Below are 72,089 nucleotides of genomic sequence, written 5' to 3' on the forward strand. Positions count from 1 at the left end.
TATACTGTACATATCAACAGTAGCCCTGTGGAAAAAGCCTGAAGTTTATGTGAAAGAAGACAGTTATTTTTTATTTATTACCCGGCTTTCTTGCTGATCTTCCTGTTGTGTAAGATGCTTGATCCTGATTGGTCAAACCCCCTTGAAAAACCCCTTAATAACTAGCAGAATCTAAATGTGCTGGAACTCTTTTGCACGGATTGATTTGAAATGACGTGTGATTAGTTTGCCTCTGTTGTTGCTCATATAAGTGAAAGTGAACAACCCTTGTCAAGGGGTTTTGACCAATCAGAATCAAGCATCTTACACAACTGGAAGATCAGTAAGAAAGCGTCATAATTATTGACAAGTACCTCCTACAACAACACTTTAGAATTTTGTACATTATGTGTTCTCTGTTCACCTACAGTTTTCCTTTTTAAATGCTTGCCAAAATTACACACTGAATCTTTAATTTAAAAAATGTACTTATTAATTGATTGCTGGGAGGAAAAAAAAAAGTACTGTATATATTGAGAGGAGAACACTTTTGTATTAGAGTTTCAGTTGGTTTGTTACCTTTGTCATGAAATTGCATTAAATTCTATTGGATAAACTAGGTGCCAATTGTATATGCTAACTGGTGGAGTAACTCCTTAGGTCGGGGCATCCAGCAAATCAGCAGAAGAGATTAAAAAATATCTGAAAATCCACTCAACAACCTTAAAAAACAAAGAACTTGTGCAGACAACTGTGCACAGTTAGACCACCTCACTCTTAGAGCAGAGGAACCCCATGTCTGCCTGTCACAGAGCACTGACCACAGTAGGGGGTCAGACACAAATACCCAGACACATACACTCAGCTTGACCACCCATCACTGCCCTCTTGTTACCATCAGCTTCCACAGCCACCTTCACTCCTCTTTTGCACACTTCAGTGATTATCTTTCCTCTTTCCTATTCATCCCTCCCTACTTTCTTTGACCCAACCTAGCTCTCTGCGTTGCTTTCACTTTTTGTTGTTACTGTTGCAGCCTGCCCTCTCAATTTTTTCCCTCCACAGTCTTAACAAACTTTCCTCTCTCACACACATTTACATATATAATACCTGGACTTCTTTCTAGACTTAATTGCTGAGATGCAAAGTAATTTGTTAACTAATTTTACTCACCTGATAAGTCAGATGTACGCTCAATCAAACATATGACTTGGTCGAAGGAGATGGCTGTTTAAATGAGCTTGAGGTTACTGCCTGTTGAAAGAAAGTTTTTCCTTGCTGCTGTAACTAGTTACATTACTGTGAGGTGCAATGCTCATGATGGATTAAGATGAGATAAGACTGAGTCCTGTCAGTACAAGCCTGTGGGAGCAGTGTTATGATCTGGAGTTTTCTTCCCTGATGGCACGGGCATGTTCCAAGATGACAATGCCAGTATTCATCGGGCTCACATTGTGAATGAGTGGTTCGGGAAGCTTGAGACATCATGTTCACACATGGATTGGACGCCACAGAGTTCAGACCTCAGCCCCATTGAGAATCTTTGTGATGTGCTGGAGAACACTTTGTGCAGCGGTCTGACTCTTCCATCATCAATACAAGATCTTGGCAGAGAATGAATGCAACTCTGGATGGGAATAATGTTGTGACATTGCAGAAGCTTATCGAAACAATGCCAATTGCGTGCCGTACTCAAAGCTAAAGGCAGTCCAGGGAAATATTACAGTGTGCAACTTTTTTTTGGACAGACAGTGTATGTAATTGATCAATATGTCAACAAGCCAACATGCGCTGCTTTAGCTTTGGCAGCATTATTGGCGACGACTGTGACTGTGCCTGAGGAGGGTAAATATTTTAGTGTGCTCTGGACCCCAACCCAATTAGTGTTCTTTTGATCTGGCAATGCTGATCAAAAACACAAAGACAAAATGTACTGAATAAGTGTTTATTTGTCTGCACTACTCTGTGCCACAATCATAGGCTTGGAACTATCTTTCCACTAGTTATGAAACATATAGAAATCTCTCTGCTCATGCCATATTAGAGCAGATTTCAAACATGTCTGGCCATATTAAGTAGCCCAGAGTCAAATCTATGGCCTGTAGATATTCGGATGAGGGAAATGGCAAAACTAAATAAGAAAAAAAAAACAGACAGAATTACACAAACAAAACACTTCGATTTTATGTGAATATATATTAGAAATAAATGAGGACAAAATAATTGAATAAATATGCAATGATAATGGATAAGATAATAACATCAATAAATGGTAAATAAATGATTTGATGAAAATATTAGGTCAAGTTATTTGACTTGGAGAATAAAGTTCCTGTGAGGAACTTTCAGCTTGTGTTGTTTGCAGGTGTGTGTGTGTGTGTGTGTGTGTTTATAATATTTATAAACTGTTATACTGGATTAGTGATATAGCAGACGACATGCACTCGCGTTGGTGGATATGGAACTTGCATCCTCTAAACTCTCTCTCCACTCCCTGGTTTGCTCTCCACTCCCTTTGACTGCCTCTAACTCCACCTCTAACTCGGTTGTTATTAACTCTGTTAGGATCTGGATTCAAATTAGGAAAAGCCTCGGCCTTCACAGGGCCTCAGACCTCTCCCCCATCGTAAACAATCACCTATTTCTGCCATCTTGCACTGATTCGACCTTTCATACTTGGTCTGACAAAGGGATAGCAACACTTAAGGACCTTTACCACCAAGGGACTTTTATGTCCTTTCCAGAGCTCTCTAAAAATTTCGACTTATCTGTTCAAAATCAGAACCCCAAATTCCCCAGTCGTCCCCCGGAAACTCTAATGGACTCTGTACTGGCTCTCGATCCTGACGAAAGCGGCTAATCTTGAGTATTTACAACCTCATTAATGTTACCAGTAACAGCCCAGCGCCCTGCCCCAGGGACTCTTGGGAGCAGGAGCTGGGAACCACGCTTCCTGGTGTTTATTGGCAACAAGTTTTACGTTTGGTTCACTCCTCCTCAATCTGTGCAAGGCACGGCCTCCTACAGTGTAAAGTTGTACACAAAGCTCACTACACTAATTTGAGATCTAGGATTTACCCCAATGTAACTGACTCATGTAATAGGTGCAAACAATCCCCAGCTGACCATTCTCTTGGTTCTGGTTCTGTCCCAGGCTTGCCACATTCTGGTCCGAAATATATTTTAAATGCTTAGCACAGCATATTTTATAACTATCACTCCTGATCCTCTGTTGGCCTTGTTTGCCCCGCCCCCCCCCGCAGCCTGTTACATCTAAAGTCATGCAGACTGTTCTTGCCTTTACCACCCTCTTGACCAGGCGACTTATACTTCTCAAATGGAAACACCCTCAACCTCCGTCTCATAACAGATGGGTGAAAGAGTTGTTACTGTCTATTAGACTTGAAAAGCTCAGGTTTTCCCTTAATGGTTCCTCAAACACATTCGATAAGACTTGGAGCCCTCTCTTGAATCATATTGAATCTTTGACTTCCCTGCCTGATTGTGATGACTGAGACCCCCCCCCCCCCCCCCCCCCTTTCATTTTATTTATTTATTAATTTTTACATTTGGGTTGGATTTTATTATTTTCCTTATTCTTTGAAGTACAAGTAGGATGGGTTTGTGGGAGGGAAAAAAGAGGGAAAAAATGGGAAGAATGGAAGTCCTCTGCACCACATTGTAATTTTCCTTTGCTACCATTGAACCTGCTTCCAATAAACAAAGTTATAAAAAAAAAGAGAGAGAAAGAAAACATCCGCTGCAGAGCAACTGACAGGAAGAAAGAAATGAGGGAGACCCAGGAAAACCTTTTCCTCAGGTTCACCTCTCATAATCAAATGGGCATCCTCAGCTGTGATAAATACCCCTGGTCACATGGTAAAGCCGTTAGTTTTTATTAGCATCAAAACAATGTGGCTAAAACGCTAGTTTTGATTAGCATGCAAATGCGTATGGCTAAACAACGCAGATATTTACATCTGGGATCCTGTCCAGCATTCCTAGCAACGAGCAGAGCAGGTGAAAGCAACTTTGAGTTAGAGGTGAATTTGACATTTGACTGGAGTTTTTTTTTCCCAAGATAGTCCACTGTGTGAATGCCAGAATAACGTTGTTATTCCTCCAGCTTTGTATTAATATGCATTTGAAGTGTTTAGGGTGAAACAACCCTTTAACCAGCTGGCCAAAACATGTTGACTTATCTCAGAGGGAGAGTTTATATAATATTCCCACTGCTCGGTACATTTGAATTCATGGACTGAGAGAAACAGTGTTTATCTGTGTTCTGCTTCTCTTTTCTTCTGTCCTCTTCCACAAGCATTCTGTTCATCTGGAGGAAGATGAAAGGATGACTTTTGCTCATTGATATAAATAAACGGAGAGAGGGGGGAGATTAGACAAGGCCGTGTAGGAGGAAATATATCCTTGGGGCAAAAGAAGGAGTAAGAGAAAATGATGAATGGACCACAGGGAAGAGAGGAGGTGGAGGGTGAGGGCTAGAGGGAGGTGGAGAATGAAGAATGTAGATATGCAACCAGAGGATAGAGAAGAAAGAGAAGAGCAGAGGAAGACAACGGAGTAGAGGAGTAACACAGCAAAAACTTGAGAGTTGAAATTCCAGGGTTAAACATTCCAGAGTTGATTTTAACTCCCAAAGTGTAGTTTTAACTATTTCTGATTTAATTTGTGTTCAGTGTTGTAGTTAATTGACAGAGTTGATCAATCAGTGTTAACACAGAGTCAATCTTAGCTCCGCCAATGCAGGTCCCCTGCACATTTCACCTCGTTGGTTGGAGACACAGAGACAAGCTGGCTATTTTTCCTCCTTTCATGCGGTTTTAGACGGTAAGTCAAATTAAACCTAACTACCTGAAATATATATTAACTGATGTTGTGAACTGCTGTTTGTACAAAATACATCTGTGAAGAATATATGCTTTACGAAGCACGTTTGTAAGCATCGTATCCCATGCCAGGCAAACTGTTTTCTCATGGCATTTGATGAACTTTTCAAAGCATATTTTGTGTTGAATTTGTCTGATGTTTGTATATGTTTTATGAATTAAAAGGCAAATTAAATGTCATGTGTGACAACCCTGGGGCTTGTCTTGTTGTTTTTTGTGTCTCCCTCTTTTCTCCCTGGGTTGTAGGTTGGCTAATCAGGCTTATTGAGCCCACCTGCCCTGCTCGAACACATACTTGGTGCTGCAGCCCTTCAGCCACTCTGACTCCGGCTGGCTCCGCAAGTGAGAGGACATCTCCTCTTTCCCTGTTTGATACTATTTTCACACGAAGAAGTGTTGAAATCAACTCTGTGGGAGTCAAAACAACAACACCAGCACCGACACCAACAAGTGTTAACTGAGCACTGGTTCAGTGTAATTTACTTACTCCTGTAGTGTTACTGATGGAAGTACAATGTATACCTACTTAGTGCTCTTTAAACCCATTGTGGTGTTATCATTTTACAATGTAAGAGCTAATTGGGTGACACTGTCATAGTGTTAAAACTTTAACTCTTTAAAAAGTGTTAATTTAACACTTTCAGTGGTTCCCATATAAACTCCGGAGGGAATTAAATTTGCGATTTCAAATTTGCAGTGAATGCAAAAGGAAAGAGGAGGAAGTGCAAAGACAGCATGTAGAGGAAAAAAGCGATCATTAGAATGCACAAGAGTAAAAAAAAAAAGAGGATTAACTTTGTGGAAATTAAATGTTCCAAAAATATGATTAGAACTAGAATCACAGGGTGCAAGTCATTGAATGTATGTGTATGAGAATGTCATTCAAAAGAGCAGGGTTAAGAAGTAGGTGACAGGCCACTTACCATGGAGTACACTTTACCATTCCAGTCCCATATGCAGTTCAATCTGGCTGTCAGTACTGTTTGTGTTAGGATGGTATCAGTACTTTCCTGGACTGGGGAGGGTGGGGGGCACACAGGTATGTGGTTCCTAAATATTGAGTTATAGACATAGAGCTTGGGTCTGTTGTGGAGTTTCAGTTCTTCCAACCAACCACAGAACAACCAGACACTTTGATGCCAACAGTTTTAATTCTGTGTTTAAGGCTCGCTGACTAAAGGGGTCTATGGCGGAGGTCCATACAGAGGAGAAAAGTTATCTTTTTTTCAAGGTACAATTTCTGAGTTTAGAGGTTTTGCATATGCTATGACACGATTCCTATCAATAGTTTTTATAGTTTCCTGATGAAATGTCATTGAATGAAAGCAAGTATGAAGCATAGACAGCATCTTAAAACTCTACTTAGTCTCTACTTAGGGAAGCAGAAGTACCGCAGGAATACCGCAAATTACAGTGGACACTGCACCGACATTGCAATATAACCTGGTCTATTTAACAAAAAAAAAATACTGGATAGTCATAAAAATAAAGTAACACATGTACAAGTAGAAAGTTTGCTTTGGTTTGTTTTTAAACCGGATGGTTACTTCTTCTCTTTGAATGGAATAAGATTACTCTTGTGTCTTCTTGTCTGCCCTGGCTTTGGCAGGAGAGGAGAGGCAGCTAGCTTTTCTGCTCTCCTCTCTCATATCTCACCACTAATAAGGGAGAACTAGCTTTAATTCTCTGGCAGTTAAACCTCTGCCTGCTCACAGGCACCTCTGTGCAGTCATATGAATTTATCATAGCTGTAAATGAAGACCCTTTATGTTTTAGTCTATATGTGTTCGATATAGGGGCATACCTCCGACCAGCCTATCAGCCGCCGAGCTGAAGTCTTGCGAGATCACGCCCTGGAAAATGAGTGTATCTGTAAGACAGACAGCAGCAAGTAGCATCCAACACAGACACACTCTCAATAAGCACAGAAATACAAAAGAAATACAACCACAGTCGTAACAAATGCCAATTAAAGTTGATAGGGCTCAGTCTGGGCTTTTGGGCTGCCAGAATGAAGAGCAACACATCCAACAAGAAAATTCATTAGCTCCCAGCCTCCTTTCAGGAAGAGCAGTTTACCAGCAAGCAATCTGAGAGATGACTCCGATTGAGGGCTGTAACAGGGGAAATGAATTGTGGTTTCATGGAAAAAAGACAGAGATTTGCGATTCCCCAAACATCAGGTGTGTGAAGTAGCTTACATGTTAGGGATCTGAGGGACTGATCTCAACTCAGGTGAAAAGTTTTAGTGGCGTCTTTGATTCCTAAATGTTAACGAGTGTTAAAATGCCAATGAAGACCCTGGAGAGACTGGTCCTTGGTCACCTGAGACCCCTGGTAAGATCATCGATGGACCCGCTGCAGTTCGCCTACCAACCTGGCACCGGGGTGGATGACGCTGTCATCGACCTCCTTCAGAGAGCCCTCTCTCACCTGGACACGGCTGGGACCACACTGAGGATCATGTTTTTTTATTTCGCCAGTGTCTTCAACACCATACAGCCGTTGCTTCTGAGGGACAAGTTTGAGCACTCTGGAGTAGATCACCTCCTCACGGCCTGGATTCTGGACTACCTCACCGATTGTCCGCAGTATGTGAGGGCCTAGAGGTGTCAGTCAGACACCATCGTCTGTAGCACGAGGGCTCCCCAGGGAACGGTTCTGGCTCTGTCCCTGTTCAACCTCTACACTGCAGACTTCACCCACAACACAGCAAGCTGCTACCTGCAAAAGTTCTCTGACGACTCCGCCATTGTTGGCCTCATCACCAATGGGGACGACAGGGAGTACAGAGAAATGACGCAGGATTTTGCCAGAGAAACCACCTCCAGCTCAACGCAGGAAAGACCAAAGAGCTGCTGGTGGATTTCAGAAGACGCAAGCCCCCTCCTCCCACACCAGTGAACATCCAGGGAACAGACATGGTACCTGGGTGTTCACCTGAACAATAAACTGGACTGGTCAGACAACTGCAACACACTCTACAAGAAGGGACAAAGCAGACTCTTTCTGCTCAGGAGACTCAGGTCTTTTGGTGTGGAGGGGGCTCTTCTGAAGTCCTTTGACTCTGTGGTGGCATCAGCCATCTTCTTTGGAGTGGTCTGCTGGGGAAGCAGCATCTCTGCTGCTGACAGGAAGAAGCTGAACAGACTGGTGAAGAAGGCCAGCTCTGTCCTGGGCTGCCCGCTGGACCCTGTGGAGGTGGTGGCTGACAGGAGGATGGACAACACGTCACACCCCCTCCAGGAGTCCATAACAACACTAGGTAGCTTGTTCAGTGACAGACTTCTTCACCCGCAGTGTCTCATGGAGTAATATCGCAGTTTTTTTTCTTCCTGCAGTGGTTAGACTCTATAACAAGTTTTATATATATATATATATATTTGCAGAACAATAACTTTCTAAGAAGCAATGTATGATAAAACCACCCAGCATCAGTCATTCGGTTAAAGTAAATCATCATCAAAGTACCATAAAGTCCCATTTGTTTACAGACCTACAGGAGAAGTAATGATGTCCCAGTTTAATGCACAACAACAACTGCTGAATGCCAAGCGTCACATCTTGAGGAAACAAGGCACTGCTCATCATCTGGACAATACCATCCCTACAGTGAAGCATGGTGGTGGCAGCATCATGCTGTAGGGATGTTTTACAGCAGCAGGAACTGGGAGTCTTGTCAGGATCAAGGGAAGGATGAACGCAGCAAAGTACAGAGAGATCCTTGATGAAAACCTGCTCAAGAGCACTCTGGACCTCAAACTGCAGCGAAGGCTCACCTTCCAACAGGACAACGATCCTTAGCATACCAAGATAACAAGGAGTGGCTTCAGGACAAGTCTCTGAATGTCCTCGAGTGGCCCAGCCAGAGTCCGGACTTGAACCTGATTCAACATCTCTGGAAAGACCTGAAAATAGCTGTGCACTGATGCTCCCCATCCAACTTTATCAAGCTTTAGAGGATGGGCAAAGAAGAATGGGAGAATCTCCTCAAATCCAGGTTTGCTAAGCTTGTAGCATCATACCTGAGAAGACTGGAGGCTGTAATCACTGTCAAAGGTTCTTCAACAAAGTATTTAGTAAAGGGTCTGAATACTTATGCACATGCGATATTTGAGTGTTTTATTTTTTAATAATTTGCAAAAACTCCTACAAAACATTTTTCACTTTGTCATTATGGGGTATTGTGTGGAGAATGTTGAGGGGAAAAAATGTAATCCATTTTGGAATAAGGCAGTAACACAAAAAAAAGTAAAAAAAAAGTGAAGGGGTCTGAATACTTTCCGTATCCACAGTATATACAGTGGATATCATACCCCTGTTAAAATGCTAGGTTTTGTGATTTAAAAAATTGAGACCAAGATAAATCATGTCAGAACTTTTTTTTTACCTTTTAATGTGACCTATAACGTGACCAGTTCAATTGAAAAGAAAAAATTGAAATCTTTTGTAACATAATGGCAACTGTAGTCACTATAAATCTCCATATTTTTCTGTTAAAGTCACTTAACGTATAAAATTATGGTTTTAGGAACGGCTGCAGGCCATGGAGCTATGGCAGACTGCAGCACAGCAGCTGGACTGCCTTCAGCAGGTCTACCAGAAGACCATCTCTAATGAACAGAGTCACACTGCTCAGAGGCAACAGCTCAGGGTTCCCAAAGACTTTTTTTCCCCATTCATTCCCATCCCCTCCCAGTTTCAGCCAAACATATTTAATATTTCACCACTAGATGGAGCCATAATCATTGAAATAAGATCACTTGCAGATGTTTGGCTTTGGTGAATACTTGCTATTAGTATAGAATAGTTAACAATAATCAATTCTAATGAATTGCTCCTTTTTCTTTTTCAGGATCAGCTTGCTGAGGTAAAGCAGCAGACACACAAACTTCAAGTGGCCAATCACACCCTGGAGACAGTAAGTGATTGTTAATTAAAAGCATGTTAAATTACTGCCTCTTAAATAGTCAAAAGATTAAAGAACTGAGCATCACTTACCCTGCTTTTGTTATCTTATAATGTAGTGAATTTGTTCATAAAATGCTTTGGTAGTCAGCAAGAACTGTCCTGGTCAGTTTGATTTTTCTTGTTAAGGAAATGTTAAAGCTTCTGGAAACACGAATGGAGTATTTAAAATTCAAATAGAATATCAAAATTTAATGTGTAATTAACCATCAACATAAATCTGAGTGAAAATAGACATCCATAGTTATGAAAAAACACTGTTCCAAAACAGCTTATTTTCCAGTTCAGACCATTTCTCGGGTCTCTGTGTGGGTGTGGCAGCTAACTCTTTGATTGACACGTCAAGTGAGTTCACAGCCTGCCTGATTGAGCCGTCTGACTCCGAATCTAAAGACGTAAAAGGTCGATCTTACAATTATTTATTTCAAATGGTCTCTGAGTGCTGAGAATACTTCAGAATCAGAAATTGTATAATGTATTACTTTTATCACTTCGTAGTCTCCATAGTCGAGGCATTAGGACCATGTGATGCCCTGAGCTGTCGAGGCTGAAGTGCAGGAGTAGGGGCTGAGTAGTTTTGTTAAACATGTGTGCAAGTGATTCAGTGTTTCATTTATGATTGGTTAGATATTTTTTTCATCATACATATCCAAGTTAACCCCGCCCATTTTAACCTAGTGATCAGAACCTATGTTTACAGTCTATGGTCAGAACGTTATAAAAGCTTGATACTATTTCAAAAATGGAAGAAAGTTCAGTTCTGATATTTTATATGTAAATGTGACTATAAATATAATTGGTAGAATGTTTTTCTTGATTTGGGTTACCAGAGGATTTAAGATGTGTGTTTAATCACCTATTCAAAACTATAGTTCTCTTTTTATAAACCTAGAATAAGTATGTATAGTGGGGCAAAAAAGTATTTAGTCAGCCACTGATTTTGCAAGTTATCCTACTTAGAAAGATGAGAGAGGTACAAAGGCTCTCTCTTCTTCTCCATCTGTCTTTCAAGGTGAATTCCTGGACCTATAGCTTGACAAAGAATAATGAAACACATTTTGCTCTGTTTTGTCTGTAATATCCGTTCTGATCTGCTGTAGAACATGATGGCGGTTTGTGATGGCGGCATCCATCAGGAGACCCCCGCCATATTTATATATACAGTGGGGCAAAAAAGTATTTAGTCAGCCACTGATTTTGCAAGTTCTCCCACTTAGAAAGATGAGAGAGGTCTGTAATTTCCATCAGAGTTACACTTCAACTATGAGAGACAAAATGAGGAAAAAAAATCCAGGAAATCACATTGTAGGATTTTTAAAGAATTTATTTGTAAATTATGGTGGAAAATGAATAATTGGTCACCCACAAACAAGCAAGATTTCCGGCTCTCACAGACCTGTAACTTCTTCTTTAAGAAGCTCTTCTGTCCACCACTCGTTACTTGTATTAATGGCACCTGTTTGAACTCGTTATCTGTCTATAAAAGACACCTGTCCACAGCCTCAAACAGTCAGACTCCAAACTCAACCATGGCCAAGACCAAAGAGCTGTCGAAGAACACCAGGAAGAAAATTGTGGACCTGCACCAGGCTGGGAAGAGTGAATCTACAATAGGCAAGCAGGTTGGTGTGAATAAATCAACTGTGGGAGCAATTGTAAGAAAATGGAAGACATACAAGACCATTGATAATCTCCCTCGATCTGGGGCCCCACGCAAGATCTCATCCCGTGGGGTCAAAATGATCATGAGAACGGTGAGCAAAAATCCAAGAACTACACGGAAGGACCTGATGAATGACCTGCAGAGAGCTGGGACCAAAGTCACAAAGGCTACCATCAGTAACACACTACACTGAGAGGGACTCAAATCCTGCAGCACCAGGTGTGCCCCCCTGCTTAAGCCAGTACATGTCCAGGGCCATCTGAACTTTGCCAGAGAGCATATGGATGATCCAGAAGATGATTGGGATAATATCATGTGGTCAGATGAAACCAAAATAGAACTTTTTGGTAAAAACTCAACTCGTGTTTGGAGGAAGAAGAATGCTGAGTTGCATACCAAGAACACCATACCTACTGTGAAGCATGGGGGTGGAAACCTCATGCTTTGGGGCTGTTTTTCTGCAAAGGGGACAGGATGACTGATCCGTGTTAAGGGAAGAATGAACGGGGCCATGTATCGTGAGATTTTAAGCCAAAACCTCCTTCCATCAGTGAGAGCATTGAAGATGGAATGTGGCTGGGTCTTCCAGCATGACAATGATCCCAAACACACCACTCGGGTAATGAAGGAGTGGCTCCGTAAAAGCATTTCAAGGTCCTGGAGTGGCCTAGCCAGTCTCCAGACCACAACCCCATAGAAAATTTGTGGAGGGAGTTGAAATTCCGTGTTGCCCAGCGACAGCCCCAAAACATCACTGCTCTAGAAGGAGATCTGCATGGAGGAATGGGCCAAAATACCAGCTACAGTGTGTGCAAACCTGGTGAAGACTTACAGGAAACGTTTGACCTCTGTCATTGCCAACAAAGGTTATGTAACAAAGTATTGAGTTCAACTTTTATTATTGATCAAATACTTATTTTCCACCATAATTTACAAATAAATTCTTTAAAAATCCTACAATGTGATTTCCTGGATTTTTTTTCTCATTTTATCTCTCATAGTTGAAGTGTACCTCTGATGAAAATTACAGACCTCTCTCATCTTTCTAAGTGGGAGAACTTGCAAAATCAGAAGCTGACTAAATACTTTTTTGCCCCACTGTATATTTAAATATGGCGGGGGTCTCCTGATGGAGGCCGCCATCACAAACCGCCATCATGTTCTACAGCAGATCAGAACGGATATTACGGACAAAAGAGAGCAAAATGTGTTTCATTATTCTTTGTCAAGCTATCGGTCCAGGAATTCACCTTGAAAGACAGATGGAGAAGAAGAGAGAGCCTTTGTAGTTGTTTAGCGCAAAATAATTTGTATTGTTATTGATACGTTATAACATTTTTTTGTACACATACCATACACTATGGGAAGTTGTGAAGCAGAGCGCAACTCCTGCCATTTAGTGAACACAACAAGACCTGGATGACTGAAACCAGACTTGATGACGTTTGGACTGAGGCCTTTCCATCTGAAGTCTGACCGTTGACAGAGGTTTTCCAGAGACATGACTCTTTTTCATCTGAGGTCTGATACCTCAGTCTGAGACCCGAGGATGTCCTAATAGTTTAATAACTTCTTTTAGTCTTTTGTCTGACGGTTACATGATATAAGAGAACTAAGTGCCATTTTCAGGAGAGCTTATGGTCCTCCACGGCCACCTTTTCTAAGGTGACACTAAGGGTTAGGAACACAGGGGTTCTTTCTATAATCAGACCACTAGATGTTGCTAATATTCCTATTTCTACACACTGCACCTATAAATAAATAATAGGAACACAGAACATATTCAAATATAACACAAAATAAAAACATATAGTTGGTGGGTAAGCAACAGTTATTTTGCAAACCTAAAAGCTGGTGACTCAACAGTAGTTGGGGGCCTCGTGAAAACGCACTAAAAATAGATTGGAAGACAAACACAATTACTATAAACTAACTTAAAAAAAGTATTTACTCAACTCAACTCAGAATAGAAAGACAGAAAACAACAGCAATATATAAAAGTGGAAAAGAATGTGATGTAAAATACTTAAAAAATGAAATCATGACCATCAAATCAATCAAATCAAATCAGAGAAGTATCAGAAAAATAATATAAAATCAAATCATTACAATCAAATCAATCAAATCAAATCAGATAAAGACCAGAAAAATAAATATACAAATAAAATATGACAAGATAAGATAGAATAAAATGAACTAAATAACAATGATGCTAAAACAATGGTCATAATGGTAATAATGTAGTCCAGGGCTAAAAAAAAATCCTCTAAGTTAAAAGCCAGATCTAAAAGGTAAGTCTTAAGTCTACTTTAAAAAACATCCAGAAAGCTTGCTGTTTTAATGTCCAGAGGAAGAGAGTTCCACAGTTTTGGTGCAGAAAAATAGAAAGCTCTCTGGCCGGCACTTGTGATGGACACATGAGGAACATTTCTTAGTAGATAGACACGCATGCCTGGCATTTAGTGGGATACAATACAGTGTGTTACCAGGGAGTAACACTATATCACGCAGATGCATATTTTATGAAGAGGCAGGCCTTGTGAACACCTCTCACTGGCATCAGTCACTATGTTCAAAGGTTTTACTTTGCAGTTAACTTTTGGAAACCAAGTTTCTTTCAGAGTTGTGTTTGATATGTTTTCTTGAGTGAGTTGGGACATGCTACAATCATGCCGGTCTTGTGTCTCTTGCCACACACAGACAAACCAGCACTTTCTGAAGACTGTGAGATAACAGAACAATGAGATGGAGGACCTACACAGCCAGCTGAGGTAAGCCAGCTGAGGTAAGCTGGCTGAGTAGGCAGCTGATCGCTGTTATGAAGCCAATCATCCGCAGGAGCCATATTGGATATGCTGAAGTCAACCTAACTGCTGTCGAGCTAGTGTGAGGTAAAAAGTCGGGCTTTGAGCCTCCCAGCCAACAGCTACAGTGTTCCCACCTGTCAATCTAGTCAGCTGTGCCTCTCATAATGGAACACTAGTAAACTTAATATCTTCTAAATTGCCGCCTTACGAAAAAATTTGCCGCCTGTACAATGAGCTATTCAGACCGCTCGTTTTTTTTGTACCAGGCTGTAGACGTGTTTATTTCTGCTGTAAAGATAGGCTTTTTTTAATTGGTGTGTGGTTTCCGGTACTTCCGGAGCCAGCCTCAAGCGGACACTCGAAAAACTGCAGTTTTGAACACTTCCACATGAGGTTGCTGCTTGGTCTAAACATGGTCCGCCATTATACAGCCATAGGTGAAACCATAGATTTGTATTATTTTTTCTCTCTTTATTTATAACACAACAAATAATTTACAAAATGTTAAGACAACATATGTAATGTGACTGAGTGTGTCTTCCTTAGGTAATCCAGACCAGGCAGATGGCTGTCTAACATGAGTCTGGTTCTGCTCGAGGTTTCTGCCTGTTTAAACAACGTTTTTCCTTGCTGCTGTAACTAGCTAAATACTGCAAGGTGCAATGCTAACGGTGGATTAAGATGCGATAAGATTGAGTCCTGTCAGTAAGAGGGGACTGGATCTTAGACTGTTTTGGTGTTGGGTCTTTGTTTATAATTCAACATAGAGTACGGTCTAGACCTGCTATGTTTGTAAAAGCATCTTCAGATAATGTTTGTTGTGATTTGGCGCTATACAAATAAAGATTGATTCATTGATAAACATTCACCAGTGTTTGATGCTTAAAATTTCCTGGGGGAGGATGCCCCTAAACTTAATTAACCCTAAACTTTGAGTATCAGGGGTTTTAAATGAGACGTTCTTTCTATTTTCCTTACCCCTATGACTGCAACACAGATCCAACAGAACAGTCATACTACATACTAAATTCAAACACAGTATGTAGTTGGCAATACCTACTGCCTACAACATTAGTAAGTAGTATGCAGCAGGCCGTTTCGAAAACAGCCACAGTGTTTGTTAAACTTGCTTCCTGAAATGAGCCCCTGGTCCTACAGGTCTCAACCACACGTTGCACAGAATAGGCAAGCACCCAACGGGGAAATGCACACATTGTAATCAACCTGAATCAGTGGAACATGTTTTACTTGATTGCATTGGATATCGTTTCAGGAGAAATGACACATTTTTGAAGCATAATCACGTTTCATTAGCAGGGTTGTTAGGGAAAGCAGCAGGTATAATCTACAATGGGATTATTAAGTTTATAAGTGATTGTGGTTTATTAACGAATTTAGGTTTATTTATTTGTTTATGATGATTAGTTATGTTTTTGTCGGGTTTGTTTGTTTTATTTATTTTGTTTTGTTTTGTTTGTTTTGTTTTGTTTGGTTATCTGATTTAATTTAATTATTTCCTGCCTGAAAATCTCCACACTCCAGTCCAGTTGGTGGCGGTAATGCGCCTATAAGCTGGTTTGCCAATAAACTACAGAAGAAGAAGAAGAAGAAGAAGAAGCAGCAGCAGTAGCAGGAGAAGAAGAAGAAGAGGCTAACATTGGGCAGTCATTGTATGCTAACGGATTCTCCGCAGGGAATCTTGGCCTTTTCGGGTTCCGTTCCTGTCCTATTTGTAGCTCCACACAAAATGGCTCTGTTAACGCCGTTATTTGCTTTCCTGTATCACCTGCCACAGGTGTACAAGTGGCTGCTGAAACCTTATTACATAGCGTCGCTCTTCATGTCTGTAGCCTTTCAAGCTGTCCGCAAGACGCCTGGCATCTGCGACCATCTGTCCACACAGCGAGAGGACGGCAACTCCTGCGACTTTGACTGGGTCTGTGGAAAATTCTAAATTGTTTTTTAGGAATGTGTATGGACTAGCCTGCCACTAGTACCTGGACATCAGTTAGAGGTAGTAATTCTTTAATGGACAGCTTGAAAGCAAGGGTCAAGAGACATTAGGGTGAGAATGATAGGCCAAACTCCATTCAGTAAAGCTGAAGAGTTATGCTGCATCACTCATGTGCAAACGAACTAACATCATAAGCTCCAGTTATAACTCAGCATTAACAACAAAAGTAATTCATTATATTCGGCGTATGTAAACGTAAATAGCGTACATACAAAATCGGATTAGGCCATTCCTTACTGGTGTCATATTAGCTTGCTAAGGTTAGCAGAACAATAAGTGCAGTAGATGGGGTCATGCAAGGTTAGATACTATGCCGAATTTCACTGTAGGTCCCCAGTAATCGTTTTAGGTTGTGTAACCTAAAATGCAAGTAAGATTCTGCTTCGACAAACAACTTATCTTTAAACGCATACATTTACTGCGGAATTTGGTAGGACACTGGGCGGACGATGTAGACATGTAGGGAACGGGTAGGGCCTTTCATAGTTGATTTAGAGGAAATCCTTGCTAAGATTATAAAAAGCTTTTCATTTTTCAGCACTGATTTCAAATGTGTTCTATTTTTTTTTCTTAACTTAGGTTAGTCTTAATGTTTAGTAGAGTTTATTTTAGGGCTACTTATCAGGAGCGAGGTCCAAAGGGGCAAGAATTTTTTTTTTAATTCCTAACCTCAAAACATAATATCATCGAAATATGAATTGTGTCATACAGTGTATGAAATCAATAGAATATGATGAAAACTGAAGACATCATCTCCATTTTTATTTTAATATTTTTCTATGAACACACTATACAGTTTCAGTTAGTAAACCCTCATTTTCAAAAGTATATCGGTAAAGGATATTGAATATCTACTCTTTGTTAATTTATTTGTTTTTGTTTGCAAAAATAAACTGATTCTTCCATGTTTTCTTTGTAAACTTAATGCCACTGTAATGGTCACCTTGCAATCTAAGTCAATGTGCTATCAGACTATCAGAAGTGTGATACTTGCTAGTTACAAGTTTGAGTTTTCCATAATACTAATCTCACAACTGATTTTAAGATCTACATAATTTTAAGATCTTACAATACAGTGTTACAGAATGACATCATGTGTCGTAGTTGATCTTCAAGTAATGTTTCCAGTCTGAAAATGTGTTTTCTAACTATTTCAGTTTGAAAGAAGGAAAGTGTTGACCGTCAACACCTTGGAGACAACATGTTTCATGATCTTGAAAGATGAAACCTGTTCAAACAGTTTAACTGTGGTGTTTGTATTCACAGAGAGAGGTGGAGATCCTCATGTTTCTCAGTGCCATCGTCATGATGAAGAACAGACGAGCAAGTGAGTGTTGACTGTTTTTCTTTTTCTTGTTCTAATTAAAATGATAAATCTTATTTTCAAATTACGTTGTATGAGGTAATTGTCAATAAGAAGTGTACTACTAACAGGGAATCTCGGTCAACCTGGCCCCTTATTTAGAAAGCGGACGGAGAACTGACATGGAAGCGGCTACCAACCGCTGCAGATGGAGTCAATTTTACCCTAAAGTTTAACGCATATTTTGGAAACCTTGGCACATACACTTATGTTGGTACACATTTTGTTCAGCTATCTGATTATTTGTTTTGTTTTAGTCTGGGGCATGGGGCACAATAATGCATCCCAAAACCTAAGCCTAAAAACACTCTTACTGGAGAGTTACATGCAAGAAGAAAGCTATAGTTATTCATTAACTGGGCTATACATTGCACTTAAACTGAAAGATCTCTTTTTTCAGTGCCTACTCAATTATTTATCTAGCTATGAATTAACTATCTTAACTATTTAGTTTGTCACTTAGATCAAATCAAATAAATACAAATTTCTTTTTTTTCCATTCTAGAAAAATAAATTCTATATTCTACGTTCTGAAAAACAGATACGTTTCATGGTCTCCTGCTTACTTTAAGGTATTTTAATGTAGTTTGTGGGACAATCTAAAAAGATGTATTGTATGTGTTCATGTCAGTCACGGTGGAGCAACATGTGGGAAACATCATCCTTTTCAGCAAAGTGGCCAACGTCATCTTGTTCTTCAGACTGGACATCAGGATGGGACTGCTCTACCTGACACTCTGCATAGGTGAGTCCAACTTCTGCAGTGATGCACAGTATCTGCTGTCAATCAAATTTGTATAGGGCCGTCTGATGTGGGACAATAGTACAAAATGAAGCTTGCAATCAGAAAATAAAGTTACAATACGAACATTAACTTTATTGATTGTTCCTGCACTAATTTGGTGAATTTGACCTGTTTTTTTTGTGTCAAAGTTTTTCTGATGACCTGTAAGCCTCCTCTTTACATGGGACCAGAGTACATCAAATACTTCAGCGACAAAACCATTGATGTGAGTAGAAGAGGTAGATTTAAGCACCTGTTTGTCCATTTTCAATTTTTTTTCCTTGTCAATAATCACAAGTTTGTTTTTGTGTGCTCATTCAGGATGAGCTTGACAGAGACAGTCGTGTGACGTGGATCGTTGAATTTTTTGCTAACTGGTCTCCGGAATGTCAGTCCTTTGCTTCAGTCTACGCTGATCTCTCTCTAAAGTAAGACTCCGGCCACTGAGTAAAAATATAAATAGCACTCTGAATTATGAATGAGAGTTAGTGGTTTTTTTTTGTATTACAGGTATAACTGTGCTGGCCTCAAGTTTGGCAAAGTGGACATTGGACGTTATGGAGAGGTTTCAAAAAAGTAAGTCTTGTTTTATTTTATTTTTTAACAACCCGAATTCCATGAGATTTAGGACTTTGTGTAAAATGATGCTTTGCATTTAAACCCTATATTTGATTGAAAATTGTCCAAAGAAGACGTATTAAATGTTGAAACAGAAATATGTTATTGTTTTAAGAAAATATATGCTCACTATACTGTATATTTGATGCCAGCAACAGCAACTCAATAACCGCAAATCCTGCTTCGTAGTATACCCATCAGAAGGGTATACTGTGAAGCCAGACTTGTGGTTATCAAGGTAACTCCAGGTTTTTTATTTTTTATTTTCATTTATAACCTTTATTTAACCAGGAAATGCTCATTGAGATTAAAAATCTCTATTCCAAGAGAGTCCTGGCCAAGGAAGGCAGCGGCGCAGTTATGAAGTTACAATAGACATAGATACAAATAGCATACAACAGCTAGACAACAAATACCTCCAGCATGAGCTACATTTAAACAAAACATCTGCAGACAGATGCATCAGCCTCCAAGTCATTAAAGGCATTCAAAGTTATCAGACCACAAAGTTTCAAATCCTTTTGTAAGGCACTCCAGGTCGAGGGAGCAGCAAACCTGAAGGCCTTTTTTTTACAAGATCATTCCTAACCCTCGGAACAGTTAGTAATAAAAGATCCTGAGATTGAAGATTATGAGTTCCTGAGTTCTTTTGTGCAATGTAGGTGAGGAGATAAGAGGGAAGTAGACTTAAGACGCACTTATAGATTAAAAGATGCTAATGTTTTTGCCTGCATGACGACAGGGAAGACCATCCTACTCTCGAGTACAGCACGCAGTGATGAGTCCTAGTTTAAAATTGGTGATAAACCTCAAAGCTCTGGTATACAGTATCCAGCGTGTGAAAGCTTTGAGCAGAGGTGTGCATATATAAGTCATCACTGTAGTCCAGCGCAGACAGAAAAGTAGCAGCAACAAGTTTTTTCTTGGCTTCAAAAGAGGCAGGATCTGATTCTAAAATAAAAACACAGCTTTAATTTCAGCCTTAAAGTGAGCTCCTGAATGTGAGGGGTAAAAGTTAAAGAATAGTCAATTAAAATGGTATTTGTTGTGGGCTACAAGTTCAGTCTGCATCCCCTCATGGGTGCATATTGATGGCAGGTTTGCAGGCTTTTCTTTTTTATTAGAGAACAGCATGGCCTTGTCTTGTCAGCATTTGAAACAAGTTTTAAATTGTACAAATCCTGTTGGATTTTATTAAAAACTAGGGATGCTCTGATCAGTTCCTATACCGATCAGCCATGAGTGCCGATCACTGCCGATCACCGAAACCGATCACATGGATTCTCTGTAAATTTTTCAATTTAGTTATGAGTGCTACATGATCTGGAAAAAAATGAACCATAAATCACCTTTGTTTTGGAAAAAAAACATGTTTTACTTACTTCTTCAAGAGAAAAATATAAAAACCTTGCAGGCACAATGCAGCAACTATTCAGTCAAAAGGACAACTGAAAAACACTTAAATTTACCTGCTATCAGTAACACAATCTTTAACAGATTGAAAACATTCAGGCTCTCAACAGGCTAAATAGTGCAGAAAGTCAAATAAATAAAAGACAATATATCTCACAACATTACCTAAATCAAATAATGTCAAGTAAAACTGGATACATTCAAAGTCAAATGCAGGTTTCATTCAAATAAACTATTACTAAATCAAAAATACCAGATAGCATGGTTTACTGTTTTGTGCATGAGCAAACTCTGTTGTGCATTGTCACAACTAACTAAACAACTAAACAAAAAGTGTTTACCTTTCTTATAATTTATAAATTAAATAATATAATGGGTCTGTTGCTTCGTATGTAAAATAAAATAACCCGTTTTCTACTTAAATAATACCATAAATGTCGTCTTTAAGACCGTGAAACAAAAAAACAGAACAAGTGAACTTAAAGTGCATTTGCTTTGAACAGGGAAAAAATGTTAAACAGCATTTGCACAATCATACTAAATGCATGCTATGACTTGTTGATAAGCATTGTGGGAATATTCTTTTTACTAAATGGGAGCATCTCTGCTTTTTTAGTCATGAGTCTATTCCTATGTTCGTCCACAATGTTGGATGCAGCGCTGAATAAGCGCTCACTCTCCACACTTGTATAGTACTTTGGCTTGAAATGCCCATCCCTAGTTTATGTATAGTTTCCTCTGTGCATGGGACAGTTTTAAACTTCATTTTTGGATGCAGCAGCAAACTGTGTTCACAGTCAATGGATTTTGGTAATGTTTTTTAGCCTATGCAGTGATTTCCACTACAGAGTCAAATCTGCTTTTAATGCAGTGCTACATGATTGCACAAAGTTCACAGCCATCCAGTATTGGTTTTTTTTGTCCTTGTCCTTTTTGTACAGGGATTTCTCCAGATTTTCTGAATGTGGTTTTGTGCTATGGATGATGAAATCTCCAAATTCTTTGCAATTTTATGCTTACGAACATTATTCTGAAAGTGTTGAAATGTTTGCTCACAGTGAACCTTTTCCCACCTTTCCTTCTGAGGAGCCAAGCCACTCTGCTTTATGCCAAGTCATGTTACTAACATGTACAAATGAATGCTATTGGTTGAGAATTTTTTGTCACCCCTGGCTTCAATTTTTTTGAATGTGTTGATTGCATTACATTTAAAATGAAACCATCAAAATCTGTTTTTTATTAACATTTTACACAGCAAACTGACTTTTGGGGAAGCGGGGTTGTGAGGTAAAAGCCTGCTGACTAAGACAGATTAGTAGGCTGTGAGAACATTCAACAAGTCATCTAATGTGTTTTTTTTTCTATTTCTTAGGTACAAGTTTCTACGTCCCCACTGTCCAAACAACTCCCCTCTCTGGTGTTGTTTCAAGGAGGGAAGGAGGTGATGCGGCGCCCTCAGGTGGACAGAAGGGCAGAGCAGTGTCATGGAGCTTCACTGAGGTTAGATTGGACAGTTAAACTTAATCTGTAAATGTTTATGAGAAAATACACAACTAATTGACATTAAGATGAACTTTCTTTACCAATATGTTTCATCCCAGTTTGAAGGGCAGAGTCTGAATTTAAAATGTTGTGTAACTCTACATGGTTTCTGTGTTTTAGTGGTGGGCTCTAAAAACATTAAGTTACTGTATTTCCTGTTGTACTAACAAGCATGCTTTTATTTTGAAAGGATAAAAAAATTACCTATGATAGATTGTTAAATTATTGGAGTGAATGAAATAGCTTTAATTCTGTAAAACTTAAGAAACTCCACACCAGTAATGTCTTGGTCTCCTTTCATCAGGAGAACATAATCCGAGAGTTCAATCTGAACGAACTCTACCAGAAATCCAAGAAGCTCAACAAAACAAAGGAGACAAGATCTGTCAATCACAGTTTCCCCCGGTCCCTGAGGAGGAGGAGCCAGAGCAGCTGGGAGGTGAAGTCCAGGAGGAGGAGCCTGAGTCCAAGAAGGACAAATAAGGACAGTTTGTACCTCCTTAGCTTGAACTTCATCTGGGTGGCAAACATGTGTCTGCTCTTTAAAGTGTTCAGTTTAGATGAGAATGAGACTGGTGTCCTCATTGATCAACCCTCCTCCTCCTTGTCCTGGAAGCATTACAACAGAGGAAAGAAATATTCGTCTTACTTTATTAGTAGATTTTTTTGTTCACCCTCATGCGTCCTGGACTTCTTGAGTTTCCCTGTTTCTACCCAGCATCTTTTTTAACAGCTTAATCCTGGTGCAGTTGCAGCTACTTCGCTTTGTTTTCCTTCATTAAAGAACAAATTGAACACTTCAGCTGAGGTGTAAAATTGGCGAATTTGCAGCAGGTTGTAATGTTTAATCTGGTCCAGTGTATCAGTGTCAGGCTTGGAAATGTGCAGTGCAGACCATTGCCTATATATAAATATGGATGACAACACTCCAACCTTTCTTTTTGTACAAAGGTGAAGCCAAATACACCCCACAACAGGGATAGACATCTTGTGGTGGCAAAGTCCCAGTGGGATGTAAATTACGGCTAACGAAACCACACACATTCAGCACTGTCCACAATCCTTTAGATAGGTACAGTGCACAAGCAGAACAGATTCTTGTGTGGGGCGTAAAGCAGACACTCCTGTTTTTTATCCAACTTATTTGGCTTTTTCGCAGTCGCGCATGGAGCTCACCCTGATTGTTTTGAGGGGTTTTCTAGAGTTGTGTGCATGTACAAATACATCTCAAAATGTTTTGGCTTCACTTTTGAGCTGTCCTGTTGTCCATCTTTTTATACAGTCCATGGAAAAAATACAAAATGAGCAGCCATTTTTTTTTAAAACTATAATTATTATACCATTCCATTCCTTTTTGTGCAGGAGTGTCAAGTGACACCTAACACCCTAATTTTCTGTGCGAGACCAGAAAGTCTGAGTTAGCAAAGACAGGCGATGTCCAGCTTCATAGTACATGATTTTTATTATTTTCTCTTATTGTGTCCTCAGGTTTTTTGAGCCAGCTCACTAAAACAGAGCCTTTAAAAAACCAAACAAAAAAAAAACGTACTTTATAGTCCAGCCTTCTGAGTCTACACTGTACATTTCTGCTGATGAAAGGTGAGAAGTCTAAGTGGGCAGAGGTTAACTGATGAAACTGTAAGGGAGCAATGAATGTGATGCTAGTTTAATGTTTTTGATTGAGATTACTTTAGTAACTAATTAAATCAGAGTAGTTTTTATAATAATTATTCTATGGTTGACTGTTTATGTAATTTAAGTTATGACTCAATGGTACACACAAACACACACACACTCACACACACACGAGAGAATACATTCACAGTATTATTCTGTATCCAGAGATAAAGTGCAGCAAAGTTTTTACATGGCTCAATGACAAAGAAGTAATATAAATTTTTTTCAACCTGGGCAGGAAACCAATTTGCTTGCAAGAGTGCTCAGACGAAAAGCAAGTTGAATACTCCATCTGAAAGCCAATTAAAGTATTTAGGTTTCTTATGTCCTGGGAAGCATCAAAATTAAATTATTCATCCTCCATTCAACAGACAATATAAAAAAAAGTAGAAGCTATTCTCAGTGGTGGCAGCTAAGAATCTGGTCTAGAACAGACATTTTAACTTACTCAACAAATCTGCATGATGCTGTGTTATTAAACTTATTCAACAAGAAATCATTTGAAGTTGTTTCTACTCTTGAGGACAGACCTGACCTAATAATTAGAAAGGGTGCCTTTCCATCCTCTGGACTGAAATTGTGTGATTGTGGATAAAAACGATCTCAAGTCAGCTGTCTAAAAGTTCAACCTTTTCATCTAATTCATACAGCTATTACAGCAATTATTTTACTTTATCTTTAATACAGTTTATTTGCTCGAGAAAAAAAAAAAAAAGGAAACCAGTATATATGTTTCATGTTGTCCTTTTTTATGGACAATCTGTGAAACAATGTTTCATTCCAAAACAAAGGTTTTCTATGGTTCTGTTAAACTTTTTGGCTGCCGAATTTATGTGAGAAACTGCTGACCTAACTTTTATTAGCATGACTATCTGAGAGCACTTTGTTGCTTCAAACTCTGCTCCTGATAAAAGTCACAATCCATTTTACCTTATATTAATTTATTTTTGGAATATGTTTCTTCAACATGTTTCTCCTAAGCTCTTTTTTGTGCTTATTTTGGAAATACTTTTGAGGCATTTGATTTTCCCAGATTTATTCCTGCGCATATCTTTTTCTTTAACATTCCTAATAAGGTTTTTTTTCTCTATTATGGTAAATCTTCACATTATACATCATTTAGGATGGTGTGAGTTAATTAATTTAACCTTGGTTTTGTTACTAAAACTGTATTTTTATTATCTCTATTATTGTACACTGTGGTCATGTTGCATTTCATTTCAGCTACATTCAAGTATACATTCAGCTACATTCAACTTTGTATATTTGCTCCTCTACGTGACTGGAGAAGAATCTGTTGACAACACCCCAGATATGCTGGCCTGTTTTTTGTTGTTCATTCAATAAAAATATGCACATGAAGCCTGTGAATGTAACTTAAATTATTCTGGTCTCCTTTATTGCATCAATAATCAATACACATATGTTGCACAGATGAACCAAGGAAATGGCCTCTCAGTCTTAATACAACCTTCAAAGAGGAAAATGTTTTGCAGCTTAATTGTTATTGGATCACGCCGTGTTTAATTGTTCAAAAATTATTGCCATTTAGAATCAGTGTTTGTACTTATCTCGGTGCTGCAACTTTGTGTCAATTTTGGTAGCCTGGCTTAACAAAGTAGTACCTCTGATCTTATTGTTGATCTTGTCTTGTACATGTGGACGTAGGTTTTTCTGCCCCAAAGAACCCTGCTGCTGCTCTTTAACGGTTAAAGATGTCACTCACTGGAATATTTGATGTGGGAAAAGGAACAAAAGGCTTTTTCTTCAGTTTGATGTTCATTGTCTGGTCTTACCTGTACCCCTTAATTCTAGAATCAGGGGTGTCAAACATACGTCCCGCTGTCCAAAAGGGAGCACACCAGAATGGCACTCGGGGACTTTTTTCTCAAAGTGAGGAAAAATAATATTTGAAGTTTGCATAATCCAGTTGGAATTCATAGACTTTTTAATGCACTTCATGATCCAACTAACACTAAAGTTTACGTATATGTAAACTTGTCACAGTAGGAGCAGTGGAGCCACATATCTTGTGCTTGCTTACCAAACATGTGCGTGCGTCATAGGTGTGCTCTGTCACTACTAACACTAGCACTACACCCCTGCATACAACACTGTATGAAAGACGAGCCAGTTCATAATTTAGATCCAATCGAGAATTTAACATTCAAATTTTTTCATCACAAAAAGATGGTGCTTCATTATGAGATGTTTTTTTTCCAACTTATTAGAAATGTTGACTCAGAATTTAGACGTTTCAGAAAATAGATGAAGAAATTTATAATTTCTGTACATGCAAATACGTGAAATTGTTTTTTACATGAAAGAGACAGATTTCTCAAGCGCCCCTCATTTCTTCCCTTACCTTCAGTGATCACATGAAAAACACACTGAGGGAGTCAGACACATGATACCGAAACAACAAAGTTTGTGAAAGCTCCTTTTAATTTAATCTTGAGCGCCTGAAATGAATTCAAATTTACATTTAAATGGAGACCAGAATTCACATCTAGTTTACAGCTTTAGTGCTGCACAGAGGATTAGGGCCATTGCAAAATGAGAAATTAAATTTAAATTATTTGTAACAGGGCTGTACCTAATTCAGAAATTCACCAGCTGAGATTTGGCTTTTTCTTTTATCATTTCAATCAGCTGACAAAGTGTAATGTTTTACCTGCAAGACTTATATAAGCTGAACAGCCAACTAGTTTCCTCTTGAAAGTCACATTACTGTCATTTCTATTTGCAACTTTAATCCAGAAGAAGGAATTCAGTTAACAAATGAGCTAAAGTCAGTGGCAGCTTGGCTAACAGCCCCATAAAGCAATGCCAATGCAAAGGGCAGTATTTCTAGTTGCCTCCAATAAAAATTCACTAACAATTTACACTTAAAGAAAACAATTTTTTTTAACACCTATACATGAGCTAGTAGCAGCTCAGCTCCCAGACCCCTTAATTTATGTACATACTTTGTTTTATTTGCCTGAGACATTTGCAACATAGTGCTCTAGAATGAAGATCATTATGTCTGAGGGGTCTGTGTCAGATTACTGTCATCGTCAATGGGCCCAAAAGGAGCAGCCCTGTCACAATGGCCCTTGCACTCTGTTGTAGATGACATTTCCATGTGAAGTTTTTACAGATTACTGTAAACTGCAGTCATGAGTGGAGATGAGATCTGACTGAAAAAAAATTAGTTTTCCTAAATCTTGTGAATAAAAACAACTGGACTCTCAGAGAGATGACTTATTTATAGACAGTTTGGTTCACTGTTGAGAGCCTCGACCAATCAGAGGGTCTCATTTCATCCCGACTCGTATGACACAATCTCTTTGAGTCAACATTGAAAACTGTTCATTCTTCAATAGCTATATTTCAATACAAATTCATATAAAACAATTTCAAATTAAATAGGTGACATAAAAAAACACTCGAATTCCCAAGGCATTCGCTCAAGGAGTTCATTTTCTAGAAAAATCTGCCTGTTGAGGACCGCATTAACGACAGAAGGCCAAAACATGATTTCCTTGTTCACTTTAGTTTCCTCACATCCTGTTTGTTCAAACAGACACACAGCAGAACACAGCGGCCTACAGTGGCTCGTAGTAATAGTAGTGCATGCTGCAGCACTTAAAAAAAAAAAAGTAAAAAAGAAATCCACATTTAAAACCACGTGATCCTGTACAAACATGGAATCATATTCACATCGAGGAATTTATCAACAAATAAGTCAAAGAAACAGGGAATCTGCATGTTGTTGTCTTTTTTTTTCAATGTTACATTTTTCATCCCTCCGTCAAAAAGGCAAAAGTCACATCACCGCAGCAACATCGATCAATTGAGAAGTTCAAGGGGTGACATTTCCCTCCGGTCGCCGGTTCGATTGTCACAAGTCCAGAGTGGATCCTGCTCACCGCCTGATTATTGACCTCCTGTCGGGTCGTGTTGTGCGTTTCCACAAGAAGGAAGGTTGTGAAGAAGCCGACGTGTCGCACAGACTCTGCCTGGGCTGCTTTACTGACGCAATATATCACACAACACTCAGGAACACAAAGCATCCTAACCCCACTCTGTTTGTTTGAGGATGTTACAAAACTAACTTAAAACTGACAGTGAGTTCCTGTATAGTTATTTAACCTGGGCTTTTTTATTTTATTTTTTACATATTTTAGAGTTAAATATCTAAAATTAAAAATAAGTTCTGACATTGCTTCAGCAGAGCGCTTCAGCCAGCAACCGCAAACAGGCCACCATGACTGAAACATAGGTACAAACATGCCCCATCAAAGTACATCCACTAATGGAGATTACATTTTTAACCATTTTGAAACCCCTATAACGACAGAGAGGATCCCTGCAGCAGAAGACATTTAAGTTAGAAAGTAAAAGCTCTTTTTAACCAGAAACAATCACTCTCTTCAAGTCCAGACTCCATGGAACAAAACGTTAGTGGCCGAGTCTATCAATGTTTTGTTTTTCTGATTGATAAAATGTATCAAATGATATATCTAATAGGTGCTACTTTAGATAAGAGATAAGAGATTCTATACTCGTCCCACAACGGGGAAATTCAAGTGTTACAGTAAAAGAGTAGACAGTGAGTAGACTTTGCCTCTGCTGCTGGTGTCTTAATCCCTCTGGGTCTGTTTTCACTCACCTGTCTGTCCAACCAAATATCCTGCCCACAACACTATCTGATTGGCTGGACATCACATGACTATGTGACACGACTGTAATTTACAAGCGGCAACCTCCGGTCTCAAACGATGAAGCCAATGCGAAAGTGTTATAAACTGCAATACATCGAAAATCCGCTTGAGGCTGGCTGAAGAAACACCAGAAACCACATTGACATGAATGGGAAAAAGACGATCTTTGCAGCATTAATAATCATGTTTACAGCCTGGTTCAAAAAAACGGCTTAGCCCTATGAAGCTAATCTCTCTAATGGCACACACTGTACGGGGTTGAATTTATTTCTATCGTGATGGTTCAGAAGATATTAGATTACGAGATTGCCCAAATAAGGACATGACTGACGTGACTCCTGGTCGGGAACACATAGCTATTGGCTAGGAGGCTCACACTACGTCACACTCTGCCTGGTTGAGTTCCGCATTTCCCATATGGCTGCTGCCGTCAATTTGCTTCAAAACAGCTCTCAGGAACAGATGGGTGACGTCACGGATACTACGTCCATATTTTATACAGTCTATGGTAATTTAACTGGTAAGTTGTAAACTCCTGTATATGGTGTTCAAAGTTCAAGTTTTCATTAAACATGTCCTAAATGCATTTAAACAAGTGTTTGTGTTACAGTTTTTAATATTTTTTATTTTTATTTTTATAGTTAATGCATATTGGTTCCAAATATCAGTTATCGGTCAAATGAACTACTAATAATTGATATTGGTATCAACCATGAAAAAATATCTGTCGACTGGATATTGACATGTGCCTAGAAATCCACTGGCATTATATACTGCAGTCACACAAGCCTAAGTTACAGTTGCTGGCTGAAGCAATCTATTGGAGCAACTGCAAAATATTTTTTGTCCTTATTAAATTATTGGTTATTTGGTCTGTCTGATCATACACTTAGTTAATCATCATATGCGGGAAGCCCTCGACTTTGATGGATTCATCTTTGATCCCAAACTGACTTCACCACAGCGGGGTTTGTCTTCTAACCATGAGTGTCAAATGACAAAATATTAACATCCACACCATTTTTTAATTAATGCAGCTTCAGTCCAAAAAGTGCTGATATGAACCTTCATAAATCCCAACCTCCCTGTGGCCCTGGCAGGGGATCAAGCTCCTCACCCTGGCAGTGGGTTTCGCATTGCGCTGCTGTACTTGTACAATGTAAGACCCAGACCTACCTGTGCTACCTGCTGAGCTACAGTGAGGAGGAAAACCCACAAAACGAGCCAAATCTCCATTCCGATTTGGTCCTAAAAAAGAAGCATGTTACAGCTCATAGCCAGAGAGTCCTGGCTACATCTTTTCCAGCAGTTGCTTTGGTGGAGGCAGGGCAGTTCAGTTCAGCTCCACAGTCGATCGGCCAATGAGGAGTGAGATCTGGACCAAATGGTTCAAGCATCCTCAGATGTCCAAGTGGTTTGTTCTATTGAAACTGTCCCTGTGTGGTAGACGAGGAAGGCTGGCATCTCATCTTCCTATATTGGTCTTTTAGCCAGCGTCGGCTGCCAATCAGACAGAAATCTCATACGTGGTGCCTCCAACACCTGTCACCTTCTTCACCCCGCTGCCCTGAGGCTTGTGTGCAGGACTCTGCATCAATGACGAGCTGTGGTAGGCTAGAGGGGGCCGGCCAGGCATGCCGACTGGGTGGGAGGGGGAGGAAGGGCGGAACAGGAGGAGGTGGGGGAGAAAGGCTGGCCGCCGTTGGACCGACTCAGAGGGTTCATCTGTATCAGCTCATCCCTGATTTTAGAAAAACACAGACAAAGAAAGAGTGTAATGGTTTAGGAAGGGAAGTAAAGATAATTGAAACCTATTAGACAATAAGAGCATGGCTTTTCAGTAACATTTCCACATTGAGGTGACACTTGAACAATGATTTCTAAGTAGCTCAACCCTGATCAAAGTCAAATGTTCTTGCCAAATTTACAGACTTTCCCTCCAAGCACGATTGGCATATCCTGTTCTGAGGAATGTGGCAGACTGCATGAAAGTGCATCTAAAATACCCATACGGAAATAAAATGCAAAACTAAATGCACCAGACCAGCTCCTTCTCTTAAAACTTTTGGCTCCTGCAGTCCTTATTATTAATACATTATTAGCTGATTAGAAGGGTAGAGGAGGGATGGTGGGAGTAAATGTAACAAACACTTACATAGGAGTCATTTACTTCCCAAAACTGTGAGTATCTGCTTCAAACCCACAGGAATCTGCTCTGCTGTGGACTGGACTTACCTGAGGGAGTTTTGATGTTTTATACGCGAGTTAAATATGCGTTTTGGTTAACTGAAGGAGTAGGGTATGCAACATGGTAGTTGCAGTGGGATCTCTACTGCACACACTCTGGCTAAAAGAAAAGCCATTCAAAGATGTTTCAGTGCTCATTGCAGGGAGTAATTTGGCCTTACTTTTGTACATCAGGAGGAGGCGGAGACACATGGTCCATGTTTTTAAACATGTATGGGGGGGCATACAAATGCTTCTAAAATGTACTGCATATGCTAGCTCAAATGCACTCCAGAATCGACTAATTTTCTAGCATGTACATTTAATACAAGAGCCACAGCTGCTGTTAAGAACACATGGATTTAGGGGATTCCATTGTTCTAACTACGGAAAGATTGCGTTTTAAGAAATGTTTAAAAAGTGTCAGTGAACTTGCATGTTTTCCACAGAGAAAAATGCATGTCCGCAACGAACACAACACAACAATAACATCCAAATGAAGGTACACACTTTGGTTGATGGAAGTAAAACTGAGGCCATGCAGCTGTTAAATAACAATCAGTAAGTGGGATGGAAAGGCAACAGTGACGATTAACACAACAGAAACATGTGTGACAACAAGTTGGAAGATTAACAATCTGAATTGCCATCATGCACAAGTGAACCTTTCTTTTACTAAAGTAAGAAACTAACCATGACGAAACAGATGTGGAGAATCACATGAATTTAATGGATTTTCACTATACTAAACCAACCAATAGCAGTCTGAGACAAAGTTTCCCTAATGTCATCTCTTTGTCAAAAATCCCTTCAGTTGATAAATTTGAGAAACAGCAAATGCTAATATAATTTATAGACTGTGTAAAAAACTCAACACAACTCAGGTGTTTGAGGACTACAAGTTTGAAGCCTGGAACTTGTTGATTTTGATGTAAACATCTTTTTCTTTTTAACACAAGGAGTGACACTATTCTATTTTTGATGGATGCTGGAGGCTGGAGGCTGGAGCACAGCTTCTAAATTCAGCACAGGGCAGATCGAGCAGGACTTGAAGTTAGACACCGAACAAAACAATAAAACATCTGGTTAATTTTCAGAATTAAACAATCCACGTTGATGCCAGATTGTTTTACACTTAACTGCAACAACAAGCTTTCATACTGACCAGAGCCAGAGTTCTCAGAGGCTGGTAAAGACGACATGGATAAGGGGACGCTCATCATGGAGGTAGAAAACCATTGATTCTGTATTAACCGCAGGAAATCCTCAGTCCTGTGCTGTCTTGTGGTGCTGCTCTGTACTGCGCTCTGCGAACGCAGCTGGTAATTGTTAAGGGACTAGAGAGCATGGAGCCAAACCACAACGAAGCGGCCAAAACACGGTGGAAGTACAGCTTAAGAGTAAGAGCCGAAAATGTTGAAGGCCTGTTTCTAGATTGGTCGAAAGTTAGGATCTGTCAGCTTTCCGATATGGCCACACGCTATCTCTGGCCTTCATTATGCCTCTTGAGAAAACCAATGGGTGACTCACATTGGGACTACATCAACATTTTAGTGGACCCCTGCTGGCCTTGTGCATATTTAGCTGCTTCCATCTTTTATACACAGTCTAAGGTATATCATGTTTTTTTAAATGTAACTATAGTGACTTTTGTTCACCTTGAATTCATGTACATTTTGTACATCTTCATTCATCCATCTTTTAATTCATACTCTAGATCTTATGCTACTCTGCTTCTATGTATAGACCACTGCCTATAGAATAGAACTAAGTTAATTTAATTTTATACATGTATGGTTTTGACACTTCATTTGGGCACAGTCTTCACCTGGTGCATGGGGATACTTAAGGTCAGGGTCAGTGTATTCCTTTGTACCCATCTTTGTAGACTTATACATAACAAGGACAAAAGAAGCATGCAGAAAACACATCTGTATCACAGTGAGAAATGAGGGAAGACGAGCAAAGGGAAAAGAAGGAGAAACTCACAGGAAATCTGGCAGGAGGAGGAGAAGGAGAGAATGGAAGAGGAGCAGGAGGAGCAGTCAGTCGGGTAGTCATGTTTTTCATGGCGGGCAGGTGGTTATTGAAATTTGCAGGGTTAGCAGCAACCTATCGTCCTGACAAAAGGCGAGACTCATACTCACTTCGGCGCTTGTATTCCTCCTCCTCCCATCCCTCCCCTCCTCCTACCCCTGCGTGCATTGGCTTCCAGCTGACGCAGAGGCCTTTCGGACAAGCCTGTACTGCATCTCAGCGGCAGCAGCACTCGATAAGAGAGGGACTTGCCCAGAGGTGGTGGGTGGGGAGTATCGAGGGGCGGGTGGGGTGGTGGAGGTGGAGGTGGAGGAGGGACCCAGTGGGGGTCTGTGGAGCGGGTCCGGTAAGGGTAAGCGTGGTGGGGTGGTGCAGAGGGGGAAGCAAAGCGTGGAGGGCGGAAGAAGAGGAAGAGGACGGGAGTGGTGGTGATGATGGGAGTGGTGGTGGTGATGATGGGAGTGGTGATGATGATGGTGTTGGGGGGGTGGTACAGAGAGGAGGGGGGGCAGGGGTCTGAGTGGCTGGTGGAAGATAGAAACCAGGTGAGGCTCGCCCAGCAGCGCTCCCTTTCTGGGGAGGAGGCGGAGAGGAGAAGTGAGGAAGAGCGAGGGAGAAAGGGTGGTGGTGGTGTTGGTGGGTAGAGCGGTGGTGGTGATGGGGCGACTGGGAGGACTGGGAGTGCATCTCAGCTCCTCTTTGCTGCGACGACAGGAAGGGGGAGGTGTAGCCACCAGCTGCTGAGCGTACAGGGTCTCCCAGAGGAAACCTCAGGGCGCTGAACTCGCTACCACCACTTTGGCCAAGTCTTCCCCACCTGCCAGTAACTGTCATATGACAAGCTTCCATTGCGTGATGGAGGAGGAGGAGGGTGCGTCTGATTAGCTAGACTCCTTAAAACTGGTGGAGGTGGTAGTTGCCTCTGAGACGTGGGTGCACCTGCTGAGGTGTGTGTTGAGCTGGAAGACCGCGAGGCCACTCCTGATAGGACGTAGGGTCTGAGAAGGAGGGATACGAGCGTCCCCCGAGGTGTAGCCTGGGATTCCCCCTCCACTCCCCTCTCTCCCTCCGTCTCTCCTCTCCCCACCCCACCCCCTATTACTCGATCCGATGAAGTGTCCCTCCGGTCCAGGCTGGGCTGGGAGCGGAAACCAGGCTGCTGACTTGCCTGGAGAAGGAGGAGGTGGAGGAGGAGGAATCTCTGGCACTGCCAACGCTTTCTCCTCGACTTAACTGAAGGAGTAGGAGGGAGGAGGGAAGGTGAAGAGAGGAGGACAGAGGGAGGGAAGAGAAACAAGAAGCTAAGCAAATGAGAGGAAAGAGCAACATGGGAGCTTTGCCCTGACTTTCTGCAGCATTAGAACTCCCTCTAATGGTGACATCGTAACACAACAACTTAACTCGGTCTGGACTTCTTACAGCGTTTTGCCTAAGTAAATATTTAGATATTCCATATGTTTAGATTTAGGACAATCCAAAAGTTAAAAGTGAATGATAGTTTTGCACTCTTTGTCTGTTTCAAGTCTCATTTCTTAAATTGAAGCTTTCTTTTGCTTTGGCCTACATCAGAATATCCCAATATCTCTACTCTTTTGGTTTTAATAGCTTTGTCATTGTACATAGAGGAATGCAGTGGCAATAGTTTGTTGTTAGTAGGTTTTAACCACACCCCAAATAATGGGAGTGTCATGTTGAAAATCATTCAACTCCCAACTTTTTCAGCTGAGAGAAGATATCAGGAGGGGCTGCAAACTGAGCTGCTCCTGCGTTGTTTCAAGGAGCTGTGCTTAGTTTAACATTAGGATTACATCAGTGTTTAATGTCATTACCTGAGGCTTAATTATCCTTCATTTAAAAAAACTTGTAAAAAGCAGTTTCATGTTAAAAATGGATGCCCCCGACGTTCTTTGGCAGGGCCTGGGGGGCTGCGAACTGAGCTGCTACCAGCCCCAGCTCATGACTCTGATTAATATAAACTTTAGATGACCAACATATTAAGAACTCTCATAAAAGTGTTCTCGTAGGTAAAATATAAGGCTAATTTAAGCTGATAAAGGAGTTTCATGGGGCCAGAACAAGCGGCAACCTCTGGTCTCAAAATATGAAGCCCATGCGGAAGTGTTATAAACTGCAATTCATTGAGCATCCGCTTGAGGCTGGCTGTAGAAACACTGGAAACCACATACACACCAATTCAAAAACGACGATCTTTGCAGCATAAATAAACATGTTTACAGTCTGGTTCAAAAAAGAAGATATTAAGATTACGAGTTTTGCCAAAATAAGAACTTGACTGACTTGACTGAAAGGCAGGAACACATAGCTGTTGGCTAGAAGGCTCAAACCCTGCAGCTTTACATCACACTAAGTTTGGCTGAGTTCAGCATTACCAATATGGCTCCCGCTGATGATTGGCTTCAAAACAGTGCTCAGGAACAGATGGGTGACATCATGAATACTACGTCCATTATTTATACAGTCTATGGGACAGAACTGGAACAAGGATCAACTCTTCAAAGTTTAGTGTTGAAAAGTCGAATCAAAATTGAATTGACAAAATTCAGTGCTACTAGCTCTTTTGCCAAAAATAATATGCACTAAACTGTAGATCTTAAACTTAAGATCTGTATAGTACACCATACCTGCTTTAAACGTTCTTGCCACAATTTATTAATAATCAGACTGGCATGGGTGCCCTGTTGTGGTAACAGGCTCTTCTCCTATGTTCTGTTGGATGTCATTAGAAACTTTTTTCCATGCTGTGAGCAAAATTTTCATTTTTTCATGTTTTTTTCATGTCAGAGTCAAAACTTTTCCCCTTTGTCATGTTATTTTCACTTCGTAAGCAAATTTTTCACTTTTCATGTTTTGTCAGCTTGGAAGCAAAATTTTCATTTTTTCATGTAATTTCGCATTGGAAGCAAATGTTGTACATTTTTCATATCTTTTGGGTTGAAGCAAAATTTTCACTTTTTCTTTTTTTTTTCACTTCGAAAGCAAAATGTTCACTTTCTACGTCGGAGAAAAACATTCCCTTTTTCTATCTATCTATCTATCTATCTATCTATCTATCTATCTATCTATCTATCTATCTATCTATCTATCTATCTATAATATGCCATGTGTTTACTATGACATATTTTTGGTAGAATAATTCTGAGTGTTTTGGAGTCACTCAGTGTACAAACAGGCAGCTAAATATGACAATCCTCTGTAAATAACACTTTGTATTGCCAGCCAAGTGTTAGTTCCAACTTAATAGCAGCCTATGAGGGAACATGGGTCATAAATTATAAGTAGAAAAATCATATTTGACCTGAAATTAAAAAACTCCAATTACATGTAAATAATTAGAATAATTTTGTTTGTGTTTTTATGGGAAGTGACAATAAATATTTGCACTGCCTGTTATCTTTTCCAAAGCCAAAAAAAGAAGCAGAGAAGGAAACAAGATTATCTTGTGTTTTGATATGGCCCATATCCTGACAGTTAACTTTAAAGGATTGATACCTGGCCTTTATTTATGGCATCAGGAAAGGTTAGAGCTGTCCAGGTAAGAGAGCATGAAACATCAAATATAGAACAAAGGCTACTTATAAGACATTACTGAAAGGGCGGTTCAACAAACAATGATGAGGTTTAGATTTAGGGAACACTTCTGAGCTATTAGGGATACATTTGTGTTGGAAAGAGTCTACAGGAACCACATTTCTAATCAGGGAGGAGAAATCAAAAGAAATAATAAAAAGAGATGTGAAGGATCATCAAACAGAAAGTAAAAGTAAGGTACAGGTTGCTAGACTGACAGGTGAGAAGAGATTAATCAGATGTGGGTATAAATACTGAGTAGGACCAGTTCATTAGACCAGGTAAAAGAGGGTCATCAGTGACCAAAAACGACACATCCAACCTGCGATATTTGTTCTTTTTCAATTCTTTGCACTGACAGAGCTCATTCAGTGGTATTTTTGCTCTTTGAAATGTCATTTTTTTGAATATCTACAAACCCTTCATATCCTTATAATCTGAATTATATGAGGTTGATGATATGAAAGGTTAGGTACAGCAATGAACCCTAAAAATGTGTGATAAATGTTGAAATTGTGCCATAAATAAAGCAAATGTGAAAATAAGACACTGACATCAGATTTTGTTTCATAGATATACAAACAATGTTGAACCTAATGTTAAAGCTCCTGTAGGTAACTTTTTGTTTGTATCGATTTTGGCACCCCTTATGTCCCTCTTACATCTTTGCTGATTATGTCCTGAACATGTGAGAGTAGTGTTTTCTGACAAAAAATCTCACGCTCCTTTTTTAAACAGTCAAACTGTCACTCAATGTGAATACCTGCTGTGGATAAGGTATAAAAGAAAGGCTGTTTGTATTTGCTGTTAATCATCTTGCCTGATACCTACGCCCTCACAGTGGGCCCTCATTTTACTAGGCACTGCAGATCTTTTCTGAATATTTATGCACTTCATTGAACTCAACTGTAACATAGCAATACTAAAGTGTTCAAGAAAGTAGGTTTTTAGTTGGGTTGTGTCAGAACTGAAAATGTTTTTTTAAAGACTTTACTATTGTAAAGCAGCTCAAGAGCTTTGAAGAAGCTATTTTCTTGAATATGATTTTCTTAGTTATGACACATTTGCGCTCCGGACTAACACCTGACCATGCACACATGCTTATTTTTCTCAATAAGAATAGTATGCAGAAAATTGGACACTGTGAGTATGACATATTTTCTGAGCTTTCACTTTAAATGACCATGCGTCCGCAGAGATTATTTATATGAGCCTGCTCCACAGGTTGATATTCAGCGTGTTAACATTTTGTACACCTTTATATGATCCGTAGCTATTTAACACTGTCAATTATGCATTGTGGCATGTTTGAAATAACTATTTCGGGGAAAAAAACACATTTGATATTTTTTTCATCATAGGAAACATCTATGTTATTTCTATGATTAATCTATAAATGATAGTTAACATTTACAAAGATAGATCGTGGAGATTGCTTAAAATTGCCATCCCTAGTACCATCTGACAGATTACAAATCTTTAAAAACAGTATTATACCCACATCCAGAGAAAACAGAAAGGAACAAACAGAGTTATATAAGGGACAGGAAAAAGAGCTTACAGAGCAATCACTTACTGATACTGATCAACAGAAAGCCACTGAGAAACCAAACCAAGATGGCCAACAGGAAATCAAAAGAAAACAAAACAAACAACAAAACAAAAACATGAGTGTTGATTTCTGTTTTTGTGCCTTTTTAACCTTGTTTATCACCTGACTGTGTTACTTGCGTGTGCATACATTACCTGGTTAGCATAAGCATGTGTGAGCGCTGTGTGGTTCTTGCTAGGGCTGTAGGTGGGCCTGTATTTGTACATGGTGGGGGTTGGAGGGGCTTTGTTCAGTAGACTGCACTCTGCAGGAATATGAAGAGAAAAAAAGTTGAGACAAACTCCATGTGCCGAAGGTTTGTGAAAATCAAAGAGTTGGAGATGAAGTCAGACAACATTCTTACCCTCTGTGTTCCCCCGAGTGATTCCTGGGTAGCGAAGCTCTGGTTTTGGAGGTGGAGGAGGCTCGGCATCACATGATTGGCTCTCCATCATCTCTAGACTGGACTTTGACTGGAAACAAGACAAAAAACAGAAAGGAGTCAGAGTTAGAAAGACGAATACTTATATCAAATTAAATGCAAGATATGGATGCAGATTTTGACAAATTAAAGTAGATGACAATGACAGAAAAAGGTTTAAAGTTTAAAGCTTGCAGAGAGGGTGAAAGTTGATTTGTATTATCCTCCAAAGCCGCAGATACTCTCAAATGAACTAGATAACATGACATTATTTACACAGAAGAAGTTTAGCTATCTATTAATTGATATGACTATCACTTTTCTGTCCTCTGTTTTGCTATTTGTGAAGCATACCGCACACAGACACTAACAACTGTAATGAATGAATTCACAAAGTGTATAGAAAACTCAACAGTTTCTGGGCCCTGAAATGAAAAAGAAAGATTTCCACTGTCTTGTTTTCCTGTATCTTTTGTTATGAGTTCTTACAGACTGTACCAGTAAATGCTGTTTTATTTACTGATGTGACCTTACAGGATTTCTGACTTTTGAATTTCAAACAGCCATTCAACCTCCTGCCACCATCTGGACTTGCCTATATGCAAACTCACCTGGCACAATGCATGAGAAGCACAGAACACTCGCATAACACCTGGCCCCCAACATGTTAAAGCAAGTCTCTTTCCTTTAAAGCTAATTTTAAATCAAACATGAGGATGATAAAACTGCTGTATTACATTGGAGTGAGTTTGTCCCTGTCTCCTGTAGTTCTTACCCGGTGCAGGTCTCCCTGGATGCCGTTGTCCAGGATCTTTGCAGCCAGCTGGGCCTCTGTCAGCTGGGGCCGCAGGAAAGGAGGCTGAACACATACACTCTGCACACACTTCTTTCTGCCCAGATACCTACAGAGAGAGAAGGGAGAGTGTGTTAGCTTTTCAGTAAGAAACAGTGAGTTTACCAATCAGATAAAAGGGTGAAGGTACATTGTTTTAAGAAACCTTTTTTCAATACAATAATACACCCACAGAGCATGAGTGTTTCCCCAAGAATAACAGTATACTTGTTGTTTTCATTAACTTTGTATCATGGACGCAGCAAAACCAAGAGTGTAGAATAACATTGACAGTAACAAGCTGCATAAAATGATTCAAACAATTGCATTAGAAAAGTTCATATTCAACATGAGACAACACTACAATCAAAGCATTTAAGGAGAGACATGATGGTGGATGTCTTTCTCTCTCTGATTACCTGAAGAGCATACAGAAGTTACTCAAACATATATACGAGGGGTGCAAAGCTAGTGCTGATTATTCAGTTGTTGATGAAAGCTCAAGAATCAAAGACAGGGGTGGATAAATAAATGAAACATTCACCTGGGTGCCTGTGAGCTGCAGAGGACATGAGAGACATTCTTCCAACATCCATTTGTGAAAGGGTTGACGCCTCCTCTGAACTTTCCTGTGACCTGAAGAAAGACAGAGCAATACAGAGGTATATGAAGAAACATGCATCAAATGTTCTAACTTCTATTCAAATACTTAGAGTGAGGTTGTAGAAAAAAAAGTAGATAAACCTAATGTTAACGCTTTAAAACAGTGACAAATACATTTCATATAAAGTTAGCTATGCCCCAAATAAATTCTTCAATTCAGAGCCTTATCATTTTCCAACCTGTTCATTGGTTGTTCGTCCTCTGGCCACCAGCACAATGTGGAAACCAGTCAGACCAGCAACAGGGATGAAGAACAAACCTGCCACACACATTACAGCCAGCCTGGGAGCCCAGGAGTTAAGGACTCCTCAAACACAGATTCAAGTGAGATAAAGGCCCATATAACTACTTTAATATCATTTCATGGTAAAGTACACTTCTGATTTTTATATTTTTTGTGTATTAATCAAACGACTTTTGAGGAGGAGACTTAGAGTGAAAGTAGAGCAAAATATTATGAGATTAGTTAAGCTACAACAGCATCATACCCCCACAATATACAACCAAAATGGCTGTACAAATTCAGCCCTAGTTTTAACCTTTAAATAATACAACTTTTTTTCTCAAACTTTTACTCGCATTATCCCGGCGAATAATTCGCTTCATTCCCGCGAATTAATTTGCGTCATTTACATGAAAGCACGCTATTCATGCGAACAATTTGCGTCTCCCAATTCGCTCCATGCGGGCCGCCAGACCCCTGCTTATGTCTATTTGTGTGACTTAACATGTAATTCATCTGCGCAAATGATTTTATTTGCTTTTGGTGTGAACACCCCATAAGGGTACAACATACAATAAATATACATCATAAACATGAACTCTTTAGCTGTATTTAAATAAGTTGAAGCCTATTTGAGTGTTTGATAAAACCCTTCTTCACCCTTCACACTGAAATAAATCATGACTTCTGTTACAACTGCCACATCCCCATGAAGTAAAGAAAGCAAACGTGGAGCTTGCAGCTTTGTGCAACACTAAGTAAACCAATCTTAAAAGGGACTGGACACATAATGGAAGGATACGTGACAATGGCGTGCAGGCGGTCGATGTTCTGACGATGGTAGAGGATGAAGAGCAGGCCAAAGCCGAACACTGCCATGATGTGAGCCGTCAAAGAAAGGAGGAATAGGAAGAAGTAGCGGTAGTTCCTCCTGCCAATGCAGTTGTTCACCCACGGACAGTGATGGTCAAAGTCCTGCAGAATGAAAGTTAAAATACAATACGATAAGAAAACGACTGAAAAATTAATCTGTACTTCCTGCTCTGTACTACACTACTATATAGACATATAGTTCACCCTATAAGATAATTGTGTAAATTCTTGCTTTAAGCTCTTTTCGACTGTTAACAGAAGACATGGGCTACATGGGCTATACATAGACTACAGCATGAAGTTGGGTTTTCATTTATTTATCTCAAGAACAACTTAAATGATGACATCTATATTGTACCACTTTTATTCCAAGGCGCAGGGTCCCACTCTTTTTTCTGCAAAATGCCCAAATGCATCTCCCTCTTGGTGCCCAAAGCCAGTCGAACAGCCAAATTCTCATTTTCACACTAATATCAATTTAAACAGTGTGTAGGTTGAAACCCTATACCTTCTAGTTCTCAAACAGGATGTAATATCCCAAACTTAAGATTTTTGTAAGAGGAATAGTGTCATTAGAGGGATCCAGAGGCCAGAGAAATGTATTGCACCACTGAACCCTTTATGTCATAGGTCACTAACTGGCGAACCATGGTCCGGGTCCGGACTGAGAAGCCGTCCCATACGGAACCGGACCTACAGCCAAAACAGAGGGTTCTGATATAAAATTAAGCAGATGATGAAACGTACAGACCAATTGCATGCGACTAAAACCATCCCATGTGATGCTAAGCCAATCAAGCCTGTGCATTCCAGGCGTTAAACATTACGACTATACAGATCAGACAGATGAGAGAGTTCGAGGAAAGTTACACGTGAAAAGATGGTGGAAAGAAAAATAAAGATAGCGATACATTTAGAGAAAACAAAGGGAGATATACAGGAGGAGTGAGACAGAGAAATGGAGTGATACAGACAACTGCACTGGAGAAAGTTTAGAAAATAAGGAACGAATGGCTCTATCCATAAAAGAAAAGTGCACAGCAAAAATAGAGCATTCAATTTGTAAAGGACTGACTCATTTCTGTTCATACTTCCCACTTGGAGCACTAAACCAGCGTATATCATATGAAACCGTGGCACTTATTAGAAGAGCCAACGTGAAACTCTATTATGAGACAAAACAAGAAGGTTTTGAACAAACATACACACTCATATCTGAAGTGAGTCCTGAATGATTGGGACCGCCATCGGTTTGGGAGTCTAGTTTAACACCTCAGTGTTTATTGATTTAAGTGTGTCATCAGTTATTATTATTATTATTATTTATTTTTTACCTCCGATTTAAATTTAACTCCTTAGTTTTAAAGAGACCTCATTAAAAATACCATAAAATTTTAATGGAATGTAAGCTTCTTTCAGAGATTTGAATTCATTTTTTTATTATATATATATCAATAATTTTGTGTTTCCCTTTTTCACAATTTAATTTCCATCACAAATGGTCACATAATTATTATTTTAATCCCCACTTAACCTAGTGGGGCTGTATAACAAAAATGTTAAAAGTTGAGACATTTGCCTCATTTATATTTAAAAGTTTGTCAACTGCAAAGCTCAGAGAAGAAGGAGAGCTAAATGAGGACAGAAATGTAAAGATAAATATTCCTGCAGAAGTCCTGTTCACCTTTTCTGACATAGCCTTCAATGGAAATGTTCAGTTTAATGTGAATTAGAACAAAAAGCTGGCTAATGCAAAAAAATCTTCAGATATCCGAATGCAATTTCAAAGATTGAGAGGGTTTTTAATGGACTGGTATCAGCTATATATAGCCTGATTCATTTCCATTGATCAATTAACATTAACCCACAGCACTCACTCTGTGCTACTGCTGTTTCAGGAACAGAGGCTTTACAGAGTCAATTTATGTGCATTACAGAGATATTTTGCAGCAGTATAATGACTCTAAAGTGCATCTTAGCTTCAGTGTTCATTTAAATGATGAAGACAGGCTGCCAAACATCTGCCCAAACTCTGCAACAAAATCAGATCCACAAAGTCACTGATATCTTTTCCGGTAACTAAACTGGGAAAGTTGTGTTTTAGGATTCAAACTGCTGATACAGTTTTTTCTGACATGTTTCAACTAGACTGGCAATGGATATATTGTATTTCAGAGTAACTAGCAGCACCCTTCACTCAAAAGAATAGAAACCATTAACAATGAACTAATTAAACCTGCAAGTGAGACATTATTTTAACAAAAATCTTAAAGAGGTGTTAGGAAGAGACGAATCAGGGTTCATGGAGGTATTTCTATCGTTAGTCCAGATCAGGCAACAAAATTATCTCCAAATTATATAACGCCATACAATTATCCAAACAAGAGAATACAGATTACATTAGGAAGAAATGGGAAAAAGAAGTGAAGGTAATGATCACACAGGAAAGCTGGGAGAAAATATGCCAGCTACAATGGTTCTCAACCGGGTCAAACACATGGCGGGAGTTTTGTTGGAAAAACATTACAAGATTTTTTATCACTCCCGTTCAGAAACGCTATCAAGGTAGTGGGGATGCTTGCTGGAGACTTTGTGGGTCTAATGGAGCCAACCACTTCCATATTTTTTGGGATTGTCAGACCATCAGGCCTTACTGGGAGGAAATCCACAGACATATAAACAATGTATTTTATGTAAACATTCCATTTAATTGTGAAGCCATGTACTTGGGCAATGTATTGGTTGACACATGGAACATCAATGACAATAAACTGTTAGCTATACTATTGGCAGCCAGTAAGAAATCCATCACAAGAAAATGGTTAAAAGTAGAACCTCCCACCGTTGATGAATGGATTGAAATTATCCATGAGATTTATGTTATGGAGAAGATATCTTTTCCCTAAAAGTTGAAAAAGGAAAATTTTATAAGATCTGGACCAAATGGACTGAGTACGTAAAACCAATAAGATCTGACTTCACTTGACTTTTACTGTGCTTTGTGTAAACCTGCTCTCTTTTTTTCCATTGTGTTTTTGATTGTCTGAGGGGTGCGCTTCCCGGTTCTTACTTGTTTTGTTTTGTTATTGTTTCTAACTGAGATAAATACTGGTCCGTAACAGAAAATCCTGGAAGGGCAATAAGTGTAAAATTATCTGACTTTTCTGTGTCCATCTTTATTTATTTTTCTTGAAAGACTAAGGTTGCTATTAATGTATGTGATGGATTGAATTTGCCTTTCCAAATAAAAAGATAATTTCAAAAAAAAAACCAATGAACTAATTAAATGTATGTAAAGGTGAGCTCACCTCCACACAGTTGTCGCAGACAGAGCAGTGGGAGCACCGTGGCGGTCTGTAAAAGCGGCAGGTTGAACACCACTTCATCCTGACCTGGATTCCTCTGATCTCGACCGTCTTGTAGAGGGGAGCACGGAAATCGTCCTCCTTGTCTTCGTCCTCCTCCGCTACAATAATGGGGGGAAAAAAAGGCAGAACACAAACAAAATAAATAATAAGAACCAACCTCAGAACGCACACACAAATTGCTCCCTGATCAATCCCTCAGCTCCACATCTACTAGTTTGGCTTGATTTTCATGCAATTTTCATAGGAAATGGGTAACTAGACTCAAAATGCAAATCTAGTATTGTTAAACTTAGGCAGTTTATATGTTTTGTGATCCAAATGTATGATTGGTAAAAACAAATTTGGAACAGTTCCTGCAGATTTCCTACAACATAACATTTTAGAGGGAAAAGATAAAAGTGCATACACAATAAGTCCTTGTTTCTGCTACTGACAGGGTTGGATTGTTATTAGTGTCTGATGACATTGCAGAAAAATCCTGACGGAGACCTTATTACTTAAAGAGAAAGAAACGTTTTTAACCAATAACAGCTGCGACATCCCTATCCTCAAAGACACCAGACTCCGAGGACAAAACCAGTGTTTTTAATGCACAGAGAAAAGGAGTTGATGTCTCACTCAGTTATCATGTATTTAGTATTATTGAGTGTAACTGTATTAAATAGTGCTCAACTCTGATTTTGTTGAACTGGGGAGACGCAAGTAGTTTCACTGACAGACAGAGTGTGCAACTCAGAGAGAGCAAGAGAGAAAGGGGGAGAGAGAGAGAAAGGGGGGGAGAGAGAGAGAGAGAGAGAGAGAGAGAGAGAGAGAGAGAGAGAGAGAGAGAGAGAGAGAGAGAGAGAGAGAGAGAGAGAGAGAGAGAGAGAGAGAGAGAGAGAGAGAGAGAGAGAGAGAGGATCAAGATTTGGATCAAGAAAAATGCAAACATGCATCAAACAAACATCACACACATGCAACAGATTAAAAATTCATGCACTCACCTCTCGGGAAGATGCCTGGGTCCATGAACGTGGCCATACAGAAGTTAGCCAAAACAAACAGGAAAATGACTCCATTGTAAATTGGCACAGCTACTGAGAAACGCTCTGAGAGCCAGGGACACCTGTAACAGGAACAAAGACGACAAATCAAGTTACTTATATAGCTCTTTTCTAGTCTGTCTGACCACTCAAAAGCGCTTTTGCATACTGCTTGTCACATTCACCCATTTATACCCATTCACTCACTGATGGTAGAGGCTGCTATTTAGTGAGGGACCATCAGTATTAGCTAATCTCATTCGTACACATTCACACACCGCTGAACAACAGTGGGAGCAAATTGGGGTTCAGTGTCTTGCTCAAGGACACTTCGGCATGTGACTGCAGGAGCTGGGATCGAACCGCCAACCCCCCAATTGATAGACAACCCACTGAGCCACAGCCGCCCCAATACACATTTTGTGTTATCTATTTATGTTAAAATGCAAATATAAAATATGGGTCATATATTACTCATATTTTGTTCTACATAAGGTTTTCAGTGACCAATCAATTTCACAATTAATTGCCTTATAAAATGACCCGCTTATTTAATCGTAAAGAGTCTGCTACACCAAGTATTTCCGCTGTCACTCTAAAAAGGGGTCCAGTACATTAGGTTTGGAGCAATCTGTATGGCATGGAAACAAAGTGACATCTGCTGTGCACCAGCTCAATGTGGTCAAACTCATCAAACTCAACCACCCATCAATAAATGCTGAGTAAACGTAATATATAATAGCTGAGTGATATTACGTGGTGGAAAGTTACTCAGTGCAAAATTTTGTTGGAAATTTAACAGAAACATTTCATAATACAATAAATGGGGTAAGGTCAGTGGTACCCAAACTTTTTCTGTGGGGACCCCCTTTGTTGGTGAAATTATTTCCAGTTAGCAATTCAGAATTGGGTGTATTGTTTTTATTAAGCCGCCCGTCATAATTCCACACCCCCTATAACCACTGGTGTAGGGAATGTTGAGCTTTCAGTCCAAAATAAACAAACAGGCCGCAGTGCAACATGAAGTCTATGGAAGTGCAAAAATAGTCCTCTAGAGGGCCTTGGTCAGTGACCATTCAATGCTGCTTTATCTCGTCTGTGTGGATTAAATACAAAGCTTTGTAGGTTAAATTACGGCATATAAAACAACTAGTTCAGTAGTAGAAATAGTTTAAGTCAAAAAGCCAACAATAATTTTATTAACCCATGTTTGAAATCAAAACGGGATGATATAGTTTTTGCTAATCTTTACTTATTTAATTATGTATTAATACTAATTTTCATATTAATTACATGTTTCTGCTTCAAATGGCAGCATTTACAACACATAATTGTAACTACTTCTACTAACTATAATCATACCATTAAAATTTGTAATAGTTGCATCCCTGAGGTAGGCTACACGTACAGCCTCTGCATTTTTCTCCAATTCAATATCTTACTGTAATACCTGTTTTAACTAAAGAAAATCTAATTAATAAAGCTACTTAAAGGCATTTTGAAATAATCAGCATTGGCCGATACCTGTGCACTCACAAGGTTGATTACAAAAATAAACGAATAATGTCTGCAGACATTGCAGGCAGCCTCATCATGGTTGCCACTTAATAGAGAGTATATAGTTTATGAGCAGGCTGTGCGATGCAAATGAAAAAGTTATTATATTTTAATTGGCTTGTTTGCTTGGATTGCATATTTGGCTGGTAACAGAGTCTGTCAGCGAAAAAAACCAAAATGGTTAGAATGGTTTGGGAAGATCCCTGTGCCTTCGCTTTAGCTCATGCACCCTGCTGTTAGCCTAAATTTCCTCATTAACATATTTGTCTCATCCTAAATGAAATGACAGCTCTCTCATATCTGCTATTGGCTAGTATTTCATCGAAGTTCTGTTATGATGTATAGAATAATGCACTTTAATATTGCCTCTGATATACTGTATGTCCTGAAATCTGTAGCATAACCCAGCAAATTGTTGTATTTCATTATTACTGAAACTCCATCTCTTAAATGGTAATGTGCATGAACAATGGAATGGAACTGTAGCTGATTTATCTCTTAATTGTTATCATAAAACTTTATTGAATCCCCCCCAAAAAATGCAATATATAACCATTATCTATCGACCACAGGCTGACCTACTCTCCAATTATCGACATCTGCAGTTGAAGAAACCTTATTGGTTGATATGATTTTTAAAAGTCTTTAAAAAAATGTCTCTATTGTTGTCAATTTCAGCTCTTATTTCTATGATTGGTTTGTTCCTATCAGGAGCACTTCAGGTTGCATGTTTTATATAAACAGCACCACAAAAATATTGTCACTATGAGATCTGAAAGTTTTAGTTTTTTTTGTCAATGGAGACAAAAATAGCCTTCGTATTAGTTCATCCTTGCAATGGCTGAGTGGTGATACTTAACTGCCATTTTATTGTATTCAGCAATAAAACTACCCAATAAAAAAGTAACAACAAATATTAAAATCATTACGGCTTTATGGCCCCCATGTAGGTTTCTTTGTTGTTTGTAGAGGGAGCATGAGTGTGACGATAGGCTGACTCAAGGAGAAACAAACAGGGAGAGACTGGATGATGGGCTTTTGTCAGGGTGACAGATGTTGGCCTATTTTCTCCTCGCTAATCTGAAGCACAGAGCTGACTGCCCACCACGCTTACCACACACACACACACAAACAGTTTACATTTTCTCACATATGCATCCGCAATTACACACACACTGTTATTATCACACACACCTGTCAATATGACTTTCTCACATCAGACCTTGTACACGTTTTCCCCACAGACATCCCTTCACATGCTTCAGCTCTAACTAACATTTTTTCCTTATCACACATACACAGAATGACACACAATTCACCATAAGGTGTCAGCAAGATTAGAGATGACAGTATGTAACACCACTGTCAGAGACTCTCAGGCAGCTGAAGGCCTGGAAAGTCTGTTTATAAATGAACATAAACTCGGTTCAGTTAAATTTTCTGTTTTCAGGTTGTTTTTTTGAAAACCAAACTCCATCTAAATCCCTCTTCTCTCCAGTGCGTGACCCCGACACAACTATGTACCTAATAATGACAGACACAGCTTGGTTACAGTTGATATCCGATATCAGTTCTACTAACCAGGTTAAGTGAAACTGTTGGAGGCTTTTGTGTAGACTGGAACTGCAGCAGCCTGGTTGTGGACATTTATTGGACAAAAAAATCATCCAAAATGACCTATTAGTTTTATCTACATATGGCATAAGAGATTAAAAGATCTCAATAGGTTGTAGTAATACAATTTGTATTGATACAGATGATTCACTTCCGACATTTCTAACTGAAAATAAACAGATCTAATAGCCCATCACAAAAGAGTTATGAAAAGGCCATTCATGCAGTATTCACACGTACCCAAAACTCCTGAAAAGTAAACATTTTTTGGGTGAGCTGCATGTGTGAACTTAAACTGCTAAAATTTATACCCTAACTTTACCTGGCCTTTCCCCTGCCAGCTTCATATGACAATATCTACAAGAAGTCAGAATGAGGACGTGAGAATGCAACCGGAAGTGTTCAGGAAAACTCCTTGCAACTGAGCAGTGGGGATGATGACCACTGTATCATGCGACCAGTGTGAACCCAGAAAGAGCGACAGGATTTGTCATCATATGAGAATAGAATCATCCAAGGATAAAGGAGGAGAATCACTTCAAGACGAGAACAGAGATGTCTGAACATCTGTCCATTAACAAAAAGTTTAATTAAAAATAAAAAGAATCATCTCCGTCCAACTGTCTATCACTCCCTCATCCAACTTAGAAGCTAAGATTATTTTTATGAGCCTGCTCCACACATGGATATTCAGCGTGTTAACATTTTGTATGCCTTTATATGACCCGTAGCTTTCAACACCGTCACTTATATGCATTGTGTTGCTTTGGAAAAAATGATTTAGGCAAAAACAAACGCATTTGGTTTTGTTTTTGTCATAGGAAACATCTAAGGTTTTTTTTAAATGATTAATCGATAGTTGATCGTTAACATCTACAAAGATTTTCTATTTTGCCTCAGTTTATTTTAAATGGGAAGTGATTTACGGAAAGAAAAGGAACATTTTAATCAATTTAACGTATTAATGTAAGTAAGTGGTGTAAGTGGTGGGACAATTAATATTCTGTTATAAAAACAAACATCATGATACTTTGATCAGGATTTTTTGTAGTGGCACATTGTATATTTTTCTCTCATTGTGCTGGCCTTATACAAACCTAGTCTGAGCATGGTCATAGTGGTTTGACCTTTAGTAAATAATATATAAAAAGCAAAGCAAACCTTGTCGTCATTGTTTGATGAAGAAGGCCCTGGTCTCTATTATCACTAATACTGTGTTGACTATATCTAATTTATTTTGGCTTGTGATTGGGCCTGTAAGGGTGTGATAAACTTACGTGAAGCAGAAGAAGAGCGTGGTAGAGCCAACGAGGAAAAAAGTTGCCGCCGATACAGGGACGTAGCGGGAGGGTCGCAGGGGTCTGCTGGCGGGGACCACAGTGTGAGGGAGGGGTGAGGAGGATGGACCCCGCCCTCCACTCTTACTGCTGCCAGCTGGCATCACTTCCTGTGTGGCAATGTGTGTGTTTGCTCTGCAACTGCTATTCCAAAGGGTATCTCATTCAGAGTTTGATGTTTCTGAAGGTGCTTTGAGTTGAGTTTGGGGTAGAAATGATGGCGCAGCAAAAAAAATTCAAGGAAGTGGTTGATGATTGCTTCCTTCTTTATGAAGAAAAGAGGAACATACTCCTGTGCATCACAACACTGAGATGGAAGTAGAAGCCTTTTTTCTTAGGGTTCTTAGGTCAATCCTGATCTTCTGTGGGTGTGCTTTTGAGATTAAAAGGAGCTTACAGGTCCCTCGCAGTAAAGGCCTTGTTTTTTTCAGTGAGCCAGAAAAACAGGTGGGAGGGCGGTGTGAACTAATAAGCCACTGATGTAAAGAAGATGAGGTGTCTGGACAATCTCCAAAAGATTTGTATATAAATACAGACCAAGATCACTAGTTTGAGCAATAGAAAATAAAAACAAATATAAAACGGATCATGCTTATGGAGTGTAAGAGAACACCTGGTTTGTTTATAAAAAAAAAAGAGGCTTGGTGAAAGAAAAAACGTGGTTGACATTAAAAAGTACAGAAAAAATATTTACAGACCACTTTTACGAGAGAATAATTTAATCCTAGAGTGACAGTGTTGTGTGGAAGTCCAAACCTGATGGACAGATGGACTAATGAACCTTTGCCTGATTTGAACCTGCCATGGTTTCATTTAATTGGTGTGTAATTAGGAGTTTACTGAGGTAAAAGAGTTAGCAGAGGTAGACCTGTTCAAAAACAACTCTAAAGAAATAAAAAGTAGCTTGAAGAGATATTATCTGACTTGGCCTCCTATTTTTCAGATGTAGGTGCTTGTGAAATATTTGGAGAATCAAATCCAATTCAAACTCACAGGAGATCAACAGTTGATGTGTGAAAAAGTCTTGCAAATAAAAAATGACAACCCCTCTCCCCTGCTCTCTGTCAGCAAAGGAAGCAATCTGCTTTCAGTTTCAGTCCAGGACTCGTATTAGAAACAGGAGTCTGTAAGCGGGCCAGTGGAGCAGCCTGGTTTTCCTGTGTCGGGGCATCCCTAAACCCCGTCGCTGGCTGATTCAGACCAGCTCACCTGCCTGCCGTACCTGGGATGTGATTGGTTGACAAAAAGCAAGAATAGATGGAGGGGTTCTTTCCAAAGCATATGAGGGGAAACCCAGGGGAACATCCATTAGTATCCATGTAAGTGGAATATCTTGAGAGAGAGCTATGATTTCAGTGTTGATCCTTGTGGTAGAAAATGCTCATATCTGATATATCAGCTAGTAACTGGAACATAGAGCTTCTTACTTCTCCTCCACTGGTCTCCTCTTTTGCTGTATTAGTGGACTGTTATGTAATTCTTGGCCTTACAGTTATTTTCTCCAGGGCCTTCCCTTGGCTTCCTTCCCCAGCGGAGGGCACTGAGGCTTGGATAACGCCCTCTCACAACAATCCCTCGGAGGATTCAGACTCTCAAGAGGAAAATAACCCCAACACAATGTAAAATTCTGTGGCTTTGATGTAGTAGAAATGGAGACTCCCAGGGCCATCGGTTTCCAGAGAATATCCAGAATTTAAGAAATGTTCCTTGTTCAATGGCGATCAGAGACCTACTTGTTTGTGACAGGCTGACTAAGTTTGTATATTTCTACAGCTTGTTCTTGGTGGATCAAGACTCTGCATCTGAAAAGTAATAACAGAAAGAATGGTTGGTGAAAAATCACATATTAGTGTACATTTATTTTAAATCAATAACTCTTCTCAGTCAGCTTTAGATAAGAGGAATATCTTGTGTTTGTATTGCACTAGTCTACATCATGCTGGTTCTGAATTGTTGCTGCACACTAAAAGCTTAAAGTTGAAACTTTAAACAAACCCCAACAATCACCGGTGCTTGGTAACAATTATAGGGGAAACTTGGACTTCCTTAACTCTTATTAACAGTGTTAGCTTACAGCTCAAAAGACTGGAGAACAATTATTTTAGGGAGTTTTCACTGCAGGAACTTTTCAGACTGACCAAGAGCCTGAGATGGAATTCAGTCTGGGAATTAACCCAGGGAATGCATGTCAGGGTTGTCATGCTATCAGAATTTCAAACTCTGACACTGGTAATAATAAACAAAATGCTATCAATACCTATTTCAACACCATGGCAACAAAAATGAACCTCTGAGCACCAAAACTTGAGTATTTTTAATGTTTTTTTTCACCTCTGGTATGCACACAGTGCTGGAACAGAAAAGGTCACAACACACAAATCAACATCCGACACACTGCTTACAGCAATAAAAAGCAAAATAAAAAAGATTTTGGACTCAGATTAAAATATTATCTCTCAGTAAACACATACTCCAGTTTAAGTGTGTGTGGTGGGCTCTTAATCAACTGACAATCTGCCCTCTGTATGATGAATGCATGATTTTCTCATTACATTGTTGTGTTGGAGACATTTGTGTGAGTCATTTAGCAAAAAATGTGGACTAGCAGACAGTCCTCATGTCTGGACTTAAAGAATATATACAGCAATCAGGTAACATCTGTGTCTCTCACTTCTGCGCTCTATCTAGCTGCAAAAGACACAAATCTAACCTGTGCTTCTTTAGGAGACACCTAAAGGACCTAACAAAAAGTTGGTGTTTGCCAACCTGTGAAAAAGTCTGAAGCAGTCTTTGCATTCGATTAGTTTTGCTTTACCTGATTTGCTCCTTTTCATATTCAGAAAATAAATGATGATGTTCTCTCTAAAAGGAAACCCTCTGCTTTGATTGATAATGCCGGTTTTCATTTAGGGGTTGTTGCAGTCCATTCTGCACTAACTTGGTTTTGGATCATTCTGAAATGCCATATTCATAACAATGAATGAATGAATGAATGAATGAGACTTCATTCACATGCAGATCACCTGTTGTGATAACATATTGAGCAAGACACTTCTGAACATGTGTCCAAAGTGTCATCTGGTGTATTTATAAAACATGACATGTGGGGGAGTGAAGAAGAATAAGTTGAGCAAATCAAAGTCGATCATGGGCACCCAATAAAAGAAATTGGAGGGCTAAAAAAAAAAAAGTGTATATATTAACTAACACAAATAACACAGGCTGTTTGCAGGGTGTTAAAGTGAATCCAAAAAATCTTGGTTAATTAATGGCTAGTCTCAAAAGTGCATGATTCAATTTGCAGCAGCGTTTTCTGTGAGTGCTACATTTTTAAATGTCAGTGTAGCAATCTATCTGTTCCTTTATGGTGGGATTCAAAAATCTAACACAGAACACTAACAATTACCAGTAAAGCTGCCACCTGCCTCTCTGCCTCCTGTCACAGACTCAAGACCGGCAGAGAGACACATAACCTGTACTCTGCTGTTTACTTTATGGACCCAGTCCTACAACCCTGCAATCAATACGCAGATGAGTGCACCTGGCATGATGGATGGCCCGTCATCATACATTTTATATATCACAGCAGTCCTGTTCATCAGCATTAACTGCTCTGCTCCTCATCTCTTTTCTTTTAGCTCAACTTGTATTGATGTTCATGGGGATTTTAGCCTTTTCACATTCTAGAAAGTCAAGGGAAACAAAGAAAATCTCCTCAAACAGCAGTTTTCTGTCCCTATAGATGAGACAAACTCAAAGAAAACAGTACTCAGTGTGGTTGAAATAAAGATTAGCATCTGTTTTCAGCAGGAATGCGTTGATGCTCGTCAAACAAAAATATTCAAGCTCTTCCGTCCACCATAAGGGCGGTACTAATGATTTTCTGATTCACTTTTTTTTCCATCTTTGTCCCTGCACATTTGTACAAATCTGAAAGGAAAATAAACTTCTCAAAGATCATACAGTACAGTTCACTGATAACCTGTGGCTGAACTTTGGGGACACCATGTCATAGTCACTGCAAGAGTAGAGAAAAACAGAATTATCTGAAACAGATTCAAAAGAACTGGAGGCTCCTCCTGCTTCCCTTAAGTCCCCATTGTGGACACACTGTGGGACACAACGGCCTGACAATATTAGTGGGCAATATGGCCACAAGAGAGCCACTTCACGATAACCCCTCCTCCACCCCCTACTGTAAGCAGTTATTTCTCCTAGCCCAGCAAGGAAATGGAGCTACTCCGGACCATTTTCTTGGTTAAGAGCCAGTTCAAAAGCCAAAGAACTGGTTCCATTTAGGCACTGGCTCCGAACCAGCCCTGGAACTAACTTGGTGGTAAGGCTGTGCCAAATCAGACTGTCCACGGTAATACCGGTATACATTTTTCTGATAAAAAAGTGTCATATCTTGGTATAATTGATTAAATGACCAGATTAAGAATGACGCTCCAGAACAGAGACAGGCAGACGTACACGCTCACTGATCAAAGAGCTCTGTGTCCTCCTCTTCCTGTCAAAGCTGATGTTAATGTTTCCAGTGAAAGAGCTCCGTCATCGGGTAAACTTGCCTTCTTTCCTCTCAAAGTTTAATGTCAGCTGATAACAGCAGCATTAAGTGGTTGTGTCTGGGGCTTTAACATCGGCTATGTTCTGGATTTAACTCGACAGGAGCACAGCAGGGACTAATATTTCTATTATAATTGTTCTACCTGCTTGGAGATGTGTTTTAACTTAAGACTTGCTTGTCTAAAAAACAAGTCCTAAAACAAAAACAAAAACAGACACCCCAGGTTGTGTCTTTGTCACTAATGCACACCATGGGTAAAAATCCTCAATGAAGATGAGACAGATGCATGGAGGTGGGGAGGGCTGGTTCATTAAGCACACCTGCTGCAGGTAGGTGACCAAACTAACACTGAGCCCCTCAGATAATAACTCAGTCTGTCACAGGAATGCATCACTTTTATCTTTAAAGATTAGACGCACAGCGGGGAAACATGGATTTTGAATGTTCGGTGGTCAGCCACTGATGTTTTCGTCTTGTCATCGTCTCGTTAACAAAACGTACGTTCGTCAGAGCTTTTATTATCAGTGATGCACTTAAGCTAGTCATAGTCTAGTTTTCGTCATTAAAAAAATAGTCGTTGAGGAATATTTATAGTCATAATTTTCGTTAACGAAATCAACACTGTTCACAATAGTGCCTTTGGGTTTGGTTATGCTATAACTATCTTCTCTGCAATTTGGGAAAGGAAAAAAGAATATTGATGCCCTGTTTTAAACAGAAGACAACACTTTTAGCTGTTGTTACCCAGCTTGTATATAGATTGGAAAGAACGCTGTAACACTGGTAATTACTTCTAGACAGCAAAAGTGATGCCAGGGAAAAACCTGATCACACACGTCATATCTAATTAGTCCATAATAAGGAGGGTGGCATATTTAACCTCTGCCTGTTGACACTGGTAAAAATGTTAATGTCTGTCTCAGGCTGGTCTTGAAATTGGGGAAATACTGACAGTTTGCAGGCACATACTGTCTGTGAAAGCAGCTTGAGGAGCTACTGTGCCCCACCCAACTATGATAGAGAAAAGTGGTACAACATCCTGTCCTGTAATCAAGGCAATGGCAGCAGAACTGGTGAGACCATCTCTAAAGCCTGGTTTTTACTCCTGCATCGAATCGATGGCGTAGCCCACGTGCGTAGGTCTGCATAGCCCCTGTACCCATGCAGAGGCCTACACGCGTAGCTGACGCACACCTCCTCCAAAATGTAATAACGCGTTGAATGGAAGCGAAACACAAGCCCTGTGATTGGTCGGCTCTGCAGCATTGCATTTCCTGCATTTACAGCCCTCCCAGGATTCCCGCACATCTGCTGTGTATTTATCTCTTCCGACTTCTCCTCTCTATTCTTCCCTGTGAACATTGCTGTATGATAAACAGCAACATGTATCAGCTGTATATTAACATAACACGTTTGGAATTTACTCGCGATATTCACTATGTAACTAACACTTCCCATTTTGATTTCTAATGAGTGGAAATTAGTGTCAAATGTTCTGCAGATGGGCCCTTAAGAGCTAAATATATTTTACCGTTTTATTCTATTTAACAATAGTTTAACAGTAAAATTAATTTTAGAGTCAGTATATTCTAAACCAGTATAAGAAGAATACATTTTTATTTAACAAACATGAGAAGGTACTGTAATGAATGATCTGGGTTTTTCTGTCATCTTCGCATGCAAGTGAATCAATATGGAAGGATACTAATCAACATTGTTATTGAATCAAATTGTGACCCTAAGAATCAAAAAATGAATTGTGAGGTTCTTTACAATACCCAGCCCAGGTGGTTATTATAGAAAATACTTCCAGGGTGAGACCCATGCGCCTTGGTCCCTTACTTAAAATCTCTTCCTCTAAAAGATGTTGCCGTTGAGGATGATTTGGTGCAGCTGTTGATGACGCACTGCCCGTGTTTTAAAACCATAGGCAGTACAACGAATATTTCCCAAGCATTCAGCATTTTTCTTTTTTTTTTTCTCTGCCATTGGCTATTGATAAAATAGTGGATGAGCTTTCACCCTCTACTGCTCGCAAAAATGGTGTCTCCGCACCTGATTGCATGTGATAGAGAGGAAGAGATGCAACAGACAGCAATACAACAGTAGAGCACGTCTCTACAGGGGTGCGCTGATACTTCCAACTTTTTTTAACTGTTAACTGCTCTTATTTATTTACTCCTGTAACTTTACCACCTAGCAGAGTACTTGTGTGTCTTTCCCAATTAGGGTAGACCTCCTATCCAAACTTGATACAAAAGTAATCCAGGCATAAGGTAGTGATAAGTACGAAAAATGCTTTACAAATGTATTTTTTAGGTAATATTTCCTCTAAGACTTGGACAACTGGGTACCTTGCACTCTAAGAAAATTGTGAAAAATTATATATAGAAAATGAGAGAATATTTGTTTACCAAGATGCTTTCAGTTTTCTTTAAAAAAGAAACCTACATAAAATTTTCTCATATGCTTTAAGGATTAAACTAATTTTCATTTATATAATTTTCTATTAATAACAGTTGTAGAGCTTTGTATTCTCATGCAATTTATTGTTGGGCATTAGATCAACAATCTGTGTATTCCCACACAGCTACTTTTCTAAATAAACATAACTGATCTGAGCCTGAACACTGCTTCCCTTCTTCATGCAGAATCCGTACCCTATAGACAGATACTATAAATATTACAACCCCCCCAAAGATACAATAGCACCTTCTCACATCGAAAGGAGCTTACAGCATTGCCAGCACTTCCACGCATAAAGCCTGGGTGTGTATGGCCCGTCGCAGTCACGGCAGCAGTTACAGCCTCGCGCACCAAATCGGCAAAATGATGCTCTTTTGCTCATTAATGCCACCAACCTCATTTCCAGATCTTGTGAATCCAACCTGGATTGTAATGTGTCGCTGCAGATATATATATAGTTCGGATTGAAAGCATCTCAAATGCACGGATAGAATGATTTATAGATACAGTGGAGCCAGGTAACACGCAAACCCTAATTGATTCAGTCACACGGCCCAGTAGCGCTAGGTTTGACAGTTCAGTAGACATGATTCAGCCAAGCAAAGGTGTGCCTTTTTTCCAAGACGTACAGAACAAGCCAGACTCCGATCATATTTCTCACAATTTAGTGTTCCAGCTATGATATACTATGATAACTTGGTAATATAATTGTCTTAATAAATCCCGCAATCATTTCCAAGCTTAATCTGTCGATCGGTGTGAATTTATAATGGTGCAGTGTCTTCTAGGGTTTGAGTGTCAGTAAGCGAAACAGTCGGTGTTCTGTCAAAATGTGCTACTTAGTCGCAAAATGCGACCGTAGGGCGAAACAGCAGAAACTCTCAATATCTCATATCAAAGTAAGCTCCAGATACAAAATTACTTTGCATTACACCGGTAGTAGCTTAATTTGTATTCTCAGAGTATGGGGAGCATGGTTTGATATTGTATCATAAAGCCTTTAATAATAGAAATTTTAGGGGAGGCGTATCTCGATGGACTTGTGTCCGCTATCAAATAATGCTCTCAGGACAGAGTCGCTTCATACAACACCGGTACCCACTGTTTTTACACATTAAGAAAGGGGAGCACTTTATTATAAAAACGTAAATTTTTAGGAGGAACATATTTGGTAGTGGGAGCATTCATTTATGGTCGCGGTGGCGAGCTCCTGGGATTCTGGCTTGCGCGTGCGCATATGTGTAAAGAGCCACTTAATAGCACATCTTGATAGGTAGCATTATTCGATAGAACACCGTTTCCAGGCAAATTGAGGAAACAGAATATGGCATAACGTTGTGTCAACGATATCCAACCCACATTGGACAGGGAAGCCGGGGTGGGGACGTAAGAGAGGACGATATTGACTCTGTAGACCTGGTATAAGGAGCAAATTTAGCAACAATTAAAATATTGATGTCACGTTATCAGTAGCTACCCTGCATTACAGTGGTGAGGATTATACATCCACAATAATGAAAGCAGGGTGGAGACTAATAACGTTAATGAGTCACAATGGCAGAAACATAACGGGACATTTAAAGCAAATTAAGGATATTAATTGCACATAAGCGTTACACCTAAGTGAAAACTATTCGTGGCTGAACGTGTGATTGGTAAGGCTCTTTTTAAACATAGCCTTTGTAAGCCTCTAACTACACAGGGTTGTAACCTGGCTAGCAGCAGGCTAACAATTCAGCTCACCTGTAGTTCTGAGTCCAAAAACCGTAAATTTGAGGTCCTGGTCTCTGTTATTTTACCATCACCTGGGGTAACAGTCAGACTCGACACATCCAATATCATCCAAACGGGTTATTCAGCTGTGCGGGTTCAGCTTTGGTGGCTAACGTTAGCTCTCCCAGCGCCAGCCTATTTTAAAGATAACGTTAAAAGGTTGGCTAGCCACAGTTAGCTGTACTAACTGTTAGCTGCTTGGCTCTATAAAATTATTTGCAGGCTCCTCCGCAAATAGGTAAGAAGGAAAGAAGAGAAGCGAATTCATACAATCCAAATCATGTGCTCTTCTCATATATCCATAATAATGGTCAACGGTACATTCCCAGAGGCCGACATATTTGTCACTACTACAAAACTCTGATGCCAGGGGTCCAACGGCAGAATTGTCGCAATAAGAATAGCGCTGATTCGCCAACGGGATCGTCAGTCAAGTTGTAAGCAAATCCCATTGGTCCTCTAGATGGAACCCCGCCCACCCGAGAGTGAACGTCATGATTGCACTAAATCGTGATTAAATGTATTCCCTGTACATCAGGAAGGCGTAGATAGGGTTGATTTCCCCAGATCTGATGTAGTTTTCAATTTGAATTGGATTTAAAGCTTTATACAAGGCAAAGATAAGTTATTGTACGTATTTCCTAGTATTATGTTTAACCAAATTATATAGAGATGCTTCCTAAACGTGATTTTGATGTGAATAGATTCCCCTTGCAACGATGTAATTTTAATGGGCAGGCATTTTTAGGTCGATTCCTTGTTTACCAATAAGATTTATCTCCCCAAGTCTATTTGGAGTAATACATATTAAAATTACAAAAACAATTCACTCTTTCACAACAAGTGGGTCCTACACAAAATATATCTGATATCTCAATTGGTTTAATTCTTAAAGACATTTGATTATCCAGTACCTGCAGGAGAATATAATATAGTTAATCTTAATTGGCAATTGATCACACAATACTCATTATTACAAATATTAGACTAACATAAAAGTAGCAGAAGTTTGCATTGAAATAATTAATTTTAATCTAGTCTGCAAGATATAGAAATGATCTTTTTGAATTCATTTTGTTGTGTAAACTGTCTCAGAAACAATCCTTCATTTATTTTAACGCAGAAGCTGATAGCCTAGCATCCGTGATGGTTTATCAAACAAGATCACTACTTGTTTCAATACCAGAGCAAAAATGGGTATTTGATATTCACACTATATTTGATTTCCAACCTGCACACAGTTGTCACAGCCCAACATTTGGCATAAATGCAAGGCAAAAACAATTTTTCCTTAAAATCATGTTGACTCAAAGTAACAAATATTGCTTAAATTATCATTCACAATCCAGAAGAGGTGTGTGGTGCTGTGTGTATCTTTATTTTCTCTTTTTCTTACAGATGTGGTCATTTTATATTTTGTGGATGTCAATCATTGTGCTCTGCAGGTGACTACTAAAATATAGGGACTAGGTGACATCGTGTCTCTCATCTCTGCTCTTAGTATGTCTGCAAATATTTTTTTAAAAGTAACACGTGCATCATAAAGACACCAAAGGCTTTTAACAAAACATTGGTATTTAGCAACTTGTAAATGAGAAGAGCAAAGCACTGTACCTACCATAGACTGTATAAATAATGGATGTAGTATCCGTGACGTCAACCATCTGTTCCTGAGCGCTACGGCGGCAGCCATAGTGGAAATGCGGAACTCAACCAGGCATAGTGTGACATAAAGAGGTGGGTTTGAGCCTCCTAGCCAACAGCTATGGAAAATTCAACCCCTGTACAGTATGTGCCGATAGAGAAATTAGCTATGTAAAGCCAAGCTGTTTTTTTAACCAGGCTGTAAACATGTTTATTATTGCTGCAAAGATGGTCTTTTTTAAATTGGTGTCTATCTGGTTTCCCGTGTTTCTGCAGCCAGTCTCAAGCGGATTCTCGGTGAATTTCAGTTTCTAACACTTTCGCATGGGCTTCATACTTTGAGACTGGAGGTTGCCGCTTGGTACCTACACAGTAGCCTATGCATGTGACCTCTCGTGTACCTCCTTACAAATGTAACCACCTCAAACAATACAGACAACAAGCCCTTCGATTGGTGCGCTGGGTAGAATCTTATCTCTTGCATTTACAACATTTCTGACATCGCCACCATCATCCTCTGACACTGATTCAGTACTGATTCCATTTCCTCCAACGTCTGCTCTCTTTCCTTATTGAGTTTAAGTCAGCATGGTTTCCTGTGCTCAATCAAGCAGAGGACATAATTGAACTAAAAATTGGCACAGAAATGGCACTGCCAACCATCATTTTTCTGCTAAATTGTGCACTCTGGCATAGGCTAATTTAACTTATTTCATGTCTTCAAAAGTACTTCTATACCTTTCTTTGTACAGATAGTATTTTTGTTTTCATTTAGAATTTTTAGATTAGATTTTAGATTTCTATATTTTTGTCCTTGCTGTTTTGTTGTACTCTTACTATCTTGTTGTATTACCTACCTTACTGTTTTGTTGTTAAGTACCTGTGTTCCAATCACCATGTCAAATTACTTTTGTTTGCAAGCTCACTTGGCAGTAAAGCTTTCTTGAATCTTGAATCTTCTAGTCTTTCTGACTACTCAAAGCTCTTTTACACACTCTTCGTGACATTCACCCATTCATACCACCTAACTAATGGTAGAGGCTGCAAATGTAAGGAACCATCCCTATTAGCTGATCCATACACATTCACACACCACTGAACAACAACGGGAGCAATTTGGGGTTCAGTGTCTTGCTCAAGGACACTTCTGCATGTGACTGCCGGAGCTGGGAACGAACCGCCAGCCTTCCAATTGATGGACGACCAACTCTACCCACTGAGCCACAGCCGCCCCTTAATACAATTAAAAAGCAAACTGAAAATCAACTCATTATCACAGAAAAATGACTAAATAAAATACACAGATGAATACCTGCTTAGGGCTTCTTATACAGTATATACAAAGATATGCTGTTTGGGTTTTATAAAATCTTCGTCATTATCTTATCATTATCCTGGCAAAATTTCACATTCTTTATAATACTTTTGCAACACATAAGCTCTTTTAAAGATATTAACAAATGAAATGTCAGAATGCATAACCCTTTTCTATGCTCTTCAAATCCCAAAGACTCCAAACAGTATTATTGATATTGTCTAATTGATGATCCTTTTATTTGTGCTCCGTTATATGTTTTACTCTTTGTCTTTGTTTCCCTCTCAGCTAACACGTGTTTGTTTGTAAATGTACTGCCACTATTTTTAACCATTACAATATAGTTCTTGAAAAAACTTTAAAGAAATATTCCCCACCACACGAAAGTGTGTGTGGCTATAGTTGACTGAGTTAGAATACAGAAGAAAACCGTGGTGAAATGTTTTATTGTCTCTAAGCTTGGTTGGCACATAAGCTGTCTCTGACATGAGGTTTTAATCCTCTCATGTGGCACACTGACACAGTAACGTATGCTTGTGGGTGGGTCTGTGCATGTGTGTGTGTAAAAGTTCATGGCCCTGTAAGTGCCTCAGTGTCTACATAATGAGTGAATGCACGCACACTCACACACACAGAAACACACTTGCTACACAAAAGGAAGATTAAAATGACAGCAGGGGCCATGAGGATAAACCCACACAAGCTAGCTCCTCATCTCACACACACACACACACACGCACGCACGCACGCACGCACGCACATGCACACACACAAAGAAAATCTCCCAAATAATAACAAATCTTGAATCCGTCTATCAGGAAATCGTACATGGAATTGAATTGGGACTCACTTTGTATATGTGTGTATGTGTGTGTGTGTGTGTGTGTGTGTGTGTGTGTGTGTGTGTGTGTGTGTGTGTGTGTGTGTGTGTGTGTCTGTGTGGGTGGGTGGGTGGGTGGGTGGGTGTGTGTGTTGAAGCCCATTGGCAGTTGGCATGTGGGCCCATAAAGCTTTTAAACTAAGGGGGCAATCATGGCATAAAAAACAATGGATGATCTTTTAGTGACCCATTTCCCATGTGGGGTCAAACAAAGAAAACTGTTTTTCACTGTCTGTGTCTGTACATGATACAGAGTTTTACAGGTCTGTTATAGGTCTGTTATAGTTATTGATCATTATAATTATTCCTCCTGGCAACACCTGTCCTGCCTCAAGTTTTTGAAGTGATGCATAAATTGAGAGAAAAGGGTGAAATGCTGCCTTCAAATACTATTAAGTTAGTGAAGTCCTGTTGTTAAGTGTTGTTAGCCAATTCCCCCTCAGAATAAAAAGAGAATTTCTGATTCTGATTCTGCGAATCTTAGCTAACATAAGGAAAAGATGAGACTGCTGAAAATACAACATTAATACATCTACATTACCAAAGAAAGGTTGTTGTTGTTGTAATATGGCTTTACACTTTTACATTTTCACCAAGTATTATACAAAACTTCAAAGAAAAATGATTACATCCTCTGGTAAGTCACAACCTGGGAGCTCAAAGCTTTCAAAAAAGATCAACTTGCAATGTTTTCAATACCCTGAGAAGGGGGCGTTCGTATGGTCCCTTCCCAGGAATGTAGTTAATATGACCCCATTTGAAGGCACAAAATGAGTTCACACGACTACTCAGTCAAAGAAGAAGTGTTTCCCTTGCACATTGGCTAAAAAGGTAGCAACACAGCCCACATTTTCTGGTACAAAAAAAGGTTCAAAAGTGGAAGGTTTTTCTTGATTTTTGATTTTATTTATTGATTTCAGAGGAAAATCTTCTTGCATCACAAGATTAATCACATGGTCACACGGAGGCTGTTTTCCAAACCACCATACTATACTAGTAGTATGTAGTGATTTGGCCAAAATATAGTATGTAGTATTCAGTACGTAAACAATCAAAGTACATTACACAAATTTCTCTCAAACATGGCGTCTTTTGCTTTGGTCAAGGTAAGCTATCTTCAACTGGTCTTCTTTTACAGAGGTGTTTAGTTTAAATAGTTATTTGGTATCAAAAAGAGGGGCTGTGACCCCATGATTGACCATTCTGTTGAAAAATGGGGCTCCTGTAGCATTCTTTACCAGATTTACAGAGGATAGGATGAACAGTGAGAGCAGGGTTTACATCAGTTAGTGCCTCTGGCTTTTTTGCTGGTTCCACGTTTAGCTGTCTGGTAGATAAAGATGTCATCAGCCAAAATTTCCAGTGGGAAAAAAGCCAAATGAATAAAACCATAGTGGTCCAAATAAAAGACAGGTGTTTATTCCCTTAAACAAGTACAAGTATATAAGACTCAGTCTTGTTTTTTGTGGTGCTATATAGCAGAGTTTCATGAGCAGGACCACACCTCAAACAAGCCTCTTCTGGCTCTCTTAAAAATTTTAACCTATCCCTCTCCTCCTCTTCGTTCTCAGGTTCTGCACCCTGCATGGGGATCTTAAGGCGGGTTAGTTGTGCCTGGGAGCTATGATGGATCCCCTAATAAGCTTCCCCAAACCAGTAACAGCAAGAAGTTCAATGTTAAATTCAGACTCACTGTCCCAATTAAATCAAAAATCATTGTCAAATTACATCCTGTTGATGGTGTGGACCTTGCTAGTGAAGGGGGCTTCAAGAGGGAAAAGGTTTAAACTGTATGCCTGCATGAAAACTTACATTGTGTTTTGCAACATGCAATTTTTATGTAGATGTGTGTCTCTTTCAAGTACAATATCACCACCCTGACAGCTACCCATACAGAGTTGAGATCAGCTTGCTGTAGTGTTGATGGTTGTGAGATACGAATGGACCAACTGCAGACCAATTCATCAAGTCTCGCCAGCCCTCTCTGCTGGTCACTTATTGTCTTAATCTGAAGAGTCTTTTCGATCAAACCAGTGCTCCACAAGGTTAATTAACTTAACAGTATACCACTGTTTTCTTTAAATGCATGATTATGACCTAATGAGTGAGCATTGAAAAAGTTGTGCCCTTTGACTTGTGTATCTAGCATGCATTTCACATTGAAGTGTTCACTTGATTCTTTGAGCACCTTGTTTGGGGTAAACTACCATAATTAAATAGAATACCTCTCTTTGCAATTTATACTGGTATACTGATATACTGATGTACAGGATGCAACTCACTTTTTCGATGATAAAAAAGGTAATAAAAGTGCATCTTTTACACCAGATATTACTGTACATGCTGGATCTTCTTATATTCCGGGTCTACACTTCTAAATACAAACATACGTTCGACAGTGCAGTAAAGCTCCTGATTTGTTTGATTTCACCCAAACGCCGGCAGGAAAACACTTCTCTGTTGATTTTACAAGGATGAGAGGAAACATCGCAGAACTTTGACATCTGTACAAGAAAGATGGTAAAAAAGGTTACTGCGTCCATGGGGGATATGCACAAGTACATTTTTCACAGTGTGGGAGCATGGATCCATCAGCACTTATTTTATTTATTTATTTAACCTTTATTTAACCAGGTGAGTTAATTGAGAACCAATTCTCATTTGCAATAACGACCTGGGCGAGAAGGCAACACAGGTGGCATGACAATAAATAAAAACAAAACAAAAACAGAGAGGACATACAGACAGACCTAGAGACAGAACAGTACAATACAAACATACTTCCGTCTTCTATTTCCTCTTATGCTATTGTGGTATTACATTGGTGTTGTAGAGACAAGATGTTAAGGTTAGAGCCAGTCAGACACAACAACTGCTGTGTTGTGGCTTGCATAACCCCCCACAAATGTTTATATTCTGTCCCAGCACTGAAGAAACAAGGAAAACAAAATGTGCCGGCTATAGTTGAAGCTAATTTGTTTGTTAGTAGCAACCACCTCACCTCAGACTGCTCTAACAACGAGGGTGAGTACAAAGCTGTGTTTGCGTTGATCCTGACCCTTTACCAACAGTTCGTAACCCAACAACATTGGAAAATGTTGCAACATTGTGATAATATTCAGAGTTTATTAGAAGAAACTTTTGGTTTAGTGCTTCTCGAGTGCTCACCATGTTTGTTTTGGTGTTTTACTGCCTCTGCATCTTGGTCTGCGCCCTACCCCTTCTGATAACATTCAGGCAGCACAGCACCTCATTATCATAACATCCTCAGCCTATCAGATTTCCACATGGATAAAAAGGATGCAGTTGATCCCAAGAGGATCTGTGATTTTTTTTTAACTTTCAAAACCTTGCTTTACAATTAACCAGGAAATGTTGTAAACAGCAAAAAGTACCTTCATGAAGGACATTTAAGGTAAACAACATTTGTAGTAATAAAAATGTTCTGTCATGTAAACCTTGGTCTGCTTATGGGTAATCTTTGGGGGTTCTTGTAAGTGTTTAAAACAAATTCAAACATAAAAAAAATAGTTAGTGAAACATTTTTATTTCTATTTTTTTACATTACTTTTCTTCACAACAAATCAGAGCAACTTAAAGTCAAGACAGAGACTTAATAAATGTAACACAAAATACATATTTTTCTTTGAGAAAAGCTATTTACAGTGGATATTTGTTTGAAATGATACTCTGTGGATATTCAGTTGTCATCCCTTAAATTTGATCTGGATTCTGTTTTCTTTTTTCTGATGAAACATTGGTTGCCTCTTTATCACTTCATCATCTCATTCGTCAACTGATGATGAATGAATGACAGTTTATCGATAGCCAACCTCTAATGAAAATAAATTAACACTCAGTAGATGGATAAAATCCAAGCAAACAGTATAAGGCAATAAATATTATCATTTCAAATCCTCTTAATATTGCACCAGTTCTCTCTACATTGTTCCAACATTTTAAGTCGCACCTAATGTAAGCATGATAACAACATAACAATGTTTCAAATAAGGTGCTGTCTTTAATTGTGCAATTCTCGCCTTCAAAATAACTGAAGTTTTATTTTGTAGAGTTCAACCTAAGGCACTTCAAAGCATGCACAATAGATTACAATTTAAAGTATTTTACATATGATCGTAAATAAATATTTGAATTTTAAAATGATTGACCATTTTTTTCAATTAACACTGTACAAGTTTACCTTTGCAAAGAGGAACAACTACTGAAGCAAACAACAATCTATCTATTCTAAACAGACAGAAATAAAACACAATGTACTTCTACACTTCCACATTACTAAATAATATAAACCAAAAAATCTAATCTTAACATCAAAACTAAACTTTGGGTGAAGTTGTTCTTTTGTTGATGTTACAAACCAATTATGGTTGCTTGCACTATAAACAACATTTAAGCTAAAGAACACAAAAAAAGTGGGCCTCAGCCAGGGCTACAAAACATTGGATTTAAAAATTGTCTGTTTTGTATGAAATAGAGATGTCTTCAATTTCATTTAGTTTATTTTAATAAACTTTCTTTTCTGGTCACTGGTTTTTAAAATTAGATGGTGAAAATTATAATTCAACTACCTTTCTATTCTGGTACCTTTTTAGAGCTTTAAACTTAGAGGGGCTTTTAACACAAACTTTGGGTAGATTAACGGATTTCCAATCTCCATTTAACTAGGTTTATAGCGAACAGCTGCTTGTAAACACACCCAGAAGTTACATAGCAACATGTTCATTTATAAAGAGTGGTGTTGCTGGCGACTTGATGATTTCAATCCAACTTTTAAAAGTACGTGTGTAGAAATGGGAATGTTTAGTAGTAGCCTAGCTCCTTTGATAACCGGTGCATTTTGTGCTGCCACTCACTAAATACAAAAGGGCATATGTTACTAGTTTGTCTGTTCTGTGCTACTGTAGAAACATGGCTGTGCAGGTTGCCGGCATGTGCAAGTGGACCCGCTACTGTAGATATAAATGACTGATTCTAAGTAAGCAAGATATTATTAATTTTTATATTCAGGTAATATACACTCATTTAAAGATACTAAAAAATATTATATTACATTTCTACCATGTCTGTTCTACCAAATGCTGCTACTTACTACACACTGCACCTCTCTACCCACTCCTGAAGGAAAGTTGAGCTTTTAGCTAATTCTCTGTAGTTTCATCAGAATAAGAGACATTGGCCTTATTGTCATTATTACATTTAATTTAGAAATACAATCCATAGCTATTTTAGGTGTTTCTAATTACTTTTAAAATCTTAGAATTATTGATGATCATGCAAACAGTAAATTAAATAAATATAAACATAATACATTTTCCTCATAACTACAATACAATCATAATTGAAATAAAATGTTCACTCTCACATAATTAATGCCACTGAAGTAGTGCAACTCATATTTTAGATGATGTGCAAACAAAGGAAAATACATCTATTTATATTCCTGTAATATATTCTTTTAGAGATTAAAAGACAACTTTTTTATTTGAATGGAACCAGGTTAGCTGTTTTCCTTTTGTTCAAGTCTAAACAAAGCTAAGCTACTGTAAGTTGAGCTAATCAGCTTAGCTTTAAACACCTCAATAACAGACAAGAAAGTAATGACAATCCTGTTCATCTCTATTCCAACAATAACATCCGGTGAGTACTTCAAGAATAAGAACTACATGGTGAGATGTGTCATCTATATATGCAATATAATGCCTTATATAAATGGTATCACAGAGTGGCTGTGGTTGCTTCTTTTTTCTGAATTTAAAGGCTCTGTGAGGAACCAAACTTATAGTTGATTCTGGAGAAGAGTCTGTACAAAATTGGTAGTGATGGTCTTTTTTATACTATTTTTCATAATCCAAGACAAGTTTTAGCAGGATGAAGAGTGATGAGGTAATGTATGGATTTATAACTACCTAAAATTATTGACTTTAACATAACAATGATTGAACTTTGTAAACCCTGATTTAAAACCATTAGTTAGCTGACAAAAGGCATGCTAGTTTAACATTACATGTCACCCGCCCTGGATTCATGATGTGTGCTCGGGTGCGCCAATAGATGTCTGAATAATGTAAATATGCAAACAGTGTAACTCTTTAGTCCTCAAAAAGCAGTGGCGCACTCACACACCAGCGTAGACATTAAATCCTCTTCATAGCCATTCTGCTCTTTTACCTAAGGCCCTGGTTGTAGTGTTTCTCTAAAACAATTCTTCAACAGAACATTAATATTTTTGCTAATCCTTCACTGGTATCATCCATGAGCATGAAACATTGTGCTAAAAGAAAATGATCTCAAGAAAAAATAACTCCTCCTGCTTGATAACCCTATCCGTTACTTCTCACCTGAACACAGGTGCTAAAATTCAGTATAAAGAAATAAGCAATCTATTGTTTGTCATTGAAACATGCAGAAATTCTGGTATGGTCCTTTCTGTCGATTATTACTGGGGTCAAGCTTAGGGACATTTCCCAGCATGCATTCACTGGTCCATTATAGGTTCACATTTCTTCCAAGAAAAAACAGCACTAGAGAGCAAGGTTAATGTTTAACTTTTGACCAAGACAAAGAAGTAAGCATCACCTTGGTTCCCTCAACAAAACCCCAATGGGCTTTTTGGGGCTTTTCTTGATTGCTGAAAATAAACCAGTTCTGATTTTTTTATAATACTTGTGAGCTTTGTTCAGCAAGATAACACTCACATAAGACCACCAAGTGAGTCTGATTGTAATCACTGGAACTAAAAAATAATCTGAACTGGGATATTTTCTATATCAATATGTATCTGATGGACACAAATTATTGGTGCTCTGTTTCAGCTGTGGAGAGCCTGACCACCTGTCCCCACCGAGTCTTAGTTTCACTGTTTCTCTTATTAGTTGTATCCGTAGCACGTACTTGTTCATGTCTGTTCAATAATTGTTTTCCTGTTTTGTTATATCGAGATGTCATAGTCTTCAGTCCAGAGTGAGGCTGCATCAAAGTTTGTTAAACTACTGAACCATATATCCAATGGATAATCTTAACAATTGTGCCCGTTTGATGTGTAACCATTAGCTACATGGCAATTGGCTTTGCCATTTGCAATTCCATTTGCTGAGTGGTTTAGAGGAACCATCTCTTTGTCTGACTGGCTGGCTGAAAACCAATCACGTGCTGCCTTTGCCAAAGTCAGGTTTCTACGGTGATAAAACAGATAGCCAGGCAACAGAAAGCCAGCCAGGGAGAAGATGAGTAGTCCAATGTTGATCTGTTGTAAGGAGAGACATGTCAGTACTTGTAACAAACCTGTTTTAAAACTTGTTTCCTTTATTTGTTGACTTCTACCTTTTCTTTTACAGTGTGTGTGTGTATGTGTGTATGTGTGTGTGTGTGTGTGTGTGTGTGTGTGTGTGTGTGTGTGTGTGTGTGTGTGTGTGTGTGTGTGTGTGTGTGTGTGTGTGTTTATGAGCTCCTACCCAGTAGGGATCTCCATTCAGGTGTCCAACCATCATGATAAACAGGGGCTGTTGGAGCAGTGCAAAAGCAGCGCTGATCATTGACTGCATTCCTGTCAGTGTCCCAAAGTGATTGGCAGGATACCTGAAGAGATCGATAAATAATCATCTTTCAGAGAATTCAAAGACAGAGTCATATTGTACATTCAAATCAAATTGCTTCTCGACAGACTTACACTGTAAACTTGTGAACAAACCAAAATGTCTACATGGAGCTACTTTTTATGAATAAACCTGGTTCGATTACCAAAATTTACAGAAGACAACTTTATGAACTAAAGATAAGTTTCTGTGCAAAAAAACTGTAGTTCCACAAGTGTCCACTGAAATGAGGCTCCAAAAGCCAAGGCGACTCAATTGGACACCGAATTAAAATGGCCATTTTACAGCAGATGTAAGCATGTTTTGAAGTTGGTTAAAAACAGTTTTGGTCTTTATTCCTTGTTTCTTTATTCAAGACAATGGAGTGTGATTTTTTTTTTTTTTTTACAAAAGACATCCATTTTTAGTATTTTAACCTTAAGAGTCAGGCATAATAATTCATAATTAAAAACAGGACTTATGATTGGCAGACACACTGTGGCTGATTGTCAAATGGCTGGACTATAAACTCAACTAAATAAGCTAGTAGTTAGTTCAAGTCAGCATTTCAAATAGGGCACCTGCCATCCCTGGGGTTCTTAACACCTTTTCAGAGAGGATGACATCACCAAGCCTATATCCATGTTTTAAACAGTCTCTGCTATATACTGTATTAAGATGACGATGAAGAAAGCCTCTAAGTTCTGAAAAATTAAGCCAATGCGTAAGGTCTGTAACCCTACATGTACTATAACATCCAGCAGAGGGCAACTCCTTTGTCTGACTGTGTAGACAATGTGCCAGCTTCTGTCCTAATGAAGTCCACAACAATACAACATGATATTTATCTAGAAAATATTGATTGATTTTAAATCAACAATATAGTGGGGTTTGCTCTAGGGTGCAGCTACCTGTGATTGACAAGTCACTGTTATGGCTACCTATCAGCCATGATACAGACTGTCCAATACAAATCCACCCAGTCAGCCAAGTTAAAGCTGGTTGCATGCTAATGTTAAAGGTTGTAATATTATTATATTATTATCATTATTATGTCTTTGGTAGGAATTGGTGTTGAATTGGTGTTGCTACTCACACAGCAGCATAGAGACCTCCGCAGCAAGAGTGGATAAATCCTCTCACTATGGTATGCAGAACAAACGACAGCACCTAACAGAAAAAACATAATACAGCCAGATGAATGAATGACCATGTTTCTGTTTGTTTATTTTTTAGTCTGAACTGAGAGCCATTTGTACACTGTATTAGCATGAATGGAAACTCAGTTTTTTTCATTTCTGTACAGCATTTTCCAGACCTGTAAAGGCAGGTTATCAATCAGGGAAATTATCCCAAAGGTGACCAACAGGAGGTTGGTGAAGATGAAAGCTCTCATGGAATTGGTCAGCTTCTGGATCCTTCGGTCTCTCTTTGGAAGATCTGATTGGCTGAAGAAGAAAGCTTGTCAAAAGACGTTAAAAGCAAAGGAGAGAATGCAAATGTGACAAATGCAGGTTAATGAACCTGTGCTGTGCTGTGCTGTGCTTTAGAATAGCTAATTCAGGCTAGATTTGCTTTTGTTCTAAATCACCTTAAAGGTTGTCAAGTTACAGGAGTAAATGAGTATACTAGCTTATTGATTCCTTTATAGCAATCTCTAAAATAAATACAAAATTTGGTGGTCAAATCTCCTCTGTCAGGCCGCCCAGGTATTGTGTATGTGTGGAAAACACTGGTGGTGCCTGCTCAACCAAAACCTTCCATTTTTCACATTATGTCTGAAAGTTAAGAGATGGTACTCATACCTCTTTTCCGTTTTTTGTGTTTGCATCTTCATCCTCACACTCCTTCATCCTCCAGTCCATGATGTAACCAATCAGAGGACACGTCAGCAAACAAAGGAGCTGCATTGTACCAAAGATGGACGAGTAGAATCCGACTAAGAAGAAAAAGGGTATAGAGAGTTAATGGAGATGCAAGTAGAAATGGTACTTCTACATTTTTTGTGGATATACTTTGATTGTGAACTTGTGGCTTCTAGCTGAAACAATCTTGTGCA

At 39.2% G+C, this 72,089-nt stretch overlaps 3 protein-coding genes and 1 long non-coding RNA gene across 4 annotated transcripts in view; 2 read left to right on the forward strand and 2 right to left on the reverse strand.

The window, feature by feature from the left end:
* Positions 1–4,615: 4,615 nt before the first annotated feature.
* LOC117816449 lies at positions 4,616–14,321 on the forward strand. The gene is made up of 3 exons (XR_004631956.1): positions 4,616–4,824; positions 9,739–9,804; positions 14,215–14,321. It is a non-coding gene; the product is annotated as an uncharacterized LOC117816449 (long non-coding RNA).
* Positions 14,322–15,908: 1,587 nt separating this feature from the next.
* Positions 15,909–22,622, forward strand: tmx2b (thioredoxin-related transmembrane protein 2b). The gene is given in 10 exon segments (XM_034687996.1): positions 15,909–16,257; positions 17,602–17,662; positions 18,330–18,443; positions 18,632–18,708; positions 18,804–18,910; positions 18,993–19,062; positions 21,886–21,982; positions 21,985–22,013; positions 22,360–22,426; positions 22,429–22,622. Coding segments are annotated over 10 exon segments (996 nt in total). The 5' UTR covers positions 15,909–15,993; the 3' UTR covers positions 22,539–22,622.
* Positions 22,623–26,971: 4,349 nt separating this feature from the next.
* zdhhc5a (zinc finger DHHC-type palmitoyltransferase 5a) lies at positions 26,972–58,985 on the reverse strand. The gene is given in 29 exon segments (XM_034687994.1): positions 26,972–30,106; positions 30,109–30,182; positions 32,815–32,848; positions 32,851–32,866; positions 32,869–32,939; positions 32,942–32,993; positions 32,995–33,032; positions 33,035–33,105; positions 33,107–33,202; positions 33,204–33,442; positions 33,444–33,480; positions 33,482–33,533; positions 33,536–33,596; positions 33,598–33,641; positions 33,644–33,694; positions 33,697–33,735; positions 33,738–33,794; positions 33,797–33,883; positions 33,886–33,937; positions 38,039–38,148; positions 38,248–38,356; positions 39,080–39,206; positions 39,681–39,772; positions 39,979–40,081; positions 40,825–40,997; positions 44,204–44,361; positions 45,247–45,368; positions 49,734–51,595; positions 58,570–58,985. Coding segments are annotated over 28 exon segments (2,487 nt in total). The 5' UTR covers positions 49,898–51,595; positions 58,570–58,985; the 3' UTR covers positions 26,972–29,948.
* A 10,284-nt stretch (positions 58,986–69,269) lies between these two features.
* Positions 69,270–72,089, reverse strand: part of slc43a1b (solute carrier family 43 member 1b) — an 11,335-nt gene continuing 8,515 nt past the window's right edge. The window contains 6 exon segments of the mRNA XM_034688413.1: positions 69,270–69,702; positions 69,911–70,034; positions 71,127–71,200; positions 71,349–71,478; positions 71,836–71,849; positions 71,851–71,969. Of these exon segments, the coding sequence (XP_034544304.1) occupies positions 69,475–69,702; positions 69,911–70,034; positions 71,127–71,200; positions 71,349–71,478; positions 71,836–71,849; positions 71,851–71,969 (689 nt within the window). The 3' untranslated portion in view covers positions 69,270–69,474.

Source organism: Notolabrus celidotus, chromosome 7, assembly GCF_009762535.1.
Source record: "Notolabrus celidotus isolate fNotCel1 chromosome 7, fNotCel1.pri, whole genome shotgun sequence".
Classification (NCBI taxonomy): Eukaryota; Metazoa; Chordata; class Actinopteri; order Labriformes; family Labridae; genus Notolabrus; species Notolabrus celidotus.